The 72,089-nt window shown below is 33.1% G+C and overlaps 1 protein-coding gene across 2 annotated transcripts; it reads right to left on the bottom strand.

Annotated features, from left to right (window-relative positions):
- Positions 1-11,688: 11,688 nt before the first annotated feature.
- On the bottom strand, positions 11,689-47,089 carry LOC141548321 (desmocollin-2-like). 2 transcript variants are annotated; one of them, XM_074277109.1, is made up of 17 exons: positions 46,840-47,089; positions 41,166-41,250; positions 35,311-35,510; positions 34,916-35,035; positions 32,012-32,167; positions 31,020-31,164; positions 29,295-29,461; positions 25,709-25,843; positions 24,761-24,946; positions 22,503-22,762; positions 22,220-22,362; positions 20,737-20,964; positions 18,534-18,770; positions 17,841-17,965; positions 13,757-14,035; positions 13,088-13,133; positions 11,689-13,004 (listed from the first exon to the last, which is right to left on the bottom strand). In XM_074277109.1, the coding sequence occupies exons 1-16, from the start codon at positions 46,906-46,908 to the stop codon at positions 13,098-13,100; spliced, it is 2,571 nt and encodes an 856-aa protein (XP_074133210.1). In that variant the 5' UTR covers positions 46,909-47,089; the 3' UTR covers positions 11,689-13,004; positions 13,088-13,097. The 2 variants fall into 2 exon arrangements, with proteins under 2 accessions (XP_074133210.1, XP_074133201.1); XM_074277100.1 differs by lacking the exon at positions 13,088-13,133.
- Between the last annotated feature and the right edge of the window lie 25,000 nt (positions 47,090-72,089).

The raw sequence follows: 72,089 nt of genomic DNA on the forward strand, positions 1-72,089 counted from the left end.
GGTATATATGTAGCGTTGTCTATTGGCCATTCCTGATGTAAGTTTTAAGAACTACAAGCTCTCCTCCCCCCTCTAATGCCTCTGTGTCTATCCTTCTTTGTACTTAATTTGTATAACATGGTTACTAATTTTTATCTTAACTCTCTCAATCTTTTAAGCTACTCTATTGTTGATGTAAATCTTAAACATATAGCAGATACATATTTTTAAATATAAATAATTTATCCATGTCCATGCTAAAATGTATCTTTGATATTGTTTCTTATATGTTAAATTTTCTGTTATGTTCAGATTTGATTGATAACTTCTAAAAATTTGTATCATTGAATATCCATTTTTTTTCTCATCCAAAATTATAGAAAGTTTTGCTAGATATGATATTTTTGACTGTAGGCTAGCTTTTTTGATTGTTGGCAGATATGATTCCAGTTCCTGCAGTCTTTTATTGTAGCTGCTGATAAGTCTTGTACAATTCTAATTATAGCTTCAGCATATTTGAATTTTTTTTCTTGTTTCTTGCAAAATTTTCTCTTTGATCTGAGGGTTTCAAAATTTAGCAATAATATTCCTGTGTGTTTTTCATAAAGGATCTCTTTGAGGTAGTGATTAGTAAATTTTTTTCTATTTCTACTTTTCCCCTCATATTCTGTCACTTCAGGACAATTTTCTTGGACTATTTCCTTCTTTATTGTGTCAAGGTTATCTTTTTGGTCACAATTTTCTGGTAGTCCAATTATATTTATATTGTCTCTTCTTGCTCTATTCTTATTTGTCATTTTTCTTAAGTTTCACATTCTGTTCTATTTTCTCATTTTTTATAATCTGTTTTATTTCTTGGTCTCTCATAGTTTCACTGGTTTCCCCTTACCCAATTCTAATTTTTCAAAGAATTATTTTCATCTTTGAGACTCTGTACCTCCTTTCCTAGTTGGTTAACTTTTTTTTTTCATAATTTTATTTTTTTTCTTGAATGTCTTTTATTTTTGCTTTTTGTTTTTCCTCAATGTCTTTTATTTAATTTTTAAATTCTTTTTTGAATTCTATAAATTTTCTCTGGGCAGAGAGCCATTTCACATTACTCTTTGGGGTAGAAGCTTCTTTTTTTTTTTTTTTTTTTTTCCTAAAGTGTCCTCCTCTGAAGATTAATCCAGTCTTCCAGTTTTCCATAATATGTTTCAATGTTGGGGTTCTTTCTTCTTTGTCAATTCATTTTTTAAAATAAGAAATATTGGTGTAAGCACCTTTTATTGTGGGATGAGGGATGGTGCCTCAAGCTTCCCTTCAGCTTTCCTCTTTGATCAGGAACCCCAAACCAAAAGGTCTACCCCCCAGCACATACCCAAAGCCAGCAGAGTCCCTGCCCCACTACATCTGCATTTAAGCAGGTGTTGGTTCCTTCTTGCTCAGAGCATCGACTCAGCAGCACAACCAGAGGAATTAGGGAAAGTCTCCCTAATACTGACAAAGTGAACTTGGTAAACCAATAAGAAAATTTATTTTGAATATATTTTCTAGACAAGGTATAATTCATTCTAAGATATGCATAGGAAGTTAATGTTCACAAAGTTGGTTATATTAAAAATACTGTACAATTTAGAAGCAAAATGGATCTGGGTTCTCCCCAAGTATGACAAAACCTTTTAAATTTGTCAGTAAGATTTAAAGATATTTTATTGAAGATTTGCATTTAGATATTAGTATAAAATATGTTTTCTTTCTTTTTTTTTTATAATTCTTTATTGACAGAATATATGCTTGAGTAATTTTTTGCATTATCTCTTACACTCACTTCTGTTCTGACTTTTCCCTTCCCTCCTCCACCCCCTCCCCTAGATGGCAAGCAGTTTTATACATGTTAAATATATTATAGTATATCCTAGATACAACATATGTGTGCAGAACCAAACAGTTCTCTTGTTGCACAAAGAGAATTTGATTCAGAAGGTAAAAAATAAGCTGGGAAAAAAACGAAAATGCAGTTTACACTCCTTTCCCAGTGTTCCTTTTCTGGGTATAGCTGATTCTGTCATTGATCAATTGGAACGGAATTAGATCTTCTCCTTGTTGAAGATATCCACTTCCATCAGAATTGATCCTCATACAGTATAATTGTTGAAGTATATAATGATCTCCTGGTTCTGCTCATTTCACTCAGCATCAGTTCATGTAAGTTTCTCCAAGCCTCTCTGTATTCATCCTGCTGGTCATTGATAGAATACATTTTCATTGAAGTATGAAGAACTCCTTAGTTCTCCAAAGGGTCCTTTGTATCAAGTAAATGCCATTATTTTGTAATGTTCTGGCTAGCTTTCTGGAGTGCCTTCAGACCAGCAGCAGAATAATCACTACAAGAATAGTCAGGGATAAAGTCCAAAGTCTTTATTGTCTCCTTCAGTCTCCCAGTCTGTGTCAGCAGTCTCAGTCAGTCAGCCAGCCAGGCAGCAGTCTGCGTATCCAAATATAATGTCCTGCTTTCTAGTGCCCCCAAATTGGGGTGACAAAAGGTACCATTACTTTCTAAAGCCCCCACACTGGGATGATTAAAATGTAATATCTAGGGGGCAGCTAGGTAGCACAGTGGATAGAGCACCAGCCCTGAATTCAGGAAGACCCGAGTTCAAATCTGATCTCAGACACTTAACACTTCCTAGCTGTGTGACCCTGGGCAAGTCACTTAACCCCAGCCTCAGGGAAAAAAAAAAAAAATAATATATATATATATATATATATATATATATATATATATATATATATATATATATATATATATAAAATGTCCAGAGTACCTCTTCAGAGGATCTCGGGACCAGCCAGAGTCCTTGTTCTTAGTGGAGTGGAGAAATGATGAAGGCAGGAGAACCACCATGAGGCTGGTCAAGTCTTCTCTTATCCTCCATGGCTGAGTTTGTCCCCATTTTATATACTCTACTACAATTAAATCAGTTCATCATACTGAGTATAAGTCAATCATTATATCACTAGGAAATCATTATTTATTGCAAGATTAAATCAATCATACTAAACTAGAGAACTATTAATCACCAAATTAAACTAGATAACTGTTGTCTTACAAATTCCATTTAGTTAACACCTTGTAAGAATCCTTGCCTCAAGTATATTTCTCCGGAATTCTGGGCCATTACATTATTTCATATATTTAAAGAACATCCAAACAAATAAAAAGGTGATTTTTGTTTGAACAGCATTCCAGGGCCTCTGAAATGGCATAGTGTCGAATATCAGCTGATTGACATACAATCATTTAAATAAACTTCAGATTGCTTGTCACTGGTAAACTAGAGTATTTGCTCAACTTACACACTCTTGACCTTGGAGGCAATTTGACCCACTGGTAAGGTGTTGTTCCTGATTATAGCAAGAGACTATTTCCCAAATGCTCAAGGAGGGTCAGTCAACTCTGAGCTTAAAACCATCTCTAAAGATCCAGAGGCAAATCATTTAGTTCCAGGACCTTCTTAAATTCTTCTTATTGTCTTCATAATGTTTTTATTGATACCATTCCTCCTCATCTCTCATTTCCTTACATTGTCTCCTTTGATGATTTCATTAGAGCACACATTAGTTCAATTGCAATTTTTGTAAATAGGATATATAGGAAATCTATTATTACATTGAGCTTTTTCCTCCACTAATGCAAAGTTGTGAGAAAGAACACTGGATGATTTCAAATTGGCTCTCCTATGAAGAATTGAAAATTACTATAGTGAGTATAAACTGGTTCTAATACATTATCAGGTTTTATAAAAGAAGAATAAAAGATGTCATCAATGAATGCATAAAGGAATTTTCCTTGACTTCCAGTAATTCTTCTTCATTTAATCCTGTTAACTGTCAGTTGACTATTTCCACCCAAAAGTCCTATTTGTATCTCATATTCAATATATTCAAAATGCAACTCATCTTTTTCCTTGTTCCCTCTCAAACTTCTCTGTTTCTGTCAAGAGCTATACCATCTTCCAAGATATCCGATTCATAAATTTGGAGTCACCTATTAGAATGTATATTCTATGAACATAGAGACTATTTCTTTTCTTTATTTGTCCTTCTTTTTATCCCCAGGGCTTAGAATCATTCTTAGTACACAGTAAGCATTTAATAAATGCTTGTCAACTGATTAACTCTTCCCTCTCCTTCACCCTTTCTTCATGTCTGATCAGTTGTCACATTTATCAATTCAAATTCTAAGTGTTTTACATCTGTAAATGTTCTGAAACCAGTTGAAATTGGCTCAAAATATATTGTTGAATTTTCAGTGTGAACATTTATATCTCTAAAATAAGCAAATGACTTGTTTTGTTTTGTTTATTTTGAAAACTTAATAAAATGATGCACACAATGTGAATGACTCATTAAACTTAAAAGTGGGTCAGTAGTTCATTTTGTTTGTGTTTGGAGAGCTTATTGTTAAACATTTACCATCAAATCCCTGTTTATATCTGTCCTTTTCTTTTCATTCACACGGTAAACACCTTAATTTAGTTCCTTTTTACCTCTTCCTTCGAATCAGCTCCTTGGACTAATTTTCTAATCCAACTTCCATCTTAACACACAGTTCTGACCAAGTTACTTTCCTGGTAAAAGCCTTTAGTATCTCCTTGCTGACTCGAACTGGGATGAACTCTTTTGTTTTTATTAAAGCTTTTTTTATTTTCAAAACATATACATAGATAATTTTTCAACATTGATCCTTACAAAACCTTGGGTATTCCAAATTTCCCCCTCTTCCCTACACCTCTTCCCCAGATGACAAGTAATCCAATATATGTTAAACATGTTAAAAAATATATGTTAAATCCAAAATGTGTACATATATTTATACAATTATGCTGCACAAGAAAAATCAGATCAAATAATATTTCATAACATTCATATACCATAATTTATTCTCTAACTGATAGACATCTACTCAATTTCCAGTTTCTTGCCACTACCAAAAGGGCTGTCACAAACATTTTTGTGCATATGGACCCCTTTCCCTTCTTTAAGATCTCTTTGGGATAGAAACACTGCGGGTCAAGGGTATGCACAGTTTGATAGCCCTTTGGGCATAGTTCCAAATTGTTCTCCAGAATGGTTGGATCAGTTCACAACTCCACCAATAATGCATTATTGTCCCAATTTTTCCACATCCCCTTCAACATTCATCATTATCTTTTCCTATCATCTTAACCAATCTGAGAAGTGTGTAGTGGTATTTAAGAGTTGTCTTAATCAGCATTTCTCTGATCAATAGTGATTTAGAGCATTTTTTCATATGATTAGAGATGGTTTCAATTTCTTCATGTGAAAATTTCTATTCATATCCTTTAACCATTCATCAATTGGAGAATGGCTTGAATTCTTATAAATTTGAGTTAATTCTATTTTAGAAATGAGTCTGATGAAAGATAGGAAAGGGGGAACCCTGTTTTAGTTGCAACAAAGATCGTGATGGTGCATGTCCTCTGTAAATGAATTTACAGGCCTGAAAACCTAGATTGATTACAAAAAAAAAAAAAAAAAGGTTTATTGTAGAAATTTGGAAGTAAAGTTGAAGGTAGAAAGATGCCAGGGCCAAGCGTAGTCGCTGGGGGAGGCAGGAACCCTTACATGGCCGGAAGGATATCATATTTGGGGGGAGGGGCTCCTGCAAAAAGAGAGCTCCAGCTTGGCTCTTTTATACCTAAAAGGGGCTTGTGGGCGGTGCCAAGTTCTTGGTGGGCTTTTCAGATAAGGAAGAAACTGTTTGTGGGGGGTTGGGGAAACCTGAGCAGATAGTGGGGGATGAAAAACCCAAGCCAGCTCAGATCCTGTGAGGCTGGGCCCAGATATTCAAAAGGGTGCTTTTTGACCAGGATTTGTGAATCAAAGGTCAGCCATGGGGGTTGGGAAATCAGGAAGGAAATCTTAAAGGAACCTCAACCCCCATCAAGTCCTTTATCAGAACCCTTGAATGTAAATTTTTCCCCCATTTTATTGCTTCCCTTTTAATCTTGTCTGCATTTGTTTTGTTTGTACAAAACCTTTTTAACTTAATAAAATCAAAATTATCTATTCCGTGTTCAATAATGTACTCCATTTCTTCTTTGGCCACAAATTCCTTCCTTCTCCAGAGATCTGAGATGTAAACTATCCTTTGTTTTTTTAATTTGCTTATAATATCACTCTTTATGTCTATCTAAATCATGAACCCATTTTGATCTTAACTTGGCATACAGTGTTAAGTGTGGGTCAATGCCTAATTTCTGCCAATACTAGTCTCCAATTTTCCCAGCAGTTTTTGTCAAATAGTGAATTCTTATCCCAAAAGCTTGTGTCTTTGGGTTTATCAAACACTAGATTACCATAGTCATTGAATATTTTGTCCTGTGAACCTAATCTATTCCGCTTTTTGACTACTCTATTTCTTAGCCAGTACCAAATGGTTTTGATGATTACTACTTTATAATTGTAGGTAGGTTGTAGGTTTGGCACAGCTAGACCATCTTCATTTGTATTTTTTCATTAATCCCCTTGAAATTCTTGACCTTTTGTTTTTCCAGATGAACATTGGTATTATTTTTCTAGATCTGTAAAATAATCTCTTGGAATTTTAACATGGCACTGAATAAGTAGATTATTTTAGGTAGTATTGTCGTTTCCATTATATTAACTTTGCCTACCAATGAGCATTTTATATTTTTCCAGTTGATTTAGATCTGACTTTATTTTCATGGAAAGTGTCTTGTAATTGTGTTCATGTAGTTCCTGACTGCCTTGGCATATAGAGTCGCAAATATTTTTTTTTATCTACAGTTATTTTAAGAGAAATTTCTCTTCATATATGTTGCAAATGGACTTTGTTGGTAATACATAAAAATGCTGATGATTTATGTGGATTTATTTTGTATCCTGAAACTTATCTAAAATTGTGCATTGTTTCTAGTATTTTTTTAGTTGATTCTCTAAATACATTGTCATATCATCTGCAAAAAGTGATAATTTCGTTTCCTTGTTACCTATTCTAATTCCTTTAATCTCTTTTTCTTCTCTAATTGCCAAAGCTAGCATTTCTAATACAATATTGAATAGTAATGGTGATAGTGGGCAATCTTGTTTCACCCCTGATCTTATTAGGAATGGTTGTAATTTGTCCCCATTACATATGATGCTTGCTGATGGTTTTAAATAGATACTACTGATCATTTTAAAGAAAACTCCATTTATTCTTATACTCTCTATTATTTTTAATAGGCATGTGTGTCAAATGCTTTTTCCACATCTATTGAAATAATCATATGATTTTTGGTAGTTTGGTTATTAATATAGTCAATTGCACTAGCGGTTGTCTTAATATTAAACCAGCTCTGCATTCCTTGTATAAATTCTACTTGGTCTGATGTATTATCCTGGGGATGATTTGCTGTAATCTCTTTGCTATTATTTAATTTAAGATTTTTGCATCAATATTCTTTGGAAGTTGGTCTATAATTTTCTTTCTGTTTTCACCCTACCTGGTTTACCTATCAGCACCATATCTATGTCATAAAAGGACTCCTTCTTTCCCTTTTTTTCAAATAGTTTGCATAGTATTTGAATTAGTTCTTCTTTAAATGTTTGGTAGAATTCACATGTAAATCCATCTGACCCTGGAGATTTTTTCTTAGGAAGCTGATTAATAGCTTGTTTAATTTTTTTTTTTCTAAAATGGGACTACTTAATTTATTTCCTCTTCCATTAATCCCAGCAGAGATGAACTTTTAAGTCTGTTATTTATGACTCCCTGCTCTCTAACTCCAGCACATCTTACCTCAAATGATTCCTTTTCATAAACTCCACTTTCTAACCAAACAACCCTTCCAGAAAGGTAATGACTTTAAAAAAACATCCATCTTCACAAAGGCCTCACACTCACTTTTTATTCTCAGAATCCTTATTTTTCTTCAGGTATTGTAAGACACCATTTTTTTGTATCCCCAGCATTTAGTACAGTACCTGGCACTGTACTAAACTTGCTTAATAAATGCTTCTTGATTTGAAGTCATTTGACTGAAAGTAACTTTGCTTTAATTCCATATAATAGCTGGATTATTCATCATTAACCAATGAATCTTTTGCTCTATTGAGAAGGAAAGTAGGTTATATTTAGGTTTAGATCTGCAGTGGATCACTAGTCTCACCCAAAGTGGTTGCCTATAAATTGTTTGATAATTATTAGGCAAACACAGGGTTTCTAGAATATTTATCTTCTTTCTCTGGGCCACAGCCAATCCTAAGGGGTTTTTATTTTGTTCTTTGTTTTATTTACGTATGCTCCCTCTTCTCAGATTGCCAAAATAAAGACTTAAAATACCTCCAAGAGGTAGGAAAATTTTATCTTAAAAGTCAGAGATAGGTTGGTTGTGGTTCAAGATATTTAGTGTTTTTAGTCTAAGGATAAATAGTAATGGAAAAATGTTCTGAGACTGTATACAAACTGACCAACAAGCTTGTCAATGAGCAGCTTACTGAGTCTTGTATGATTCTGTTTAACTGGATGTTTCTCATGCATAGCAAGCACTCTACTTCCCATCTTAATATGTTCTTGGTTGTCCCTCATAGCTGGAATACTCTCTTCCTCAGAGGTGATCTCAGTGAAATCATAATTTCTAATATACTTCAAGAATCAACTTAAACATGACCTGTATGAATCTTTTCTAAAGTCCTTTTCTAAAGGACTTTATTATTCTCTATACCCTCATTATCTTGTATCTATTTCATGTAAAGTTCTGTGTATGACAGGGTTGTCTCCTCAAACACTAGCTTTGTAATGCTGGGCAAGTTTTTAAACTTCTGTCTGCCTCAGTTTCCCCAGTTGTAAAATAGAAATAATAATAGTACCTGCCTCCCAGAGGATCAAATGAGATCATATTTGGAAAGTACTTAGCACAGAGCCTGATACATATTAGGCACTTGATAAATGCTTATTTCCTCCCCCCATAGAAAATAAGGTCTTCAAAAAGAATTGTGCTCTGTTTCATTTCTCCAACATCTAGCACAAAGTCTGGCACATAATAGGTACAATTTTTTGTTGGCTGACTGAGTCAGTCCAGGTAGTGGAGGCTGGAAATATTATAATCCTTTGTTTGCCTCATTTCTCTATTCTATTTAAGGTCCAGGACTTATTTTCATTGTGAGTCAGCTGGGGAGGGGTGTGATACTAATGGGTAAAATGTTGGAGTTGGAGTCAGCAAAACTTGAGTCAGAATCCTGCCTTAGACACTTAAATTGTATGACTGACTGCATCAGCTTCAGTTTCCTCATCTGTAAAAAGAGAATAATACTATTTCAGTGTTGTCTGAGGATCAAATAAGATAGAATATATATAATGTTTGCAAACTTTAGAATCCTAGATGACTGCTAACTATTTCATATATATATATATATATATATATATATATATATATATATATATATATATATATATATATATATATATATATATATATGTATGTATAATGCTGAGAAGTTAGATGCAATGACCTCTCTAGCTCTAAATTTATGAGCCTATGATCCTATAATGCAACTATAATTCATTAACTATCATTAATATTCATTTCTTCTAGGTGTATGTCAATTTATTGGTCTTTGAACAAAGAAGACACATTAAAGGTAGTAACATTCAAATTCATTAATCCTGATGGCCCATTGGACAGCTGGGTGATACAGTAGATAGAACATTGAGCAAACCATTTAACTATGTTTGCTTTAGTTTCCTCATCTCTAAAATGAACTGGAAAAGGAAATGGCAATATCTTTGCCAAGAAAATCTCAAATAGCCATAAAGAGTTGGCCACAACAGAAAAACAATTGGACAATAACTAATAGCCCATTAGGTCCATGGATTGACTATTCTCCCATCAAGTTTACATCTAGGTAAATAGAATTGAGTTCAATAAATATTTAATAATTTTTAAAATTATATATTTATATATATAAACATTTACATAGACAGGTGAACTGGGTGAATTTATAATTAGCTAAGTGGCACAGTGGATACAGCAATGAACTTGGAATCAGGTCTCTGATTAAAATTTTAATAATATTTTAAATAATATTTAAATCTGCTTCAGTTTCCTTTTCAAAAAATTAAGGAAAATAATAGCACCTATTCCCCCAAGGATATTGTAAAGGCAAAATAATATTTGTAAAGCATTTTGTAAAGCTTAAAGTACTATATGAATCCTTGCAATTATTAGTTATCATATCATTATTTACATAGTGATTTGGCTAGCAAATAGACATTTTGTTTTAGATGATGACAAACTTTCTCTTTCAATAAATATCAGCCAATGCATTTTCCCAGGTTTTCAGTCTTTTTCTTGATAAGTAATATTAAAGAAATATCATCCTAGAGGATAATACTTACTTTCCTACTTCTTAAGTTAAAAGACATATATCTAAACAATTTAATAGCAATGCCAACTGTTATAAACAAGGGATGCCAGGGCAGAATTGTTTTACTCTGTTTAGGCTTAGAATTCAATCTGTCACAAGACTGTTTTTTGTCTGCTCCTATTTTAGCAGAAATATTATAGAGGAGAATTTGATGAAGCATTCTTATCCTGACATTTATGCCAAGATCATTTAATATCACAGGATTTAGAGCTGGAGGGCCTTAGAGCTCTGTATAAAAGATTGATTGGAAGCAATCTCAGAGGAAAGGCATTAGCCTAAAATTCAAGTAGGTAGCCATCTTTATATTTCTCACAAAAGTAAACATTAGGAACAACTTTTAAATGATCAATATGATTAACATATATACAACTATAGAATTTGACAATAATTATTAAAGATCTTAATTGTGATTTTATACAAATACTCCAAAATCAGCATTTTCAAAACTGGACACCTATTTTCCCAAAATTGTCATTTTTGACTTTTACACACACACACCTTTAACTAACAATAACTTACAAGGTCTTCTTAATTCCATCTCATTATCTCTTGCTTTTATTGTCTGTGCATTTAATAAAGACACTTTAATTCAGACCTCATCATGTCTTACCTAATCAAAAGGTAACTAGAATTCTTACAGTCTATACTATTTTTCACACAGTTGGCAAAATATCTTATTCCATTTCTATCCAAAAATCTGATTATCACACCTATTAAAAAAAAAAAAAAACCTACAGTGACTACTCATTGCCTCTATATTAAAATAGTTTCCTTTGTTTTCCACTTAAGACCACCCACACTGACTTCCATCTATCTTTCCAATATTATATCCCATTTCTTTTCCTCCACACCCACCATGTTCACAACAAACAGGCTGTTCTCTGATCTTGATCTGTCTTCCCTACTCTCCATGCATTTGCACAAGACATATCCATCCTTGAAATTACTCCATACTTATTTCCCTCTATTGAAATTCTTCAAGGTTCAGTTCAGGTGAACCTTTACCTTCAATAAACATAATTGAAAGTCCTCTTTCCAGTATCAAATTTTCTTCTGTTGCTGTCACATTCTAAGAATCTAAATACATGTAATTACTCTTATTGTGAATTTCATTTTTCATCTTCATTACTTAGTTCAATGTTTTCCATAAGGTAAGTAATAATAAATTGCTGAATTGAATTTTAAACTCTATATATCCACACATAATTTTTTTCTCCCCGTTAAAAAAAAAAAAAAAAAAAAAAAAAAGTTGGTTCTACCGAAAGCGTGGAGTACATTTTATTTCTATAGTTTTAATGACAAAATTAAAGACTAAAAGACATAGTAAAACAGTCACCAAACACATTTGATACAATTATAATAACACATATTTTCATAAAATCAAGAAGACACATCTTTACATAAAACAAAGGCAGTTCATAGAGCAAAGGGAATCAGTATCAGGGGAAGATTTTTTAGAGGTTTTGAGTTTTCTAGCCCATATTATAGCTATTTTAGGCTAAATATTTTAAATAAAGAATATAACATTTATGATATGAAGATTATATATAAGAAAAACACTAGAAAAACAAACTTTCAAAGATATGCAAATACTTCTGAAAATAATTTGAAATCTACATTTCCATGGAGTCAAAAGATGAAATGTAGATTCAGTGCCAATTTTTTTTTATACAGTAAATCATCAGAAACCTGGACTCCATTAAATCATAATGAGTGATGATTTAAATGAAGTCTTTCAACTGAAGCTTATCTTTGCACTGCTCACAATAGGTTTACTAAATAAACTGTTATTAAGACTATAGAAGACTATTTAAAATAATGAAAAAAAACTGTTTTTAAGCATCCTCACAATTACCAATGCTGAAAAGGTCTGATAAACTAAGAGACTAAAATAATGGTCAAAAGTAGAGTCTCTAAAAATACCTTTACTAAACTTTTTAAGTTTAAGTGCTTGATAATAGTAAAACTGTAGTGCTTTTAAAAAAAAATGGCACTTACTACAGACTTACTAATTCAGAATGTTTATCCATGAACTAACAAAATATAATTATATTTATAATACCTCTAAGGCAATTCTACAAATAGCCAAGTGCCTTTACTATTCACTAGTAAAGAATGTCAAGTTCATTCATTTTATTATCTCTCCATCTCCTCAATGGAAGACAAGTAATTTTTTGTTTTAAGAATGAGCATAGGTAAATTTTCATGCTTAATATAAGATGTGGACCTGCATTTTGGCAAAACAGCTTTTCTCAAATAAAGAATAAAAACCTATAATATGTTGCATTCAAGTTTTAAAATATCCCAGCTTTGAATTCTCCAAATAACAAAAACACAAAACCACAACTCCACTCCAAGTCCCAGTACTAAATTGTTAGAAAGACAGTTATCTATCTCTTCATACATGCTTCTGCTAGTGTCCTAAATTTGGGTTCCAAATGGTCTAAAAATTCAAGTCCTTCTTCTTCATGGTGCTCACTGCAACACCCTACAGAACCAGCCGCAGAGCCTCTTCCTTCATAGTTATATGTAAGGACATAGTCTTGAGCATGGGTCTGATCTTCATTCTGATTGCACAATTGTACCTTCTGCAGAGGAAAAAATGAACAACACATTATTATTTTTTTAAGACACCTAAACTTATTAACATAAAATTATTTCTTTGATTTACCTTTCATTGTTTAATTTTTAATCAGAGTGTGTCCTCTAATGGATTCCTACATACAAAAAATGCACGTGATTGGTCTATATATCATAATTATACTATAAAATCAGTTTTTAGCATGCTTCTAAATATTAGAAAAGAGATATTATACATACATGCACATATAAAAATTTCTTGTTCAATAGTAACTAAGACTTGTATAACATTTTAAGGTTTTCAAAGAACTTTACATTATCTCTTCTACATTTCTTTGAGAAATCATAACAAAGAGAAATAATAATTAATTCATCTTGAGGCAGGATATGTGCTCAGATATTTTAATAAAGTTAAGTTACTAAACAGGGTAAGTACTATATTTATCATGCTTGATTTCAAACTTTGGTTCCTCAAAGTCTACAAACGGAGATAATTTACCAAAAAAAAAAAGTACAAATAGCTGTTAAAAACATAAATGGAATAAAGAAATTAATATATCTGGTTTTTTTTCTCCAACCAAACCCAAAAGTCAAGTGAGAAAATGTAACATTCCTGTGAATAAAGCTAATTATTTTAAGGAAGATATAGGCTAATTTTCTATTATTAGATCATAAAACAACTGTTAATTATTTATAAGTTTTAAAGAATCATAATTTAGATATACTTTATATTATCTTTTAAAAATTAGGGAAGACTTACTTCACCAAGACGGGGTTGAGTAAAATTCTGCCATTCAGAATAAGTGTATCTACAGTTGTCCATCTCAACTTGCCCACCCCTACAAGAATCCAGGGTGTGGTGCCCTCCCCTACAGGAATCCAGGGTATGGTGTCCTCCTCCTCCTCCTCCTCCTCGACAGGATTCCAAAGTCTGATGCCCTCCTTTCATCATTTCAAAGCTTTCTTGCCCATTTTTTACTCCTGATACCAGTGTACAACCAGCGCTCACATTCTGTGTGGTCAATCCATTTGTACAATACTGAAGGAAAATAAAAGTTTGGGTTGAAGGTTAAGAAGAAAGTAAACAAGAACATAAAGAAAAAAAACTCACTATTTAATGTTAATTTTTTCTAGTTTGAATATGCTTAAATTTCCAAAAATAATTTCATTTCTAGAATTACTGCCTGAAAAAAAAATAAGATCACTAAAACAAGACATATAGTTTGATTCAGTTCACATTTGTTAAGTTTTTACTTGATACAAGAGTTGGTTTGGTCAAGAATAGATGCCATTCTGTCTTGATTCATGATGCCCCAAGTCTGAAAGTCATTTAAAAATAGATGCTTTCTTGCAAGTTTCCCTGTTTGGGGGAATTAAAACCAATATTCACTGGAAAGATATTCCTTTTCTTAAAACCTTTAGAGTAAATTCTCTAGTCTCCCTTGATATTCCCAGTTCTCACCCCTCAAAGTTAATTAAAATATCTTTGCACAAATTTCTCTTGTTAAACCTGAAATCTTATCACACAATGTTGCAGGACATATAGAAGCATTCCTCACTATTTCTCATAAATGCCTTGTAAAGATTTGTTTTAAGATTTCTTATATAACCTATTTCATTTTCCCTTCTATTACAAAGTTTTCTGCAACTCTTTCCCCTGTGAACCTTTGGAGGACAAGACCAGTTTCATTATTTTTAATTAATGAAAATATTTTCATTATTTTAATTATTTTGCAATGCCTACTGGGGAGTTCTTACATAGAACAATTACTTGTTGAATTTGATTTATTCTTCTTATTGTCAACTTAAAAATAAAAACACAAACACAAATAGGAGCAAGGATTCTGTAAAACCCTAAATGTAAAGATACATAGTCTGGCAACTGAGAAAGTTCAAAATCAACTAGTGTTTGTGATGGACTAAGTACTGGCCAAGGAGTCAATAAAGAATGAATGTATGAAAATGAATTTTAAAAGCATGAACTAAGTACTAATTGTATGAAAAGAACTGTATAAGCAATATACAGTTTTCTATAAATAGAAAAGCAAGACAGTCCCTACTTTATATATTTGGATCAAGTCTTGCCTCTGACATATACCAATTGTGTGATTCAGACAAGTCATCTAACCTCTCAGTGCTGCTACAGGCAACTTTTAAGATTAACACAGACCAGATATTAATCTGTATCAGTGAGAGGAATTTCCACACCTAGAATACCTCATTGATGACATCATAGTTCTATATTAAAGTACTAATAACAATTTTAGATAATTGGATGACCAAAACTTAAGATGTTCAGGCATTTTTTCCCCACTCATCAAAACATAGTTAATAATTGAATGGTAGGAGAGCATAATAGAGCATTAGACTTGGAGTAAATAAATTTGGATATGAAATTAGCTTATGGCTCTTGTTAGCTGAGTGTCTAAGTGCATGCTAAAGCTACTCAGTTTTCTTATCTACAAAATTATAATAATATCTAAAGTACCTAACAAGTATTTTGTAAATTTTTAATTGCTATATAAAAGCCAGTTGTTATTATTGTTAAAATCACATAGAAACCAAAATAAGATAGTAGATCTATTTTACTCTGTAACCATTTGTTCTCCTCTGTTAGTATCAACTACAAATGCTCTGAAAAATCATTGTTGGACCTCACACTGAGTTCTTTGTAGTTATTTTCCTCCCTTCAAATTTGTATTTCTTTACAAAGTGATTTTGTCCATTATCCTCTTCCTCCACAATGTTTTGCAAATGAGCTTATATTCTTTATCAGTATTGCCCCTAACAGTCCTTTTTCTTTCTGTTTAGTAAAGAAATCAGCTATTTGCTGTCTAAAGTGACTATTTCCTTCCTTTTCATGGAAGTGATTATTTTGGATTTGTGAAATGCTAAAAAATATAATATAATCACTCTTACTTTCATGATTTACCATTTCCCCAAGTCTAGAGCTAAATTAAACAGGTCATGTTGGAGCTGCTATAATTATATTAATTATTTTCTTATATTTATCTCTTTTTCCAACATGGCATTACCTTTGCTAGTCAATGACTTGAATACTCATAGACAACTTACTCTGAAATAAATACCACCCCAGTAACTAGCTGCTGCCAAAGATAACATGCTTCAGGAGGATGGGCAATGAAAATTGAGTAGGTAGACGAGTAGACTTGTTCAATTATCATTTTGCATCTCTCTTTCTACCAAATTTTGGATGGAATAAAGACAATAAAAATGGCTAAAGGAGAAGATAATCAAGATGACTAAGGAGATAGAGAAGAGTATATATTCCTAACCATGTGTTCAGGTCATCTGATCTAGAATAGAAAAAAATGGTATGATTTTCAAAAAATGGAAGTAGCTTGTGATTTCAATTCTAGGCAAAATTATGGGAAATATAATTAGATACAATTAGTGAATATATAATATACTTAGATTATTTTGAGATTCAAAAAAAAAACCTATATCATGCTAAACTACTCTTATTTCCTTTGGTTTTCTGTCAAAACTATTAGATTGATAGGCAAGGGGAATGCTATGATAGCTTACTTAGTTCAGAAAAGCCTTTGATAAACTTCTAATGTTATTTTTATGAACAAAAATGGAAAGATGCAAACTGGAGGAAAGCACAATTAGATAGATTTGAAACTAGTTTTGAAACTAGTTGTATGGGGGGCAGCTAGGTGGCACAGTGGATAGAGCACCAGTCCTGAATTCAGAAGGACCCCAGTTCAAATCTGGTCTCAGATACTTAACACTTTCTAGCTATATGACCCTGGGCAAGTCACTTAACCCCAGCCTCAGAGAGAAAAAAAAAAAAAAAAAAGGTGTATGGGGGAATGAAAGAGAAGTCATTAATGGTTGATGAAAACTGGAAAGAGTTCTGGGATATTCCTATATCTGTCCTGAGGCTTGTGCTATTCAAGATTTTTATCAATAATGAATAAAAGAACAAAGCTGAGAGAAATAATATAATAGATAACAGAATCAGGATTCAAAAAGTTTTGACAGACTAGCAATTTTGGGCAAAATTATTAATAGAGATAGATGTAAAATTGCACCCTTGGTAGAATGAATCAAATTCAAAAGTACAAACAATTTCTGGGGTTACACCAATGTAAATTTTTTTCTTTTAAAAAAATGGATTGAAAGCTCTGTAAATTAATTAAGATGCAATTCCATCTTAGACACTATTAAGAGAAGTATGGGATCAAGGAATAAAGAGGTGAATCAATAAGCCTTTTGTAACTAAACATTTGTTCTTAAAATATATGTCACTTGCTTACATGAACTGATGCTGAGTAAAATGAGCAGGACCAGGAGATCGTTGTATACTTCAACAACAATACTATGTGATGAATAATTCTGATAGATGTGGCCATCTTCAGCAATGAGATGAACCAAATCAGTTCCAATAGAGCAGTAACAAACTGAACCAGCTACACCCAGTGAAAGAGCTCTGGGAAATGACTATGAACCACTACATAGAATTCCCAATCCCTCTAATTTTGTCCACCTGCATTTTTTATTTCCTTCACAGGCTAATTGTTCACTATTTCAAAGTCCGATTCTTTTTGTACAGCAAAAAAACTTTTTGGACATGCATATATATATATATATACATATATATATATATATATATATTGTATTTAGTTTATACTTTAATATATTTAATATGTATTGGTCAACCTGCCATCTGGGGCGGGGGACGGAGGGGGAAAATTAGAACAAAAGGTTTAGCAATTGTCAATGTTATAAAATTACCCATGCATATATCTGGTAAATAAAAACTATTAAGTAAAAAAATAAAAAACAAAACAAAACAAAAAATATATGTCACTTACCACTCTGTCATCTCCAGGGGCTTCGGTGTTTGAAACAATAAGATTCTGCTGAGCCAAATCATCAGGGAAAGATTTTTTTACAGGGGAAGAACCAGCAGCTCCACAAACTAATGTAAATAAAATACCTATGAGGAGAAAAGAACCAATTGAGAAATTTATATTAAAATATTATGTATGGAATTGCATGTATAACTATGTATGGAATTAATTTCTATTTGACTACTTAGGTAACCTGAGTCTACTCTTATTTGCTTATGCAATAGGATACACAGAAAACAATGTGCTAAAGCATACCTTCTCTAATAGAACAGTTTTACCTGATTCAAATTAGCTTAATTTTTAAAACCCAGAATTTTTCTCATAGTATTCAGATTAATTTTGGGGGGGAATTTTTTTGCCCATAAATAAAAGCATTCTTTCAGGAAAAAGATCTTGAAAATTTCTCAAAGAATTGCTTATATAAACAAATTCAAATCATAAGATTATTTTTCCCTGAATGACAAATGACCCTTTTCTCAGACTAAAGCCAGAATATGTATTGTTCATTCTTTTAATTATATACTCAATAACTGGTTGGCTACAGGATTATATATAACTGCTGCACTGTACATACTACTCAAAATAATGCTAATTTTCAGAATGACAATTATTTTGGGGATATTTTACATATTTAGAGTAAATCAAAACACTTACAAGACAGTAATGCTGCACCCAGTATCATGGCAAGGATGGCCCATTTTCCAAGTCTTACATCACTTAAACCTTGTTTTTCAAACCCACGACTTGCACATTCACTTGGAACAATACAATCACATAAATTAACCTTCAATACATTGGTTTTAGACAGGCCAAATCTATCTCTAACTTCAATAGGTACATTATATGTCCCAAATCCTGGATCATTGCGGAAGGTTATGCGTGTAGCAGTATCTGAAAGAAAATAAAGTGCAGTATTTTTTATAAAGCATGCAGGTAAACATCTGTACCTCTCTCAAGACGTTTTATCAACCGCACTAATTATAACCCAAATAATAGGAAGTCAAAATAAATGTTAAGATACCTAAAGAAAATAAAAGGATTAAGGACAGAATCACAGAATTTCAAAGTTTGAAGGAACCTCATGATCCTACAAGTACAATTTATGCTTGAAAAAACAATTCTGTCTGCAACATATCTAACAAGTGATGGCAAGCATTTGTCTGAGAACCTTCAAGGAACAACTATCTTCAGAGACAGCAATCTCTAAAGGTATTGATAACTCTTTTTCTTATGTCAAAACTATACTTCTTTTCTGTAACTTCCATCCTATGCTCTTCATTCTGTTATCAAAAAGAATAAATCTAAAAATTCATCTCTAAAATGTTTAAAAATAGCCATAATACCTCCCAAGTTTTTTCTTCTTCATTATAATCCAAAATTCTTTTAGAAGCTAAACATATGTTAGGAATTTCAGATGCTGCACTAATCTACTTGTTATCATTATCATAGTCAATAATAATAATAGTAATAGCACTTATACAGTGTTTTAAAGTTTGCAAAGCACTATATGTATAAACTCACTAGATATTTACAACCCTGCAAAGCAAACATATTAAATGATTTGCTCAGATTTACCTAGCTAGTAAATATGTGAGGCAAAATTTGCACTCAGATCTACCTGACTGCAGACCTAATGTACCATCCACTACATCACTTAGCTAGTCTTGATAAAAGAAAAAAATAAGGTTACTGTATATACATTACCAGGGCATTCAGTCATAAAATATTTAAATTCTCTGATTCATTCAACAAACAATTATTAAGCACTGATTATATCAATGACAGTTCAGTAAAGAGCCAGCTTCAGAGTCCAAAAAGCCAGTCCAAGTCTGCCTGCTGTGTAATTTAACATCTCAGTGCTCAGTAAGACTTTAGTTACAGAACAATTACATGATTAGAGGGAGTTTTCTCTCTAAAAGTATCCCTAAAACAATAAAGTGATATACCATACCATAAAAAAGGAGTGGGGATGATACAAAGATAAAAATAGCCTTGACCTTCAATAGCTGCTACTGGGTGAATACATCAAAAACATTTCTAAATAAATACAAGATAATCTAAGGGTTAAGAAGGCATTAACAACTGAGGGAACAACAAAAAAAAAGTTTCACCTAGAATGTAGCCATCTAGATTGAGGCTTAACATCTGATAAAGACTCCAAGAAAAGGATGGGATGGGGGAAAGACCATTCTAAACATACAGGACAGTCTGGAAAGAGAGAAAAGCAGATCAATTTAGCTAGAATGGAGAACAAATGAAAGGGAATAATCTGAAGTAAATTGGAGAGATAGAGTCAGTAAATGAAGTATTTGAAAAGATGGGTAGGTTGTATTTTATTATAGAAATAACAGGAAATGATAGAATAAAAAAATGACTGAGTTACACCTGGGTTTATTTTGTTTGGACCAGGATGATTCAAAGGAAGTGAATGAAATCCTCAAGGATTCTTGAACCAGGCAAAGAAGGATGGTACCTTATACAACAGCAAGTGAAACTGTTGCCTAATCCACAGTATAAATGTTATGATTATCTTGTTCTTGCACTGAAAACAAGAACCAAAATGGACAATGATAACAAGATTTAGGTGCAGCTAAGTGGTGAAGTGAGTTGGACTTGGATTTAGGAAGACAACTTCAAATCCAGCTTCAAACAGCTTAAAAGCTGTGCTATTTAACATATTGGCCTCAGCTTTCTCATCTGTAAAACTGAGATATTTACACTACCAGGGACTTTTTTTTCAGACTAAAATGAGATAATACTTGTAAAGAGCTTTGGAAACGTTAAAGCATTACATAAATGTTATTTTGATTGTTTTCCATGAAATAAAGTCCTTTTAAAAGAATTTATGGATACATACCATTAATTTTGCTCAGTCTCCACATTCCATCATTAACCCGTGAAGAACTACCTGGCAAGGTGAATTCAAAAGGTGGACCATTGATAGGTTCATCAGGATCTATAGCAACAATTTCTGCTGAGCCCATTTGTGTTTTGCAGATTGTTATTGATTTTTGGAGTATGACTGGACCATTATCATTTACATCATCAACAATAATTCTCAAGACACCAGTACATGTTCTGCCGTCTAAAACACAGGAATAAGAGTAATAATAATAATTTTTGTAGCAGCTGGCATTAAGTACTTTAGGTTTATAATAATATTCCTATACTGTCTCATCTAACTAAAATGGAATATACCTTTTAGTACTTGATAATTTTCTGTTGGATAAAATCCAATCAAGCTATTTAAACATTTTTTATGTGCAATACACAGTATCATTTGCAGGTGGGAAGTATAAAGCACAAGACACAATTTTTCCCCTCAACAGACATTATAAGACAGAAATGATTCATTATCAAATAAATGGTATGGTCAATAACTTCCATAGGAATTTGGAGAAGTCTTGGGTGGAAACAAGAGTTTATAGACTAGATAGCATTTGAACTAAATCTGGAAGGATGGGTAGCTGAGGCTAGAGATTAGTTAAACACGTAGTCCACAAGCCACAAATGGACTAGACCGCCCAAGTGCAGCTCAAGCCAAATAAAAATATAACTGGAAAACATCTAATAGAATAATTAAAAATACAATAAAATGGATAGCATTACAGACACACAGCCCACAGGGTTATAGAATAATGGCCTCATTTCTATTCAAGTTTAAGGTAAACGAAAACAAGCAATGTAATTTGATTAGTCAGTTGAATAATTGAAAAAAGCTTGAAAAAAGAGCTTAATGCCCAGATAAGCCATCTGAATTTTACCAAATTAAAAAGTAACCTGACCAAAGTCATGTTTTAGGAAGAGAGGTAGAAGAAAATTTAAACAAGTCACTTCAATCTGCAGTTTCTTCCTCTGTTAAATTTGTTAAATTCTTTTAGTTTCCTCCTAGCTCTAAATATATGATCTCTGGTATCACTTTCAGTTCCCATTTTATGATCTAAGATTGTTTCCATATTGTTTCAGCTTATTATTAGTAGACTAGCAATGACAAGAAGCTTGACTACCCCATTCCCCACCCTCCATACTGACCAAACATCCAAGTCTTTTTGTAACTTATTTTCTTATTGAAGACGGTCACTAATGCAGGAATCAAAAGCTTGATGTTTCAATAACCTCAAATAGCAAGACTTTTAAGACACTGTATTTCTTTCAGAATATACTACAAGAATTATTAATAATAAACATTAAATCAGAAGCACATATAAATCATTAACATGTTATAAGAATCTCTTTTATCCTGGACACTGAAGAGACAAGTATTTATAATATGTTCCAATTTCTGTTGTTCTCTTTCCTAGACTTTTTTTTTTTTAGGAAAAAAAAATTAGTATTCTTACCTCTGTCTGCTGCTCGTACTGTAATATTATATGAGCCATGTCTGAAGGTATTTGACTCTCTATCTAAACTTCTAAGAACTTTGAGCGAACCTGATGTTTCATCAATTGTGAACAATCCTTTTGGATCATTTAATACTTGATACCTGTTAATAAGAAATTAAATTCAGGTCTTCCAAAATGTCAAAAACATTACAAAGAGTAATCATGACATGGAAATTTAGCAATTCTTCAATTTAAGAAATATAATAAATGTATAATTGTTTCAATATGTACTTATTAGTACCTGATGTCACTATTGCTTCTAGTTTCTGGATCATAGGCTTTATAACCATTGACCTGTGTTCCAGGTACTGCACTTTCTTTCACATGAACAGTCTGCATTTGAGGCCTACATTCAGGCCCTTCATCTTGGTCTTTAACGTTAACAGTAACTGTAGTTGTGCTCATGCCTGTTGTCTTTGAACCACCAGACCCAAAAAATGAAGCCTGATTTGTTACACCAATTTGCAGGACTACCTGGCGTGTTTCCTCATAATTCAATCCCTGCAAAATCAAAAGCATTAAATCAGAGTAAATTCTATGCAAGTTCAGTTGCTATTTGTCAATGTTGATTTTATAAAGAGCTTATATGATGAAGTGATTTTTGAACTACATAAATACCGTTATATTCTTCCAAGTTTCCTTTTTCACATCAAGGGAATAAAAAGGACTAATAATCAAAGAATAAGGAATATTCTCTCTTCCTTTTTTTCCCCTCTCCTATTTCAACCAAATATTTTTAACTTCACCTCTCCATTAAACATGCCAAATATGGTTGAATGTATTGGACTACCTGACATCTAGGGGAGAGGGTGAAGGGAAGTAGAGAAAAATTTGGAACAGAAGGTTTTGCAAGGGTCAGTGTTGAAAAATTACTCATACATATGTTTTGTAAATAAAAAGCTTTAATTAAAAAATATGCTTGATTTTCTGTTAATTGGCCATTAATTTGTTCTTTTTATTTTGATTTGGATAATTTGTTTTTTCTTTCTGAAATAAAATTTACCAATGTTAAAAAAAATAAACAATACATATGATTGAAAGTTTAATTTAGTATCTTGACTCTCATGCTCAGCTAGTGGTAACAACCCATAGTTTCTGACCATAATTAGTTTTCAGGAAACAAATCTACATGACTTTATCATAGATATAGAGTTGGAAAGAACTTTAAGAAATTACCTAGTCCAAACTGTGTAATTTACAGATAAGAAAACTAAGGTCCCCAAAAGATTGTGCCTTGTCCTAAACCGTAAGTGTAGGAATAAGTAGCAAAGCTGACACTTAAGCCTAAGACCCTTGACTTCAAATTCAATGGTTTTTTTTTGTTTTTTGGTTTTTTTTTTACTCAATATATCCCTAGACTCCACAAGAATACATGTCCTAGGAAAAAAGACAAGTATCAGATATTCTCTTCACTGAGGTTGAGAATCAAAGATTCTCATCCACAAAATGTATATCCTAATATGATCCTATAAAAAGCAAACCACAACCTTTCAACCCCAAGCTCTCATAGTTTATGAATAACAGGCTCATGGAATCATTTCTGAGATAAAGAAGTGACAGGGAACTTTCCTTATAATGTGGATATCAGCCCAAGTCAATTTTCATTAGGTTATGGGAGCTACCCTATTCTTTACTGGGAAAATCTGCCTTCTTATCTAGCACAAATCATCCTGAATCATGGAAAGAACTATGTTCCATTTCATTTTGAAAAGCTACTTAATACTTATGTTTTAGGAAAGCTTTTTTGTATATTAGAACTTGTAATGTGGTGAGAAATTATCTCCCTCTTCACATAAAACAAATCAAGAAATCAGATCTCATTCCCCAACTCAGGCCAAAAAATCCCCCATTGTAATCAAAGCACATCTGATATATTGTGTTTCCTTCTGGATGTAATAGTTTAAGCAGGATACTGACAGACTAGCTAGAAGAAATCCTAGTAAGGATAGCCAGTGTGACAAGAGGACTCTAAACCATGTCACTTTAAAAAATTATGATAAAAACTGAGGAATTTTAGACTAAAGAAAAAAGTTGAGGGAGACATGATAGTTTTTTTTTCAATTATGAAAGGCTATCATGTGGAAGAAGGATCAATCATATAGTTTTAGAGATTACAATAAGGACTAATAAGTCAAATTATAAGGAGTTGTATTTGTCATAACTGGTTTTTTAAACTTTCAAAAAATCAAAAGCATTCAAAAATGGAATAATCTGGTTTATGAAGTACTGAACTCATTTTTGAAATATTCAAGTAATGGCTTAATGAACCTTTTTCAGAGTTCTAGACAAGAAAACTATATACTTCTTGAAAGGTTGAGTTTCATATTTGTAGCATTTCATTCTAGGACTGAAATTCTATGAGTCAAACACAATTTAATTCCTTATATGAACATTTTACTTCTATAGTTATCAAAATGAATCTTTAGTTGACACAATTTTTTGTTTTTGCTTTTTTTTTATTTCTCAAATTGAATTCTTAATTTTTTAAAACCTTCTTACCTTAACAACACAGAGAATTCCTTCATTAGTTTTGGGATCTGTCACAATGTGGAAATTCCCATTTTCATTACCCCTTAAAATGGTGTAATTAGCTCTCCAATTTGGAGTGTTAATCAAATCTTTATCTTCTACAGCTAATCGAAGTATTTCCACGTTGCTTTTATTTTCCTCTACTTCTGTAACATACTGAGGAAAAAAAAAACACATTATTATTATTCAATATTGCTGCAGAAAGACATTAACCACATAAAATAAGTGAAAGTTATTTTCATTTTCCTATTTCCTAAATCAATGTCAATGTGTGTGTGTGTGCGCATATGTGTGTGTGTATACATGTAAGGAGGTAGTTGTCTGTGGGTATGTGTTTATCTATGTCACATAAAATATGAATTCAAATTGTGATTATCCCTGAGTTACAGGCAAAAAGCTTTGCTAGGCTAGTCTTATGCATTAGTATGGATAGGGGGCATGGTGATATGTGGTTTCAAGGGGTAAAGTTAACATTTTACCAAAAACTGTCTCTCTTCCTAGATTGTCTACCTATATTACTTAACATTAAGTATTAAGAGTAATTAAGTGATTAAGAGTAATTTTTCCCCAGATTTTTGCTTCATGGTAAACATAACTGAACTAAAAATAATACAGATAGGAAGGGCAATAAAAGAAGTAGGAAAAATACATAAAGACAACATAAAAGAAAAATTTGCCTAGGACTAGCCCTGTTTGAAAATGAAATTGTGTTAAATTATGGTGAAGAAATCACTCCACTGGTAATAATAAAAGGCAACATAACTCTTATTAAGTACTACCTAAATTTGTGAATATTTTCCTAAGTATTAAATCTTGTATTACATTAGACAGTATGACTAGAGTTGAGACATAGGAGCATTTAACATTGGCATTAAATGTTTGCTTGTGAGGTTACATTTGACAAAGATATGCCCTTACAGAGCTCCTTGTAAAAATTGGCAAGTTGTCATTCACATCTCCAACTGAAATGATGCAAGTTGACTTAGTAGACTTGCCAAAATATTGACCATCCATATCTTGTACTTTTAGTGTCAATTTGTATTCATCCACAACCTGAAAAAAAGTAAATGTTCATTATTAGGGTAAAAGAATCAGCCTATACACATTAAACATCCATTTTTCCCAATACATAGTTAATTATCATTATTACCATTATAATTCAAACTTGAATTTCTATAATGCTTTTTAGTTTTCCTAAAAGGTTCTAACTCTGTCTCATTTGCTTCTCCTAACAAATCTATGATGTAAATGAAGCAGGAATTTTATGCCTTTGAAATTTTTTCTATGTAATTTCTCTATTTCTAATTATGGTGCCACTATACTCACTATTACCCACCATTAGTCACCTGTAAGGCTCCCATTCAATTTGGTATCTTTATCTTCCCCTTAAATCAAATTCAATTTCTTTTGTTTCTACCTCGGAGACATTTCTTGGATCACTCCCCTTCTTTCCACTTCTTTTGAAACCATGTTATAACTTTATTCCTTTTTTCATTATAGCATAATAATATTCTAATTGATTTTCTATAAATCTAAACTCTGTCCATTCCAAATTATTCACGATTCTGTTAGACAAATAATTTCCTAATGCCCCTGCTGTAATCCAGTGTCTCCCTTAAGCAAAAAAAAAAAAAAAAAAATTGGTGGTGACTTGTTTTGCTTACTGAATAAAATATTAACTCTTGCACTTCTCATTCAACATATCCTACACCCTGAATCTATCTTCTCAGAAATGCAGGAAGAATGGTTACGGAAATCACAAGTAATTAATATGCTTCCATAATACCAGAATGGCCAAAAATAGGTAAAACTAGTGGTAGCTAACTGTGCTAATACTTGGCCAGGATAAATAGAGCAGCTAGATAATGGGAAAGAGATGTAATATCTTAGAGAAATTAGAGCAAAATATGGTTATAGGGAAGAGTGTGGAAGGAACAAGTATAGCAGAGAGAATGAATATAGAACAATGTAGTTGTGGTACCCATGATTTTTCTCCCTTTGCATTTTCACTTTAGCAAGTGGTAGACCCTAGTATTTATTCAGTGTCATAGAGTTCATACTATGCCAGTGCCTTTACATATCTCTGAACTGGAGGAGTCAGTCAATAAATATCTATTAAGTACCTACTATATATCAGGTACTGTGAAAAGCACTGGGAACAAGCAATGATGAAAGCCATGTTTAGATCAAGCCCAGAACTGTACAACTGAGTTATATCAGTTAGACTTACATTTTCCCATTCCTAGATAAGGATATTTAGTGTGCAAACTTTCTGAATAGTATCTCCAGGTAAAAAGAGCTATTCACTTTTTCACCTTCTCATTCTGTCCTTTTCAGTTTCCATGCTTTTACTTATATCATCCTTCATGTCTCTTCCTCAAGCCATTCTATTTGAAATTTCTCTCATCATTTATGGCAAAACTCAGGTACTACCTCTTCCCTACCCTCTCCTACCAAATGAAAGTGATCTTTCCTTCCTCATATTTTTCATAGCATTTTGTCTGTTTCTTTCCTCCACACTAAATACATTCTGTTATATAAAATTTATTTGCATGCATCTTCTGCTATCTATTAAATTGTAAATGCCTTAAAATAGGGCATGTCTCTTAATTCATCTTTGATTCTTCAGTGTCTTACATATTACTTAATAGATGTTTGTTGAATTTGACTTCGCATTTTACAAATTAAAAAACTGACTTTCTGAGTCAATGCTTTTTTCAAGATCATAATAAAAACCCTGTCCTACTAAGACTCTTCATTATACAATGAAACAGGTCTCAGATCTCCAAACTACTTCAATACAAAAAATGGCCATTTATATTCTGTCTCTTCTACTCTGCTATGAATTATCTGTTTTATCTAGTTAAAAGCAATTTTGTAAAAAGTAATTTGGTTTGGGGAAAATTATATAGAAAAAGAAATCAAGAGACCTTTGTCCTAATTAGACCTATGTTATACCATAAAGACATCCATCCTTCTTAAATCTGCTTTTTTATTTGTAAAATCTGGGTTTTAAAATTTGGATTATGTTATTTACAAGATTACCACTTTCATAAGATTAGAACATGTTTGGGAAAACAGACTCCCCAATAATTTTCTGCCTAAAATGCCTTTCCCCCCTACAATCTCTCCTTTCCTTTATTCAATTTAATCTTGTAATTCCAAATCTTCTATAAAGATCAACTAGAATTGCCTTAGCATTTTCTTCCTGATCGCTATCCTTATTAAACTCATGCAACTCCTATATAGAAACTCTTTCCCTCATCACCCCACCTAAACACATATTTGAAAAAGATATGAGCTATTTATTTTTCTAGAATCTGAAGCCTCAAATCTACAGTATTTACAGAATGGGATATGTTACTTATAGGCATTTGCATTGGCTAAACAGACTAAAGTAAACTAGATTTACTGGAAAGTGCAAAAATTAAGACAAAAAAAGGAATATAAATTGTGAGTGCTCTAATATTATTTTTATTTTATTTATTTATTTATTTAGTTATTTATTTATTTTTGCTGAGGCAATTGGAGTTAAGTGACTTGCCCAGGGTCACACAGCTAGGAGGTGTTAAGTATCTGAGATCACATTTGAATTCAGGTCCTTCTGACTTCAGGCCTGGTACTCTATTCACTGTGCCACCTAGCTGCCCCTCTAATACTATCTTAACAGATATTCAAGCATTGAAGAATGCCAGGGATTAAAGGAAGACAGAGTGTAATAGACGGAAAAAAAAATGAGAGTTAAAGGGTAGGAAATGAGTGCAAAGTTTGTTTATTTGTATCATATTCAACATGCCAACTGCTGGATGACAGACAGTATTGTATAGTAGATGGAGTATTGGGCTTGACAGGATGACCTAGATTCAAATCCTACTTCACAAATGAGCTGTGTTACCCTGGGCAAATCATTTAACCTTTCAGTTCCTCATTTTCTTCATCTATAAATTGAAACATTGAACTCAAAGATTTCTAAGCTTCCTTCTGGTTCTAAATCTATGACTTATCATAACTGCTTTTCTAGTTTAAAATTTTTCTAACCCAATTAGAAGAATCTTTTCAATGTAAAGACATCTATGATTTTAAAATGCATATTAGTAATAAAGTGAGATTTGCCTCACAATTACTTTTTTGAAATATATCTATTTTTCATAAAGAATACAAATAATCTATAAAATATAAAACCTGTGAATCAAATGAAGCTAATCTCTCTTTGTATTCTTATATTTTAGTCAGTTTTCCTTGACTTTCAGCAAAATGATATTTCTTGAATTTGTCATTATATATATATTTTAAAATAAATGATCCAAAAAAATCTAAACTTAAAACAATGTTCTTAGCATCATAAAATGGATTCACTATGTGAATTTATAAATTCTGCTAATAATTTTTTAAAATTTTAGTGCAACTAAAACTTTGAATTACTGAAATACTCCATATTTAAAACCAAACAAGTTGTTCTTGAATATCTATCTTTAAGTACTTAGTCTTATAACATTTAAGTTACCTCTCTGTCAATCCGAGATGATGTTGTGGTGATTACACCTGTGACTGGGTGTATAGAAAATAATGTAGGTGATGGTGGTTGCTGCTCTATAATGGTATACTTCAGACGGGTATGCATTGTGTCAGGTTCATCAGCATCTGTAGCACAGACCTGACCCACTGTTGTACCTACAAATTGAAAAGACATCTTTAATACACATATATTTTACATGTTTCCATGGCACAATGGAAAGAATACTGAACCTCAGAGACAGCTAGATGGCATAGTAAACTGACTACTGTCTCTGAAGACAGGAAAACCTGAATTCAAATTTAGCTTCTGACACTACCTATGTGTCCTTACATAAGTCAAACTTTGTCTGCTTCAGTTCCCTCATATGTAAAATGTAGATAATGAGAGCACCTATCTCTCAGGATTGTTGTAAAGATAAGAGGAAAATATTTGTGAAGTATTTTGCTTTACAATGAGTTGTATAAATGCTAGCTATTGTTTTAAAAATGTTAATAGTTGTTATAGACCAGTGTTGTGAATACCATCCTTGACACATTACCTGTTTCACATTATGTGAGCTATGCAATTTCTAAAAGCCTCAGTTTCCTCACTGCCAATTTTTACTCCAAATTCTACTATTCTCATTGATAATTGCTGAAATAATCTTCTATCTGTTATCCTTTCTTTCTTTTTTTCCCCTTTGATCCAGGAGGTCATTAAAAATAGAAAAACCATTCTCAGCTTATGGGTCATACAAAAAAGACATTGGCTAAACCTACAATTAATTTGTTGCCCTCTACTTCTAATTCATAAGGAAAGACTACTGTCAGACATATCTTCTTTAAACAGAATTTTCTACTTGCCATTTTTCTGCTCAAAAAACTTTGTCAGCTAAGTAGCACATTAGTAGAATGAAGGACCTGGAGTTGGATAGGATGGAGTTCAAATCTGAGTTTAGCTGCTTACTAGCTGAGTGACTTTTAGCAAATTACTTAACAAGTCACGGAATTACTGTGAAAATCAAATGATAATATATGCAAAACATTTAGCCTAGTGCCTGGCACATAGTAAGTTTTTCTCCCATTCTCTCAAAAAACTTAATCATGGCTTTCTACTACTCATTGGATTTCCCAAACCTTTCTTTTGTTTTTCTTTCTTTTTTTTTTTTTTTCTGAGGCAATTGGGGTTAAGTGACTTGCCCAGGGTCACACAGGTGGGAAGTGTTAAGTGTCTCAGGCCAGATTTTAACTCAGGTCCTCCTGACTTCAGGGCTGGTGCTCTACGAAATCTTTCTGGTTGACTTTTCAAAGCCTCCTAAAACCTGACTCTACCTTCCTTCTCCAACCTTATTTTCCTTGAAATCTTTCACTGTGAAATGAAAGTATTAAATTAATTAATTAAAATTAAATAATTAAATTTTAATATAACAATTCTATATCCATTCATATCTTTATGATCTTGTCATATTATTTTCCTTTACTGGAATGCCTTTGCCCCAAGAACTTCCTTTCAAAATGTCTGGCAAATGCCCAATATTTGTTCACTGATCTTACCACAACTCATTAGTTAGACATTTGATTAATCAAAGCGCCCTTTCTTGGGTCTCATATCTCAGAATCACCATTTTACAAGATATATATTTTCTCCTAATTGTATTTCCTTATATTTACCATAATATAGGTCATTGAAAATTATTCCATTTTCATGTAATCTGTTGTTAAAAGATGCACTTACCAGCTGCAGAGTTTTCAAGAATTTCAAATTGATAAGGATTTTCAGTGAAAATTGGGTAGTTGTCATTTTCATCCTCAATTTTGATCTCAAGAAATAATGGAAGGTCTACAGAATAACCATCTGGAGTTGATGCATAGGCAATTAACTATTTAAGGAAAGAAAAAAAAAAAAAGGAAAATTAAACCATATCTTTAGATCATTAAAGTAAAATATTAACAAAGTCTAATGATTCTAGTTTTAGAAATTATAACTATCACAGACTAAGAGAACTACTTCATTTAAATATATTTGTTTTTAGAATGGTGAAATAGACTTTTATGTTCACCACACATTTATTTAGCATTTATAATATATATGACAGAAATTATGAAACTATATCATTAAGCATAAAAATGGCTATAATCTGTAAAGTTGGGAAAACAAATTGTATTGCATGCTTTGTTTTGGTTAAGAGAAAAAAGAAAAGAGAAAAGAAATATATTCAAGAAATTTGAATATAAAATAAGAGTTTATTTTTAAATTTAAAAAAATCTGAAAATTAAGAGATGATGCAATGGTAAAAATCAAATTAAAAAATAGTTGAAAAAAATTAGTGATTCTGAAAAACATTAAATAAATTAGAACATGTTTGAGTATTTTAAAGTTATCTTCCAAATGGCCATTAACAAAAGCATAACTGGATCTCTCAGAATAATTTGGATAAGCAGCTGGATTGGGGGCGAGGGTTAATTCAAATCACAACTATATTTTATAAACATTGAAAGAAGAGGGAGATAAAGCTAAAAGATCCCAAAAGTGGTTAATCCACCCTTTGTTTGAAGTCCTCCAATGACATAGATCATTACATCACAAGGTAGCCCATTATACTTTTGGATGACTTAAAAGATGGAAACTTTTTCTTTATATCAAGCCAAAGGAAAAAGAAGACATGACTTGATCAGTAAAATAGAAATATTTAAATTATACATGAAATTAATAATTTTGAAATGTACCCCATAAGATGAGCATTCTTCACGATCTACAGGGCGAGTAACAAATACTTTTCCTGAATCTCGCTCAATGTAAAACAAATTTAAAGGTTCTTGATCGACTCCAGGACCTCTTATTGAATAATAGACTGTATAATTCTGTGCTGAGTCAGACTGGACCTATAAAAAAATGAAAGTCAAAATACAATGAAAAATTACTAAGCATACTTTTGATCAATATATATCTTGTAACATATATTATAATTATAATGTAATAATTCACATTATACTTCGTGAAAAAAGGAACATAATAAAAAGTACCTATAATAATTTCTAAGATATTATGAATATAATACAGTGAGAGCAGAAAGGTAATATTGAATATTAATAGATTCTTTAAATGACAAAACTGAAAGATGACCAGGTTACCAAATATGAAAAAATGAATTGTAGAGTAACACTTCAGTTTGCCTAGGATGTTGATAAAATTAAGATTTCTGATATCTGTAGTTAACATCTAGTAATTTTTTTTTATTTTGAAAATTCTAAATGGAAAAATTCTATGATGTATTATCTACTTTCCTTCCATTAATGATTCTGTGAAAACATGATATCAGATGAAAGACTACTAATATGAGCCAGTTGTATCCACAAGAAAATATTATAAATGGGAAAACAAGTAAATATATATTATATTGTATATTATATACCAATATTTGTCTCTATGTATGTGTTGTATTTATATCTATATATGTGTACAACTTATTTCCCCTCACAAAATGGAAACTCCCTGAAGGTTGAGACATTCTTTTTTTTTTTTATTTTTTATCTCTAGCATCTAATTCAGGACTTGGAACATAACAGTTGTTTAATAAATGTTTATGACTTGTCAGAATTCTAAGTATAGGTAATATCAAAATTTGTATTGTTCACATTAGAACAAGATAAAAAGTCTTATGTGGCAGCAGGATGATGACATATCATGAAATCTCTTTTGTAATATTTCATATTCTCAATGTCATTAATCCAAAGATTGCTAATATGATCTAACAATTTTATTGCAATAAAATACTTCAAACATTTCCAGAAATTAACTTTGTTTACTGAAAGAGGGGTGAGAGAAAAGAATTCTGCAGCTTTCAAACAATGAGTGCCTCTTCAAGTAATTGTATGCTGCTAAGACGATCTTTCATTCAATACCTAAAATATTGTAGAAAAAAAATCAGGGGATAGGGAAGGAAAACCTTTTTCCATTTAGGTAAATATGTAGGACCTTAGAACCCTCTAAGATGATTACATTTTCCCTTCATTAAAGGGAACCCATACATAGCATTAAGACATGTAATGGCAGTCAATCTGTCTTTAATCTTTTTGAACCTGGAGGCATTTAATTTATTGGCACCATCAAGGGCAGGTATCGTCAAAATAGACTAGTTTCGGCAACACTATAAAATGGTTCTAAACATAGAGTATCCCCTGAACAAAAAGTTCTATAAAAGAGCTGCAAATCCTTTCTGACTATTTAGGTTCCACAGATTATGTGGGATCACATTTTAAAACACAAGAACATTTATTTTCAAAATGCTCACCAAATGCAAAGAACTAGGTTGAGTATTATGACATAAAAACAAAAATGAAAGTCTTTTCTTTCAAGAAATATATGTACTAGCAAAACAACTGTTTGGACATGTATACATATATTAACCTGCCACCGGGGGAGAGGGGGTGGTTGGAAGGAGGGGAAAATTAGAACAAAAGGTTTGGCATTTCTCAATGTTGTAAAATTACCCATGTATATCCGATAAATAAAAACTATTAAAATATTAAAAAAAATCTCTACTACTCCCTTCCAACATCATGTCTAACTGTGACAATCTATATTTGCCTTTCAAAAAGTACATATATTCAAACCTAAACTCATTTAATTTAAAAAATCTTTTGCTTTTACAACTGGCATTTATTCAAAGCTAGCAACACTTTTTGATCGGAGAATTACCATATCAAAACTGTACTCTACTTTAGTAATATGCACTAATTTAATAATATCACAATAGTCATATTAATTTAGTAACATCCCTACTAAGCTTGCATATATATATATATATATATATATATATATATATAAATGTGTGCATGAATGCATAATATAGATACATAAACTATGTGAATTTATTTCATGTGAATATAGTTATACATGTATGCATAAATATATATTATATATATGTAAACATAGTATATCATGTCTTAGCTTGCTAGTATTCTAGTAGACAAGCCCACAAATGAAAACATTATACCTTACCACATCACTACTTAGATGTCATAATGATTTCAGTTTAATAAACCAAGTAGGATTTTGCATGAGCTTTTGCTTAAACTTTGCATAATTTTTATATCTCTCTTTACACACATCTTCATTCCCTTCCCATTCATCCTATTTCTCCATCTCATTCTCTTATACTAGGATCTCAGGTTACCCTTCCTTAATTTCTACTCCACTTTTGTCCTCTACTGTGTTCTGTTCTTTTAAAATTTGTTTTCTACTCTTTTTTCTGTTAAGATACAGGATTTCAGTTTTTATATTTACTACCAGTCAATAACAGCACTCCCTTTCTCTAGTAGACAAAGTATATAACTTTAAATTTGGCATTTTATTATTCTTGACATTGCACATTCTCTGAGACTTCTTTGTGGATTTCTGGGAATTACTCTTATACTATGAAGTTTCAGGTACCAAGCAATTACCACTTCATGAAAGGTGGCAAAAGTTTTGCCAAAAAGAAAATCCAAAAATATATATGTCATGGGTACATAAATACATAGGTTCATAAGCACATGCCACATATTATAAAGAATGAACCTGTGATTGAAAAATCAGTGTACAAGTTGAAAGATATAAAGAATAGTGAAATTCACCAAAAATATAATTACCTGTTGAAGATACATAGGAAAAGGACCTAAAGAATTCTCCAGTAATGAACAAGGGATTGGTGCCCATCTTCTCTTGGCACGCTTAAGGACAGTTTCTTTCAAATGTCTTTTCTTCAGTACCTGGATTTAGAAAACAGAGACAATACATATATAAAATCAATGGCTATTTTTCTAAACATGAAATTTTCCAAAAGCAATTTATTTCAAAAGAACCAAGAATGAGATGGAAAGATAGGTAGGGGGAGGAGGAATAAGATAACAACAACTAAAAAATCTGGTCAAAAGTCAACATCATTAAATGGTTAATAACAGGTATAATTCACCAATAAAGAGACAACATAATGATAAAAAGGAAATAATATATTTTAAGAAAATATTGATATATTCTTTTGTACCTTCTTTTGATACTCTAGTAAGACAACTATATTCTTCAGTTCTCTTTTCTGTGTGTTGGAAAGTAGAATAGTAAAATTTCTTTTCTCTGGAGATAACACAATTGTATTGGTTGTATACACTGAACCATCTTTGAAAATTCTGAAGTGAGGATCATTTGAATGGATTATGTTTGCAGATGGAAGACACTCATCTAGATTAACTACAAGAGAGACAGTCACAACAATTTGTAAAAAGCAAACAAAAGCAAAATACATTCTTACAAGAAATTATGTAGTTTTTAAACATAATGACTATTTGAAGAACATTTTCCTTCATAAAAAAAGATGAAAACTAAATTTAAGTTATATAGTTCTCTTTTCTCAAAGCACCTAAAAAATGGATCTCTCTAATCCTTTATTTTTTTTTGATCCTGATAGAATTTGTGTTGACTTTAGCACTTTTGTTTTGAGCACTTCAGCTCAGTTTGTATTTTCCCCCTAACAATATCATTCTTATATTTCCATGGTATTTTTAGACCCATCCTTAGTTTCATGATTCTTCTCCCATCTTTTGCTTTCCATCACTAGGTTTAGTGACTGAACCTGCAACATTTTTAGTAAAAGAGACTCCCTGAAAAAGAAACTCTCTTGTCCATTGCAGGGTGGTATACTCTTTAGAGGTATAGAATTTGAAAGCTGCTCAGAGCACTGGTAGAGATATGTGAATGATAATGATGATGACTATGATGATGATTGTCACTTTCCCCAAGGTTTCTTTTATTAAACTGCTAACAACAAAATAAAGTTGTTGTTTTTTTCTGGTCAGAAATCAGCATAAAATATCCACTGGAAAGCAAGCTTTCAGGGAAGCAAATAAAAAATTTATCAAATTCTATGTTATTAGTGGAATGAGAATTCTGATATCAAATCAAAGAGTTAAAATTCTCCACTAATGCTTCAAAAAACCCTTCATCTCAACAGTATGGGTGCTCCTTCAATTGTTACAAGTAAAAAGCCCTCCCATCCAATGTTAGTATTTTCCCCATATTTCTATAAATTCTTCATTTAGGAAAGTCTTCTTCAAAGTCTTTTAAATATTTTGTAGATACTACTACACACTTGGCCTATCTTATTAACCCTCACTCTTACTACATGTTTGGACCACATTCAACATAAATTTCACAATCCTGCTCAGTGCCCACTTTCACAATGAAGTCATGCACATCAAGGTAAGTTCTGATAGTGTAGAAGGTAATGTGAAATTCTTCATAGAAACTACCTCCCTCTCCATGATTTCCAATAGATGTTGGTTATAATTATCTTCATAGTGGTCTGCTTATGTATGGATACCCTGAAGTAAGATGACCAAGTGTCACATGAAATAATTCTGTTTGTTACCTATTAGCAAACACTGACTTTTTCATTTAAATATATTTACTTTTCCCACTGTGTCCATCCATACAACTCCAACTTACTTATGATTTTGTTTTTTTATATAGTAGCATATTTTGTTTTTTTATTTATTTATACTTTCAAAGTGTTATTTAGTTCTACCATTTCAATATTAACTCATAGGTCACATAATAGATATCCTACATTTACAGTATTAACAGTTAAATTAATGTCAGTACCAATTCTAATAACTATGATTTTTAGTATTCTCTGCTCCATTATTTAATTACTGTGACACTTTAATCGTAAATATAGAAGAGATTTGAGACCAATTTGTATTTTTATTACTTTCAATGGTTCATCATCTATTTGTCATATTAGTTATTAGCCTCTCTACATTAAGCTGAAAAATCTTGATGCTTGGACACCTGTTTACCCTCAGGACTATACCTAAAGTTCCACTTCAGATTGGATTCTGCTAACAGCCTTTTGGGAAACAAATTAAAACCTCCACATCATAGTGAGGTAGGATATTTGTTGATGTCTCATTTTACTTTTCTGCTTTTTTAATCTACACTATTATTTAATTTATATAGTAGACTCTCTGGTGAGCAATTTCTGCTATCAATGCAGATAAGTACCTATTTTGTCATAAGGAGTTGTCTGTTACACTAAGAAATCAATTGGTTTGTCCAGGGTCATAAGTTGTATATGCCAAAAGATGGATCTGGATCAAAGTCTTGCTGGCTCTAAGATCAATTATTCACTTCACCATAATTCCTTGTCTCCCCATAGCCACTATCTCTACCACTTCAACATCTAAATGCTAAATAATTGGATATAATCTTCAATTGTATGTTATATCAAAAATCATTAATAGCAATTCTGATTTTTGAAGGCAATTTTTAAAAGATAATGGAATTGTTTAATTCATGTAAGATAGCTTCTACTTTATTCTTATGCTTAATTTCAAAAATTGGCTGATTAAAAATTAGCCCTTACCATAAGGAGATAACTAAATCTGCTTTGTCTTGGTTCTTATGTAAAAATATAGACCTACTTGAAAGAGCTGGGGATAGAAGGGAGAAGAAAGGATTTTGATCTCTCCACTCTGTTCTAAACTCATGTGTGCAGGCTGGATTCAGTTCCGAGGAATCCTACAGTTTCCTGTAATACATATGAAACTTAAATGCACATCTGGATGTCTGGGGGAGGGAGATTCCAGAAAGCTCATAAAACACACCTAAAATCTCTTCAGTGAACCCCTGCAATGTATAGGTCAAGCTAAATGGATGTCTGAACTTAAATCTCACTAAGACAAGTAAGTTGGCTTAAAGCAGGGAAAAACTATAAAAAGCTCCAAAGAGATATGGGATCCTCTAAAAGAGAGGCTTAGGGGTTATTAATTAGGGATTTCTATTATAGTAGGAAGGCATTATATTAATATCCTGCAGCCTATAAAGATTTCAAAAAATACCTGACTGTCCTCCTGTCTAGCTTTTCTGTTTATATATCCAGTGATAATAAAGTACAGTGCTTTGCAAATAGAAAAAACTTAATATTTTTAAATTATATTTGTGTCACAATAAGGCAAAAAAAAAAAGTGGGTGAACTCCTACAGTATAGTCTAGTGAACTGTTAGACACCACTATTCTTTAGAATAGAAGAAATAATGAATTGAATAGCCTTTTGAATTTATGACCAGAGGAGAATTAGAGATAATTATTGATCACAAAATAGAAGATTTTGATTACATCAAACTAAAAAGTTTCTGTACAAACAATACTAATGCAAACAAGATTAGAAGGGAAGTAACAAATTGGGAAAATATTTTTAAAAGTAAAGGTTCTGACAAAGGTCTCATTTCCAAAATGTATAGAGAACTGACCCTGATTTATTGGAAACCAAACCATTCTCCAGTTGATAAATGGTCAAGGGATATGAACAGACAATTCTCAGATGATGAAATTGAAACTATTTCCACTCATATGAAAGAGTGTTCCAAATCACTACTGATCAGAGAAATGCAAATTAAGACAACTCTGAGATACCACTACACACCTGTCAGATTGGCTAAAATGACAGGAACAAATAATGATGAATGTTGGAGGGGATGTGGGAAAACTGGGACACTGATACATTGTTGGTGGAGTTGTGAAAGAATCCAGCCATTCTGGAGAGCAATTTGGAATTATGCCCAAAAAGTTATCAAACTGTGCATACCCTTTGACCCAGCAGCGCTACTACTGGGCTTATATCCCAAAGAAATACTAAAGAGCGGAAAGGGACCTGTTTGTGCCAAAATGTTTGTGGCAGCCCTTTTTGTTGTAGCTAGAAACTGGAAGTTGAATGGATGTCCATCAGTTGGAGAATGGTTGGGTAAATTGTGGTATATGAAGGTTATGGAATATTATTGCTCTGTAAGAAATGACCAGCAGGAGGAATACAGAGAGGCCTGGAGAGACTTACATCAACTGTTGCTGAGTGAAATGAGCAGAACCAGAAGATCACTGTACACTTCAACAACAATACTGTATGAGGATGTATTCTGATGGAAGTGGAAATCTTCAACATAAAGAAGATCCAACTCACTTCCAGTTGATCAATGATGGACAGAAATAACTATACCCAGAGAAGGAACACTGGGAAGCGAATGTAAATTGTTAGCACTACTGTCTATCTACCCAGGTTACTTATACCTTCGGAAGCTAATAATTAATGTGCAACAAGAAAATGGTATTTACACACATATATTGTATCTAGGTTATATTGTAACACATGTAAAATGTATGGGACTACCTGCCATCAGGGGGGAGGGAGTGGAGGGAGGGAGGGGATAATTTGGAAAAATGAATTAAAAAAAAAAAAGAATTGAATAGCCTTTTAATGAAGTGATTTTTCCCATAGGACAACATACTTGAACTCAGGTTATCTTTACAATGCCATAAAACTATATCTACAATCAAAATAAAGTAAAAAGATAGAGATACTAAGCCCAGTACATGTAGTACCAGTCTCTAAGTCCAGAAGACCAGAAAACAAGACTCATTTATGACTAAACCAGTCCTGTGACCTTCTGGATGAGTTCTTAATCTCTCACCATCCCTAACAACTAAGAATATATTATAAAACAGTTACTTATCTTTATTGGTAAAGGAAGTTTCCAAATTGAGTTTCCTATACTGATAAAAATCACGTCAGAATTAAATCCTATCTTTCCCCTCAAAAAAAAAAATCCTCACACTTACATGAACTAAGTGAAATGAGCAGAACTAGAAGATCATTATACACTTCGATAACAATACTATATGAGGATCAATTCTGATGGAAGTAGCTATCTTCAGCAATGAGAAGATCCAAACCAGTTCCAATTGATCAGTGATGAAGAGAACCAGCTGTACCCAGTGAAAGAACACTGGGAAATAAGTGTGGACCACAACATAGCATTTGCACTCTTTCTGTTGTTGTTTGCTTGCATTCTTGTTTTCCTTCTGAAGTATTTTTACCTTCTTTCTAAATCCAATTGTTCTTGTGCAACAAGATAACTATAAATATGTACACATATATTGTATTTAACATATACTTTAACATGTTTAACATGTATGGGACTACCTGACAACTAGGGGAGGGAGTGGAGGGAAGGAGGGGAAAAGTTGGAACAGAAGTGTTTGCAAGGGTTAATGTTGAAAAATTACCCATGAATATGTTTTGTCAACAAAAAGCTATAGTAACAATAAAAAATCCTCACATTGCATAACTCTTGAGTTATAAAATACTTCTTCTAGCAATATGGCAATATTATACAAATAATAATATCACACATTTTACAGATGAGGAAACTAAGGTTGTGAAATTTTAAGCGACTTGTCTAAAGTCACATGACTAGTAAAATCCTGAGCCAGGACTCAAACTTAGGCCTTCTGACTCCTAAATCCAGTGAAGCCTTACATGAAAAACATTTAGCAGGTTATATAAAGTATAATTTGAGCTTGTGGCACTAACCTAAATCATATGTGTATTTTATATACTTTTCCATGGCAATCAAAAGGTTTAAAAATAACATTTTCATCTTTAAAATAAATATGGAAAACCAAAGTCATTTTTCTAGATCTCATTTACAAGGAAATATTTTACTACTAAAATTCCAATTTTATTAAAAATTCAAAATTATGCTTTCCCTCTGTCCTTCATTAACCTCCCATATCTAGAGGCTTGTTGTTCTTTTAAAATAGTTAAGGGGTAGATGGAAAGGAAAGGAGCTAAATCTGGGAAACATAAAATGGTACTCACCACCCTAAAAATGAATCCTTAAACTATGAAACACAAACATTTTATGAAAATTATACTTATTTAAATCTGCTTCAAACTGATTCTCATTCTAACTCCAAAAATCTATCATATCCCAGTTTCCCTGCTTTCTTTCATAATTGAAGAAAATACATCAAATTATGGTTCAGGAAAAAAAAAAAAAATTTTTTTCTTACCTCTACCAACAAACGTCTCAGCTTCTAGTTTAGAAGGAACAGTAAGTATCACTCTTTTGCAAGCTTCACAAGAAAAACTCAAGACCTAGAAAGAAAATCAAAATTAATTATTGTTTGCAAATATCCAAGGCAAAGTTTTTCATTGTTGTTCAGTTGTGTCTGATTATTTATGACTGCACTGAAAATTTTCTTGGCAAAATACTGCAGTGATTAGACATTTTCTTTGCCACCTCATTTTATAAATGAGAATCTTAGGCAAACTGGGTTAAGTGACTTGTTCAAGGTCACAAAGCTAATAAGTATCTGAGGCCAGACTTGAACTCAGGAAGACTCATCTTCCTGACCAGGTCCAGCACTCCACTTCACCATCTAGCTGCCCAATTCAATCACTTGAGCAAACTAACATGGAAGGATAATATTTGGGAGGGATATACCTGGAAAAGAATATGACATAGGAAGACCTAAACTCTAGTGCCCTCTCCTGCTTAGTAGCTATTTGACTTTTCTATATTCTTATTTGTAGAATTGTTTACTCTACATACCTCAAAGAATTATGGCAAAAATCATGAAAGCATGTTCAAAAATGTAATACAAGTATATGGTAAAATGTGGTACATGTTTAAATACAATGAATTGGAAGGATTAAAAATCCATACAATAGTATTTTATTTATAATTTGGTTCCTTCCATGGCTAATTAAATTAAAAAAAAACTTTACTGCATGTGACCCTGAAAGAAATAATGTGCCAAGGATGGCAGGCAATACTATCATGGTTTAGTGGCTGCATACTACAAGATGCATGAGCTTCCTTAATAATCAGATCTAATATTATGCAAGATATAGATATGAGGACAAAGTAAATAAGCTCCAAATATTTTGAAAGTTGAACTTTTTAAAAAGACTTTTTTTTTTTTTTTTTTTTTTTTAGTTTTGTGACAGCAACAAGATCAGGGACGGCTTATCACCTTGTATTTACAACCCCAACTGCTAGCATTGTATCTCACTCCAAGATGACATTTAATAAACCCTTGCTGGATTGGATTAGATCCAATCACACAAGCAGTATGGTATAGTGGAACAGGAGTCAGAAGAACTAGGTTTAAGTTCTAATTCACTGAATGACTTGAGTGAATTATTGTACCTCTCTGAATTTAGTTTCCTCAAATATACAATAAGAGGATATACAGCTCTCTACTTCTAAATAAAATTATTGCTTCTATTCTTAGTCAAGAACAATCTACCTTAATGCTGAATCTAGACTCATGATTTCATTGTCATACAGAGTGCTCCCTAGTTAAAAAAAAAAAAAAAAAAAAAAAAAAACCCTCCTTCCACTAATGAAGATTAAGATTAGAGCATCATAAAGGCAGTATATCGAAAAATCTGGCCTTGAACACAAAGTTAATCTGACTGGGGAGGATGGCTCTCTTATCTACTGTATCAAGTTGCTATTTAGTGTTTAGCAAAGAAATTTTATAAGATTTTATAAGACTCATAAATATAAATCAATATTTCAGAAAATTGGTTCAAAACTGGTTTTCAACAAAGTCAAATGACTTCTAGATGCTCACATATCAAAACAACAATATATATTATCATCAGATTTAACTGTTTTACATTGTTACCGCTAAAGTTTATATAGTGTCCTCATTAATGTATCTGCAAGATAGTTGTTGTTCTTCAGTTGTGTCCAACTCTTCATTATCCTATTTGGAATTTTCTTAGCAAAGATATGAAAATGGTTTACCATTTCCTCTTACAGGCAAGGAACTGAGGCAAATAGAGTTAAGTGACTTGCACAGGGTCACATAGCTACTGCCTGATCCACATTTGACCTCAGAAAGATGAGTCTTTTTTTAGTTCAAACTTGATATTCTAACTATTTTGCTACATATAGGGTCCCTTTTCACTATCTTTAAACTCCTTTGAATATAGACCTAGCAATAAGATTGCTGGGGCTCACTATTTCATGCATGTTAAGAACAGAAATAAGGGACATTTACAAAATCCCTGTGTAAAAGCTCAGCAAAGTACAAATCTGTAGATTTTTTTTTTTTTTTACAAAAGTAACATCGTCTTAATTAACTAATCATAATTTAGCCAATTATCTACTGATTTAAATTATGTGAAGCATTTCTACCTCTCAGTTCACAAGGCAAAGTTAACTGAAAAAGCAAAGTATAGCAATTGTTTGGGCATCATTTATTATGCATACTATAAGTACTGCTTAAAAGTTCCATAGTCTAGTAGACAGTATTGGGGTCAAGTCAATATGACCTGGGTTAACATCCCCATTCTGATATTTGAATAGTTTAGTGATCTTAAATAGATCAATTAACATCTAATGACCTCAAGGCAACTCATTTACTACTTATAACTGGAGCTTAATACTTATAAATGGAGGACTTTGGGGCAGCTAGGTGACGCAGTGGATAGAGCACCAGCCTTGAATTCAGGAGGACCCGAGTTCAAATCTGGTTTCAGACAATTACCACTTCCTAGCTGTGTGACCCTGGGCAAGCCACTTAATCCCAGCCTCAAAAAAACAAAAAACAAAACAAAAGAAACAAAAAAAACAAATAAATGGAGGGACTTTTTAACTGTATAAATGTGCAATATAGTATTCAGAACTTTGGATGCTTACATCTTCTTTGAAAGACACAAATATTTTAGGGAAAGTGGAAGAATCTTTCACATTTATATAAGTGGAGGCTGTTGGATAGCAAGTAGATAAAGGATCAGACCTGGAGACAGGAAGACAAATTCAAATCTGGCTTCAGACATTTAATAACTATGTTGAGGGGACAAGTTACTCAATTAGTCTTAATCCTCTAGACAAGGAAATGGCAAACCACTCCAATGTTTTTGCAAAAAAACCAAAACAACAACCAAGAAGGTGGTCACAATAGTCTAAGGGATCAAGAAGAATCATACAACTGAACGGCATTAGTCATTGACAAAGCCATAAAAAGGAAAGTTTTTTACAGTGATCTCTTACTTTAAAGGTATCTTATGAAAGGTAGCTAAGTTTCTCAAGCATTTTAAGTTCCTTGGGAAAGATACCATATAATCAGTAATTAATGTTATTTTCTAAATTTAAGAATGAAGCTCTCTTCAGAGCCAGTCTGGATATAAAGAAAAGAGAAATTGATTTGGACTCAAGGGAGCAAAGAAATATTATTCCTCAAGTACCTCAAACAAGTCATATAAATTCTCTGGGTCTCAGTTTTTGTTTCTGTAAAATGTAAAAGTTGGACTAGTTAACCTACAAGAACCTTCCTAGTTTTTAAATGTTATGATTCTAATCATCTTAATTTGGATATAATATAATTTTGTAAAAACAATTTTTAAGAAGAGTAACAATTGGGGATAACTTTAGAGAGGATTGGTAGCTTGGGTTTTTTTGGTTTGGAGGGGATGTTTTAGTTTTGTTTATGACTTTTTTTTGTCAAGAATTATTTTTCATTTTATTGCCTTGAGATTTTTGGGTGGGTTAAGCCTTGACAGAAAAACTCTGAGTAAAGGGAGGAACACAAGATCTCTACTTCATGAAACATGAGGTGTGGTCATTCTTTGCTATTCATAATACTCTTCCAAAAACAAAACTTGTCATAGCTCAACTCATCATTGTCAAAACCACAAAACCTCAAAGATTATAAGGAGAGTAAGGTATGTGGGAAAAATTTAGGGATGAAGGACAACTGATCACACTAGTCTATTCAAATAGTTCACACTTGGCCAACAGTCAGCTTTTGAATGTTCAACAAGTGATTGAGTCAATGATTATATCTGTGCTTCAGGAAATCCAGGATTCAAACTAGAAGCCACCAAAGGAATTCTATCCAGCTTTCTCTAGCAAGAAGTAACAGACCTTAGGCTTGGCTCACAATGTACTTTAAAAATTGCATGACTTCCTTCATATATCTGGAGCTCCTATTCTCTTTCCCTATTCTATTTTCTTTATGTTCTTATTTACATCCCTTTCTTATTTATCTATCCAGTAGAATGTAATAATATTTGATTTAATCATAAAGATTGTTCTTTGTATCACCATTGCCTTGCATAATCTGTACTGTATGGAGGACACCATGCATATTGATTGAATTGAGATTAAATTTAAACCCAAAGTTCATGAAATAATAATTTTAATTCTTATATATGCATGAAAAATCCACAATGTTCACTTATAATTAAATTATTCTCCCTTTGTCAAGTATATCATAATATAATAAACATAATTCAATGCTAAAGCACTATCTTCAACCATGGATAATACTTCTAATCTTATGTAATGTGTAAGTGACATAGAATTTAAGATAACAGTTTGACAAATATTGCATATTGTACTGTGACATTTTTCTGAACATATTTTTAAAAATTAAGATCTGACAACATTTCTGCACCCATAATTAACACTCTAAGGTGTACAAGTTGAGAATTAATACAAATTCTACTGCAAAGATGAAATATATGGTGCCTACAAATGAAGGAAAATTATTTATTATTTAGCCAGCTGTCCCCCAACTATTCTAGAGCTACACTAACAAGCACCCCAAGTCCTGAATACAGATCTATCCGGCTCTACAGATAAAATCTCATGTCAATTACTTAAGGGCCTGTGAATGCTCCTGGATTTACTCCTCTTTCAGAATGACTTTGACCTCAAAACCTGAAACTCCATCAGAAAAAGCATTTCCTGATACTAAATCTAAGAGGCTGTCAAACTCCAGACCTTTACACTTTTTCCTATTCTTATTTGTCCTCTATTCCCTATTAATTTTACTAGTCTCAGTGTCCTTCCTTTTCCTCCAGGCTCTCTAATTCACCTTTAGCTCACCCCAGTATCTGCCAGCTCTTTTCCAAAACCGCACATTAGTGGAAGTTCAGGGGAAGAGAAGAGTGGCAAACTCACTTCGAGAGGAAGGCTAAAATCCGAAGACACCCCCTTTTTCGCCCCCCCCTTTCTTTTACCTGGGGTCTGGCTGTGACCCCGAGGGCAAAGCTCCCATTATCTCTACCGCACCATCAGAAATAAGTGCAACAATAGCAGTTGCTGTGATTCCAGCCGAACACCTCAAGCAGTCTCGGCACCCCAGTCTTGCCCCCAGACTCTAGGGCTGGTTTAGTACCAAAGCATTAGAGGAAGTCAAGCTGCAAAGGACGGTTCAACCTAGCATGGCAGAATGAATCACAACTCTCTCCAAAGAGTTCCAGAGTCAGAGTTCCCGGGTTTGACCCTAGGCGAGTCATTTAACTTCAGTTTCTTTAAGAAAAAAAAAAAAAAAAAAAAAAAAGAAAGAAAGAAAAAGGACAACTACACTATTTTTAAGGTCCCTGTCAGCACTTAGGCTCTCGCACGCGCTAATACACACTCTATACCTGGAGGCCACAAATTGGGAAGCAGATGCTTTTATCTCCAAGTATTTAAACTGATTAAAATCTAGTCTAGCTACTCCAAGTTCTCCGGATCCAGAAAACAGGTTCTAATTCCTCTTTTTCTGGCACACCTCTTCTCCAATCTTCTCCAAGTCTTGTTCTTTCAGTCTTCCCCAATTCCTTTGCGAGGTCCCGACCCCAGTATTACAGCTATCCCTTAGCAGGATTTTCTGGCTGACTTTCTGTGACCGGTGTTCGAACATTCCCCGAAGCCCGGTGACCTGCAGGCAAACTCACCTGGAGGGTCAGCAGGAGCAGCCCGAAGCCGGCAGTAAGCCGGGAGAGTCCCGGCCCCTCTGCGGCCATAGGGGCAGGATCCAGGGACAGAGAGGACTCGGGAGGCGGAAAGGATATGCTGGAGTGGGCAAGCAGGTGGAGACAATTTAGGGAGGGCTGTAACAACCAGGTAGCTGAGGGTGGGAGCCTGAGTTGGCGCAGGTCTAGCTGCTGCTGCTGCTGCTGCCACGGCTACTGCCCAGGTAAGAGTGAGCCCAGCGAGGAAGAAGTGGCAGTTGGAGGAGGAGCACCAGGGGTGTAGCTTTTCTTCCTTGTTTCTCTTAAGCTACCTAGCCTCTCCGGCCTTTCTGCCTAAGGGGCTTTTCTCTCAGACCCAGGGGTGGGGCCTCTAAGCTTCTGAAAGACAAAGAGTAGTCCCTCCTTTACATTTTCTCAACTTAGCCTGACTCCGAGAAAGACTCTAGTGGGCATTCCTTTTGCTGTCTCTTCCTTTCCCTTAAAAAAAAAGTAATCTTTTTTTTAAACCTGCCACTTTTTTTTCTTAGAAGGAGCAAGGAAGTACTACCTTCTTCCTCCCTTCCCCCCCCCACCAACTTGTTCCCTGGTTAAGGATTATTAAAACGTCCTGCCCCAAGCAGAGGTACCAACTTGTAGAAAAGACTCATTCATTTCTGTTTAGTTGGCAAAAGCGTGTAAGCGGGGCGGTCACTTAGGCTGGCTAGCTGCCTCACCATCTTCCGGTGTTCTACCTTTTACTTTGCAGTCCCTTTCCTATTCCTCCTTTCAGTGTTTAACTCTTTATTCTTTAAATTCACCCAGGTGTGCCTTGGTTTGTGGGTTCTCTGTGATAAAAGGCTGTGAACTATTCGATTCTAGTGTTGCCTGCTAAGATCTTATCTTTTCACTTATCTTCAAGTTCTTGGAACTTGAAGGCTAAAAAAGGACATCAGTGATTTCTGCAATTCACAAATAAATGTTCAGAATCAGAAAGGACACTGGAGAATTATCGAGTCTAAACAAACTTTTCATTTTATAAACTAAGACAGAGAAACGACGAAATAATTTACCCAAGATGACACAGATAATAATAAAGCCAACATTAGAACTGTGACTTCCATGATCAATTTTTTTTTTTAATAGAAAATAAAATTTTGTTAGTTTAGAAACAAATAAACAAGTGTAACAACTCGGGCTCCCAAAGGACCATGGCTGTTGTTTTTTGTCTTTGTACGTCCGGTGGGATTTTTGTTTGTTTGTTTGTTTGTTTTTTAGTTTTTTGTACCTAGGGCAGTGTTTTGCAAATAACATTGTAGAGTCATAAATTTAAGTCTGAGAGTTCAGCCTCTCCATTTTTACAGAAGCCTAGAGAGATTGTATTTGCTAATCCATAATGATGTGGGAGGAGGGAAAGGGAAGAATTTTAACTTGGGGGCCCCTGCATCCAAAGCTAAGGCTCTTTCCACTTAATTTAAATTGATCAAATTGATTTTTTAAAGCTTCATCATTATCATCTATTTAATTCAATCCTTATTTTGCAACCAAGGAAACTAGAATCCAGAGAGATAGAACAATTTTAATTTAATTGCCATGCCCCTGATAGAACCCAAAATAATACTCTTCTATCATATAATAAACTTGATAAACATCTTACCATGCGCTCTTATTTCCTTGGAAGTCAAGTGTCCCTTGTTAGAGTTATAATCAGTTATGGTCACAATAATCACAATTCATCTGAGAACTGAATGTTTTGCGTGGTGGAGAGTTCCTTGTCTCTATTCCTCCCAAATCCAAATAATTAAAAGAGAGAGAACATTGCAGTATCAGATTGTAACTTGAAAAATGAAGAATGGAAGAAGCAGTGTGGTTTACTTAAGGATAGAAATGAAGCAGGGTGGGAAGATGGGGTTGAGGAAGAGGAGTGGGGAAAGAAGTCAAACCAATTTTCAGGTCCTGAAAAAAGGAGTGATTAGGTGTTCTTTTCTACTCTGTTATCACTGCAGTGGCATAAACCATACTACTTGTAAATATAACTTGCAATTACATTTTGTTTGTCTTGACTCTAACTTGAGGGTAGAAGAAACCTATTTGAAAAAAAAAAATTGTGACCAACATTTGGAAACATTTCATTTAACACAGAAATTGACATATTCTTGACCAAAATCTGTTAGCAATGTTTGTTGTAGCTGAGTCTGTCCAACTCTTCTTGACTGCATTTGGGGTTTTCTTGGCAAAAATATTGAAGTGGTTTTCTACTTTCTTCTTCAGTTCATCTTTATAGATGGAAAACTGAGGAAAACAGGATTAGGTTACTTGCCCAAAGTCACAAAGTGAGTATCTAAGACCAGATTTGAACTCAGGAAGAAGAGTCTTCCTAATTCCATGAATGGCACTCTATGTATTGCACCATCTAGCTGTCCTGTGAGCAATGAGTATATTAAACTTCAAAGTTAAAATAATATATTACTGAATATGTCATTCATTTCATGTTAAAATCCCATAGTCTGTTTTTTGGCATATTTCATCAGGTAGAATCAATACTTTGCTTGTAAATAATTATACTACTAGGCATTAATGAAAGGCATAGCTTGACAATTTTCGCAGTCCTTTCCTTTTGAATTTTTTTTTTTTTTAAATGACTGTGAAGTTAAAATCTTGCTCTCCTGGGCACACCCCATCTGGGTAATAATGACATCATTACCTTAAGTGACTGTTCAACAGAAACACAGAGCAAGTTTTCTAATAGCAAATTCTGAAAACCAATTCAGAATGGTGTCATAAATCTCTGACAATAGGACACTTGCAAACTCTTGCTAACTCTCCAATGCCTCAAAGATGTATCATGATTTTTTCTTCTTATTCCAGAAAAGGGTGGAGAGTAATTTCAAAAGACTTTGTCTTAGGTATATATTTACACTTTTTAGGCTAAGTTAATGCAGGCCTTTTGTTGCTGTTATTATGTCTCCTGCACTATTCCCTGAAATCAAGTATATATATTTATATATATATGTATATATTTTTTAAACCAGAATATAAAACAAATTCATTTAATATGTAGTGGTTTAAATATATTATACAATAAAAGTAGGTGGTGATATGAAAACATATTGAATCAAAAATAATCATATGGTTGCTGTTTGGTAATTTACAAAGCAAAATTATTTTAAGTTTGTAAAGTACTTTTCATACAATTGTCTCATTTCCTCCATTCCAATTTATCTATCAAAGTGAATTTTCTAAAAAGCAGGTCTGAGCACATATCTCCCTTCTTAATAATCTCCAATGGCTTCCTATTGTTTCTTGGATAAAATATAAACTCCACTAGTTGACATTTAAAACCCTTCATACCTTGGCCTTGAACTACCTTTCCAGTCATATTACAAATACTTCTTACATTCAATGGCCCAGTCCAACTGTTCACCACATTGTTCCTTCTACAAGAAATCCCATCACCCATTTCTATACTTTTGTCCTGCTCAGCTCCCATCTATAGCATATACTCTAGTCTCCTTTCTACCTCTTAGAATCTCTAGACTCTCATGAAATCTTTCCTGATTTCTGTAGTTACTAGTATCTTCCTCACCAAAGTTATATAGCATTTATTTTGTATAATATACAATGTGTATACTATACTGAGCAACTTCTCCTGGACTTACTCTTTTCTCTGAATATTCATGACACTGTCCTATATTGATTGTTCTACTTATCTAAACGATCCTTTTCAGTCTCTACTGGTTCTTCTTCTCCAAGTTCCCATTATCTTTTTCTAAGGCTCTGACATGTCATCTATTCTTTTTCTATATTCTCTCACTTGATAACATCATCAGCTCCATGAATTTAATCATCTTCTATGCAAATGGTTCCCAAATCTGTATATCTAGCCTTGTCTCATGCTTTAATTCACATCTCCAACTCCCTATTAGATTCTTAAAACTGAAATGGCATGTAGGAATCTCAAAGTCATCCTGTCCCAAGTTGAACTCATTATCTTTGCCCCAGAATCCATTCCTTTGCTAAAGGTACAATCAAGCTTCCAGATTCTCAGGTATCTTAGATTTAGGGCTGGAGAGAATAAGGAAGAGTACTAGTCACTTCCTTGGACAGATGAGAAAACTGACGTAAAGTGCTTGGAGAGTTTGAAGTCTTGACTCTAGGTCCTGCTTTGTATCCACTATAACATAATTGCCTCTTTATTGTAGACTCCATTCTCCCTCATCTTACATATCCAATCAATTTCTAAAACTTATTGCTTCTATCCCTACATCCTTGCCATCTGACTTCTCTCTTACTTATACCCTAAATTAGTATCTCAGAATATTGCAATGGAATCCAAATTGGTCTCTCTGCCCTAAACCTATTCCCCTCACTAATTCATTTTAGATACAATTTCCAGTGATTATACTTCTCACACTCCACAGTCCTGCCAAAGTGGCAGGACATTTTTAATGTCCCTAATATATTTGACCTATCTTCTATCTCCTTGTCCATGTATTAATTGTCCTTTATATCTGAAATTAATCAATAAATATTGATTAGGTATCTTCTCTGGGTGTTGTACTAAGTGCTGGGGATACAAAAAGAGGCAAAATACAGTCTCTGCCTTCAAGGAGCTCATGATCTCAAGGTGTAAACAAACAATTATATACAAATAAGTTATATACAGGATAAATAGGAAATAATTAACAGAAGGAAGGCACTAGATTTAAGAGGATTTGGGGGAAAATCTTTCTATAAAAGATAGGATTTTTTATAGGACTTGACACCAAGGAAATCCAAAACTTAGAGATGTGAGGAAAAGAATTCCAGCAAGGGGTGGGGGGGGGGGACTGTAGAAAATGCCTGGAATCAAGAAGTAGAATAGCAAGACCATTGCTGTTAAAGAGTACATTCTCTGGAGTAAAATAAGAAGACAAGAAAGGTAGGATTTGGACTAGTATATGAAAGGCTTTGAATGTTAAACAGAGAATTTTGTTTTTTTTTACTTGGAGGCAATAGGGAACCATTGGAGTTTAAGCTTTGGGACAGATAAAAGATACCTGACTCTTTGCCATCTTTCCTCAGGGAACACAGAATGCCTAGCAAGAGATAGTGCACAAGGTTCAGTCTGAGGAAGGTTTGGCTCCTCTTCTCACCCAAGGAAGCTGCTGTCTTTTAGAATTCCTCATTTTCTTCAAAAAAAAAAAAAAAAGTATTCTGGAGTACCAATTTTTACATGAAACTGTACTTGATCCACACTCCTCTTCCCATCCCTCAGATGCTAGTGTCTTTCATGCATAATATTTACATGCATGTATTTTGCAAAAACTTATTTACATACTTCTCCAGAATGTTCCTACAGGAATGTTTCATTTTGCCTTTGTATCCCTAGTGACTAGAACAGTATCTGACACTTCATAGGTACTTAATAAATGTCTGTAGGTTGATTGCTTGATTAAAAGGTTTAAATCAAGGTCACTGAAGGCCTTAATATTCCCATTTTACAAATGAATAAAATAAACAATTATTTTAAAATCAGTGAGTGGATTCCTTTTTTTTTTTTTTTTTTTTTTTTAAGTTTCCTTTGAGGTGAATCTGGAGTAGTGATTAAGGAATTGTACTAGAAATTAGGAAAACTTGTCTTCAAATTCACTTCCACTTCAAACACTTTCTAATTATATGACCTTAAACAAGTCCTGTAACTTCCTAAGTTCCCAGTCTCCTCATCTGTAAAATTAAGCATTGGACTCAATGGCTTCTAAGATTCTTTCCAGTTCTAAATCTATAATTTTTTTGAGTATACTAAATTACCTCAAATCACCTTGCTTTATGTAAAAGTGGAATATATCATACAATTTAAAAAATAAGAATATACCAATATTTTTAGTCAAGTTGCCCTTTGAAGGGTTTGTTAATACCCTTGTTACTTAAAGTTTATATTTATTCACATTTTTCCAACTTATAAATCTGATAACTGCAAAGTTTTCTAGTCTTCATTAGACAGTTTTTTTTTCCCCCCCTACTTCCACTTGGTTTTCATTTTGTTTCCATATGTTTTTGGCAAATACAAAAAAGTGCTAGATTATATCTTGAAACTAAGCCTAATTGTTTTTATTGTTTTTACAGGATTTCAGATTAAGGCATCTTTGTCAAACACTAATTAGCATATTAGTCAACTACATTCTTTAGTGGGGAGAGGGTAGAAATAACTATTTAAGAGGAGAAGAGGGAGAAGAACAATAATAATAACTAATATTTACACAGTACTTAATTAATTTTCCCCCCTTCCAATAATCTTGTGAAGCACATAGTATTTTTTTTTTTTACTTTAACAATAATCCGGAAATGCCCTACTATTATGGTACTAAAATAGTACTTCGTTAAGAGGTACCCCCTCTACTTTCAACTTCTTAATGTATTTTTCAGCTGCCTCTACCCCTTTCCCCACATTAAACTGTGAGTCTTTTGATGATAGGAACCATTTTATGCCTTTCTCCATATTCCCAGAATTTAGTACAGTATCTGACACATAATAGGCACTTAATAAATGTTTATTGACTCTGAATATATCACATTTGTCCTTTCCAAATGTTTAGTAATATTATATTAGATTTATGTTACCAGAATTTTTTGGCCATTCTCCAATGGAAAATCCCTTGTCAGATTCATGATTTTAAAGTTTTCTTGGCAAAGATACTGGAGTGGTTTACTATGTCCTTCTCCAGCTTGTTTTACAGATGAGGAACTGAGGTAAATAGGATTGTGACTTCCCTAGACACAAAGTTAATGTCTAAGGCCAGATTTGAACTCAGGAAAATGACTTCAGGCTCTGTGTTCCATCCACTGTATTACCTGTGGGATTTTTCCCACCCCTCCCCTTCTATTTTTAGTCTTCTGTAGATGATAAGCCTATCAATGAGATCTCTGGGACTTAAATGTCTCATGAATGTTTTAATAACCTTTTAGCAAATTCCAAAGTAGAACAATGATATCTATCAGACATAACAAAGTCTTCAGATAGAAGACCTAAATCTTTGAAGAGGGGTAGGAGAAGAATAAAGTAATTTTGACTAAAAACTGACTAATGGTAAAAGCAGATGAAAAACCCTGAGATGAAGTGATTTATATTAGAAATTCCTGTAAGATGACAGCATTATAAGAATCCAGAAGAAAATTTTTAACATTCACCCTTGTGTTCTAAATTTTTCTCCCTCACTTTCCTCACCCTCTCCCCTAGATGATAAGTAATCCAATATATGTTAAACATGTGCAGTTCTTTTATACATATTTTTACAATTATCATGATGCACAATAAAAATCAGATTTAAAAAATGAGAAAGAAAACAAAAAGCAAACAAACAACAAAAAAAGTAAAAATACAATGTTGTGATCCATATTCAATCCCCATGGTTCTCTCCCTGGGTACAGATGACTCCATCACAACTTTATTGGCCTGAATCACCTTCCTGTTGAAAAGAACAAAGTCCATCAGAATTGATCATCACATAATCTTGTTGCTGTATGCAAAGTTCTCTTGGTTCTACTCACTTCACTCAGCATCAATTCATGTCTCTCCAGGCCTCTCTGAAATCATCCTGTTGATCTTTTTTTTTTTTTTAATAGAACAATAATTTTCCAAAACATTCATATACCATAACTTATTCAGCCATTTCCCCAATTGATGGGCATCCACTCAGTTTCAGAGTGGATGCCACTTACAAAAAGGGCTGTTACAATTTTTTTTTTTTGCACATATGGATTATTTTCCCTTTTTTGTGATCTCTTTGGGATACAAACCCAGTAGAGACACTACTGGGTAAGAGGGTCAAAGGCACAGTTTGATAGCCCCTTTGGGCATAGTCAGGAAGTAGTTTTTGAACAGTTTTTTAAAAAATCAGGAATTCTAAGGATTCTAGATTTGGAGAGAAACATTACAGACTATCCCTTTCTATTCTTCCAATCAATGAATAGAAAAATATATTTATTAATGATAGTGTATTTTAAAATAACATATTTAGCATGATAAACTTAGAACTGCATGGATACTTAAAAGCCATATAATCCAATCCCCTCACTTTAGAAATAGGGAAAATTTCTATAGGCCAAAGAGGCTATAGATGGCCAAAGTAACAGGTAGCAAGTAGCAGGTAGCAGGTAGCAAAGCTGGGATTTGAACCCGTCCTTTGACTCCAATCCTAGTAGCTTTTCTACAATTCTGTAATAAGCATACCCTTATTTTAATACAACAAAATATTCAGTAATATGAGATAATCAAAGGATAAAATTCCTTGAGTTATACAAATTGATCCAGTAATGAATAAAACAGAATAAATACAAAAAGATGAAAGTGATTAGATGATTAAAGTGTTTTCAAAGACACAATGAAAGGAAGAAATAATTAGGTAAATTACAAAGAAGCATTCAATGATTTAAAACATCAGTGGTAAGGAAAATGAGAGAATAAATGGAGTTGAACAAATATTGGGGAATGGCAAAAATAAAATTGAATAACAACCCCAGGATTTAAGAGAACTGAAACATCATCTAATGAATATTCAGAACAAAATAACAGACCTGAAAGAGAAAGCAAGGCATACAGATGCATTAACTGAAATCTCAGTTAACTTTGGACAAGTGTACTTGAAACAAGGTGTTAATTCAATGGAATTGATGAGATGATTGTTCTCTAGTCCACATATATACTTAGTGCTTAGAATGGTGATGTAATGATTCTCTAAGTTCACACATAATCAGTATGCTATAATGATGTAATTACAATAAGGTATGTAAGGGATAAGAAGGACTGGAAGATAGACATTCTATCTTTGACCAGCCTCTTGGGGGCTGGCTCTCTTGTCTCCTGCATTACGATCAAGAGTGGGTCAGAATAAAGAATCTTGACTCTATTCTTAACCATTCTTGTGGTGTCTATCTTGCTGAGACCAAGGCCCTTCCGAAGGACCTTCAGAAAGCTATCTCAAACATTACATGTATATTCACTGGATGAGTTTTTCTTCTTTCTTCCTTTTCTTATACTGGTTCCTTTATATTCTTCCCTTAAATTTCTGAGTTTGTTTTGCTTACGAGTATTCTTTTATATATCTTACACTTTATCTTAGCATGCTTTATTCCTTATATTCTTTCCTATTTCCTTTCTGAATTTAATGTATTTTTAATACTGAAATTTAAAGGATGAGGTCTCAGAAGGTAGATGTGCATAATTTTAGATCTTCCTATACCTGATTCAGGTAAAAGTGTAGTTCATGGGATATTCACACCCTCCATTTTTATTATGACTACACACTACTCATGGAAAGTACCTCTATTATGTAACAATGGCTTCCCTTCCATTCTTCCTCTTTTTTCCCCCCCTCTAATATATTCCCATGTCTCTTCCATTTTTGTCTTCTCAGTCACTTTAATGACCATTAAAACAGAACAAGTGTCCCACATGTACATATATTTTTTCCCAATGAGACAAATGTTTCATTGTTCCTTTTGTTGATAGTATTGCTGTGATTCTCTTGATAATTAAATTTCCATTTTAAAATGTCTACTAAGTTCTGTTTTGTTTTATTTAAAATGTTTATTTCATTCTGCTATTACATTAAGGATCTGGGTTTTTTCCTAGTATGATTTTACTTAATTCTTCTAGATTGTTTATCCTTAGTTAACCTTTATCTCTTAATTTTTGGAATATTATATTCTAACCTCTCTTTATAATATCAATTGATAAATTTTATATAATCTTTATTGTAAGTGCTTAATATAGAGATGCCTTCATTTTGGCTCTTTCTAATATTTTTTCTTTGCCCTGAAATATATATTGGATATATATATGGTATATATATATATATATATATATATATATATATATAGTACAAATAGTTTTCATTTTCCATTTTCTTTGCAGAAGTGACTGATAAAATTCTCTTTCTACTTTGACTCCTGGCTATAAAAGTTATGGGCAATTTTCATATTTCAATTTCCTGAATTATGGTAACCAGACTTTGTTTTCTGAACATAATTTTATATTAATAATTCTTAGATTTTTTTCTCTTTAAAATATTTTCCAACTTGGTTGCTTCTGATATATTTCTTAGATTTCCTTCTGTCTTTCAATCTTTTGGTTTTGTTTTGGTATTTTTTGTGGTTTCCTTTAGTTATTTTCTGTCTGTTGTTCTAATTCTATTCTAATACTCAATTATCAACTGAAATTTTCTATAATCTATTTTAAGGTGTCAGTTTTTTCTGCCCATCTTTATTCCATAGCTTTTCTATTCTGAATCTTTTATTTTATTTTTTCTAAGTACTCTAATAATCCCTGTAACAAGGCATATTATTTTTCTTTACTTGGTCTTGTTGTGGGATAACTAGCTTCTTTAAGATTTACTCCCTGAACATCTTTCAAATCAAGTCATTTTTTTCATGATATTTGGAGTTATCCTTGGTCTGCTCATCAAGGAACCTGACCTTGGGTCAAGCTCTGTGATTAAATGGTGTGGGCCTGCCTGACCTGCTTGTTCCTAAGTATGGTATGCCAAATTAGGTCCTGCATTCAAGTGACTCTAAGATTTCTCTGCCACTGGGTTTTGCCTAGGGGATCCTACCTGTCACAGAACTTTGGGATCTTTCTGTACTGTAGGTTCTGCCTAGGGTCCTCTTCCTCCAATTCTTCCTTTGCTAAATTCCTATCACAGATTTTAGGGATAGTTTATTGTTTCTTTTTAGTAATATTTCATTTTTCTTCCTCTCTTACACTCCCCTCCCCAAGACAGCTAGCAATGATACATGTTAAATATGTTTATTTCTTTTAAATGTATTTCCATATTGTCATATTGTACAAAAGGGGAAAAAAACACAAGAAAAAAATAAACAAACAAGTTGAAAATACTATGCTTTGATCCACATTCAGTCTCCATAGTACTCTTTTTGGATGAAGATAGTATTTTCCATCTCAAATCTATTGGAATTGCCTTGGATCACTGCATTGTTGAGAAGAGCCAAGTCTATTACAGTTGACCATCTTTAAGAATAGTTTATAATGAATTTTATTCAGAACCTTTTTTCTACCCTTAGTCTAAGGACAATGGTGCCATGCTAGACCCTACCTAGAACACATATAAACTGTTCTCTCTTCTAGACTAAGGCTGAGTTCAGGCTTGGAGCACTTCAAGTATTATTTAGCTCAGGTCAGTTGTTTGCTATCCCTATCTGGAAAGCCAGGATTCTTGAGCTGAAATTAATGGGTAGCAGGGCAGAGTGGGACTTTCTGGCTTTAAAATTTAAATTCTTTTAATTTTTTAAAATTTTAAATTCTTCTCTCTGCTCTTCCCTCTTTACTATGTACCTTGTCTAATCCAATATTTCTGCAGAACTCCAAGATTTTGTATGGATTTTCCAGGTTGGGTGGGAGAGGTAAAAGTGATTCTATCTCTTATTGTTGTGGAAGGAGTACATTTCAAACCTCTGTGTTGTGTTTTAAAGAAATCTCTGATCTTCTATATCCCAGCCTGTTACCATCTTCCCATTACTGGCAGTCTTTCTTTTTTCCCCATTATATTATTTATGGTAATTGTATAAATTATTGTCCTAATTTTGCTTACTTTATTATGCATTTATTCACATAAGTTTTATCCAGTTTCTTCAGATCATTCACATTCATATTTTCTTGTAGTGAAATATCATACTATATGTACTTACCACAATTTGCTCAGCAGATCCCAATAAATCAGTACTAGCTTTGCTTCTAATTTTTTGCTACCTCAAAAATTACTTCTCTAAATGTTTTCATAAATAGGAATCTTAACTTCTACAAAGCTTTTGACCTCTTCAGCATATATGCCTAGTTATGGGAGAACAGGGAGAAGAGATTTGTTTGGTGATTTTTCTAGTATAGTTCTAATTATCTTTTCTAAATGGTTTGACCAATACAAACCTCTTTCAACAGAGTATATGTTAGCACCCCCAAAATGTATCATTGTCATATTTTGTTATTTTGCAGGTATAACAGGTATAAAATGAAACTTGAGGACTGTTTTAATTTATCTTTCTCTCTCTTCTTCAGAACTTTAAAGTGGTAAATGCATAAGACCTTGCACAAAAGCATCTGAATTATGATATATCAAGGTATATAATTGTCAAAATAAAAATGATAACTACAGAAAAATTCCCCATTATAAAGAAATAAATATTTTGCTTTCTAGTGCTTTCAGTTCAAAGACAGCAAAGAAAAATGTTAAAGCTAAAAGAAAATATACAGAAGACTTTTTAAAAATAGCATTTCCACCCTTCTCTTTCTCCTCCCTTACCTCACCCCACTAGCATCTACCCTGTAAACATAAGTATGGTTTGAAAACAAAATAATTTGCTTTAAAAACAAAACTTGTAAGAATTTATTGACAAAAATTCATAATTAAGAAAATCATTACAATGAGCTAATAAAGATCTCCAAGGATCAGAAAATTGTAATAGAAGGAAAAATTGGAAATCTTTTGTATAATCACATGATAATTTGGTATGATCAACTTTTAAAAAACTAAATGAATTGAAACATTTCATTGTCTTGTTTAGAATTTAATTTGGTGCTGATACACATAAAGATGATGATGGAAAGTATAATGGGAATCTTGTGCTCATATAAATACCATGAATTTGCTAAGATAGTATCTCTACATGGAGCTTTTTCTATTGCTGGTTCCATTCTACAACCTCCCACTAAGAAGGAGGTTGTTTGACTGTGGGGAATTTAAAAAAGCTTATTATCTTTATCTTTCTGCTTCATTTGCTCTTTGGGATCTTTGCAATTCCTTTATCTTCCAGTAAAGGGAACAGAGTCACTGTTTTTAGGATTTTTGAAAGGCTAAGCCCCCCAAAATTGGCATTTATTAAATTGAGGATTTAAAGATATGGCAGAGTGAACACACACACACACACACACACACACACACACACACACACACACACACCTCTCAGAGAACCCAAAGGGGAAAATATAACAGGCCTGGTCTTGGAAAAAGTGGGACCAGAGTCAATCATATTATATAAACAATTTAAAAAATACATGTTAAGCACAGTAACAACATGCAATTTCTACAAATAGATAAAGAACAGTCATTTCATGATAAATTATAAGTGAAACTACTTTATTATGATATCTTAAATCTAATATAAGGGAAGTTTCTGTTTCTACCAGGTAGTTTCTTTCTATAACAGTATATTTGCTCTTCACATGAGCACTGAAAAGAAAACAAGTGGGTGAATTATCTATGCTCACGTGCTTCCCAGACATGAGGTTTGGTATAGTCCCTCTAATTGTGAAATCAGCATATAAGGCCAATTGTTATTTTTAATTTGGGCAATCACCCCCAGATCTCTTTCCCACATCACAAACCTAAGTATTCTGCTTACATCTCTGTGTAGCACTTCCTGCATTCCTGGGTTCCTCTAGATTCCTGATGTTTAAAATATGAAAATTATGATCATCCAATATTTCATACAATTGGTTTGGGCTACTAGCTTTCATTAAGATTTGAATATCCTTCTTACTATCACATCACATAAAGATACATACTCATTCTTTAGATCAGACTATACTTGTTGAAAGCCATTATCTCTCTAGTATAGGTATGAAAAAACCTCTACTTTTCCCTACTACTCCCAAATAGATATCCTTCTATATCCACTTAACCTTTTAGTAAAGTCTGTTCCAGTGCTCCATTTCCAAAGTAAGTGAGAAATTAATTACAAGAAATAATAGTGAAGGGGAAGAGTGTGCAAGGACAAGAAACCCTGAGGGAGAAAAGTCCAGTTAGGCCAGAATAAAAACTTTGCTAAGAGAAGTTATAGAAGATAAAACTGAATAAGTGGATTATGGCTCTAAGAGGACATGATTTGATTGGTCTTCTGAAGATCCTATATTTCCAAAATAGACAACAGCATTATTGATTTTCTCTTACTATGGACATTTTATGGATTTTGTCACTGAACGCTACTCAAAGACAGTGAAAGATGTGAAAGAAAGAAGAAGCAATAAATGTTAGGTAGAAGTGATGTATCTGTTGTTGACATATCTAGGAACTTATTTGAACTGAATCTTTGTCCCAAACTCATATATTCCCTGGGAGAGTATAATATATATTTCAAAGATACCTAGGAAGAAACTAACATTACTGAAAGGTCCAAGGAAAAACTGAACTATATGACCAAGAGTAAGCCAGAATATAATTATCTACTAGGGCAGCTAGGAGGCACAATTTACAGGTTTATATTTAGTCAGAAAGATCTGAGTTCAAATTTAGCTTCAGACAATTAAGCTTCAGACAGATAGCTGTTTGAGGTTGGGCAAATCACTTAACTTCTTTGTTCCTCAATCTCTTTATCTGTAAAATGGAAATAATAATTACACTTACCATGGTTTTTGTGAGAACAAATCGAGATGTTTATAAAACATTTTAGAAACCTTAAAGCATTATATAAATACCAGCTATTATTATTATTGGCTACAGAAAATAAAGGACTACAATTTAGAAAGTTGATTGCTGGCTGAACTTATAGGAGAGCTGAAAACTGGCACAACTTAAGTATATGGAGGCATCCCTCAAGAGTATTACTTCTGTTCCAGTATACTTTGAAAAGGATTGTTATTTGTTATATCTAAGACAGGTTATTGAATACTCAGGTGTCTCTTCTGAGATCAGGGCTATCCCTAGGATGTTATAGGAGATAGACACAGAAGGATTGATCAAACCAGGATGAGACTTTCACATAAAAATAGATAAAAAAAATAACCACATTGAAAGGAAGAAAAGAATAAAAGAATTATGGAAAAATGCAAAGCCTAAACTCTGCTTTTGTATTTGAGGAATAAACTGCAGGAAATTCTGCTGTAGAAAGAAAGAAAGAAAGAAAGAAAGAAAGAAAGAAAGAAAGAAAGAAAGAAAGAAAGAAAGAAAGAAAGAAAGAAAGAAAGAAAGAAAGGAAGGAAGGAAGGAAGGAAGGAAGGAAGGAAGGAAGGAAGGAAGGAAGGAAGGAAGGAAGGAAGGAAGGAAGGAAGGAAGAAAGAAAGAAAGAAAGAAAGAAAGAAAGAAAGAAAGAAAGAAAGAAAGAAAGAAAGAAAGAAAGAAAGAAAGAAAGAAAGAAAGAAAAGAAAAGAAAAGAAAAGAAAAGAAAAGAAAAGAAAAGAAAACAAACAAAAGAAAAGAAAAAGGAAGAAAAAAGACAATTTAGTAAAGGGGAGACATTGTCTCACCAACATCTACTCCATCTCTTAGTACAAATGGCAACAACTTCTCAGATTTCCTGAATCCAGAATCAAAACTTTTTCTATTCCTGCAAGAGGTGCAAGAAGACTGATGGGCTAGATACTTTGGGAGAAGGTGGCAGTCTTTGATCTAGAGCTGATATCATCAGTGTAAATATCTTCTGTTTTTGTGTAAACTCCCTCTAACTGGGTAGATCATCAAATCAGAGATATCATCACTGTCTATCAAGGGTGGGATTTGAACCTGAATTTTCCTAACTCCAAGTTAGACTCTTTAGTCACAATTCCATGCCATCTCTCAGCATACTAATATAACAGGGATCTTCACTTGTACTTCAAAATATGCATTTTTAATAATTACATTTCAACATCATTCGTTTTCTTGGTAATCTTTTGCCTTTTATTTTATGTATTTCAAATAATTTTGGGCAGGGGTCTATGAGTTTTGCCAAACTGTAAAAGAGAAAAAAGGAACTTCTGATTTAGAGAGAAGGTCATTTGAGTTTTGACCTTTTCCCCAATTTGTCTGTCTATCAGAGCAGAGTGTATAATAGCCATCATGAATGTGTAAACATTCCTTTTGATTAATATTAGGTAACAATACCATTTATTGCCTCAATATGTCACCTCTTGTCTGGACTATTGTAATATCTTTCTAATTAATCTACTGAACCAACAGTTGGTACAATTAATGACTTACCCAATCCCATTCTATAGGATTACAAGTCCAAAAAGTCCCAGGCTCATTCTACTAGATATAGAGTATGACCCAGAAGTTCTGGGGAAGGATTAAATTCTTTAGAGTTCTTAGAGAAAGGGTCAATCTTTTATCTCTTAGCGTTACCTTTCTGAAGGTAATCATGAAGAGTCATTACTTCTAAAGGGCATTTCAGTGTGGATTTATCCAATCAAAATTTGTTGTCCAGCTCCCATCCTACCAGGAAAATTCTTCCTCTATTGATCTTAGTATATTTTACTTAGCCCTATTCCCATGCTCTTGGTATAATGGGAGTGTCTCTCCATAGCAATGGGAAAAACATTTGTCAATAAAACAATAAAAATAATAAAACAATACATAATAAAACCCATATATAATAAAACATTTGCCACTCCCCCATGAGCCCAGAATTTTCCTAGATTCAATCAGATACCTCATGCTCCATGTGTGTTCTTAGGCATTAATAGTTGATGTGTTTAGTCCCTCATGGCTACTTTTCCTTCAAGCAGGTAAATGAGTATAAATATAAAAGTCAAAATTATAACTGATGTTTGACTCACTTATTCACTAAGAGTAGTCAACATAAGAAGATTTAGGAATATGGACCTGAGATCTTTGAGAACATGGGGATAGATCTAAGATATAATGCCTACTGAAATTCCTGAAGGCTAATTTTTTTTTCTTTTTGGTGTTTTATACCTGTTAGGGACCTCACACTGTTTCTCATTGAATTTAATTATTTTTCTAATCAGGGGTAGATGGAAGACCATCTCTTGAAGAGATGTTCTATTTACTTTCTTGCCTCTTTAATGTCCCTCTAATTTTAGACTTAGAGCCTGTTAGTTCAAGTTTTCAGTGGGTTAAGTAGACATGTTATATCTTCTTTTAATCTCTTTAACTACAATGGCCTTGTTCATAGCAGATCCACTTTGCTGGCATTTTTTTTTTCTCACTTCTGTAGATCATTTCTCTCTCACTTCCTATAAGTAGTCTAAGCCTTGCTACTCTGTACAGTCCTCAAAAAAAAAAAAAAAAAAAAAAAAGAACAAGAACGTTCTTCCACATACCTAGAATAAGGATAAGCTGTACTGGAGAAAAGAGGAAGATTTTTTTAAAATGGGATCATTGACTAGAGTGGATGGAATGAAAACTGATGACAGAAAATAATAATACTCAATTCTAATTTAATTTTTGCTTTTCTGTCCCAGTGAGTATGAGCTTTGGAATGAAAAAGAACATGTTATGACTAATAAGGATTGAGTATATAAGTGGATAAGTAAGGAGAATAATGAGAAAAACTAAGTGAGTAATACGGTGAATAAGTAAGGAGCAAATACATAAGTAAATAAGGAGATAGTAAGAGCATCTACCTGGAGTATTTCCATTGCCTGGATTAAATGAACTACATACATCCTTACATATTAACTTCTCGATTGTGATAACCAAGTCCCTCACAGGGATTTTTGAAAAGTGGAAATGATAGAGGAAGAGAGGGAAAACAGTGGGAGAAAAGCAAATGTGCTAATTTTCTAAAAGAAAAATAATGGAGTTTTAAAACTATAGGCCAATGAGCTTGACTTCCATTCCTAATAAAATTCTAGAACATAGTAAAACAAAAATGAGTGAATATCTAGGAAAGGAAGATATGATCACAAAAAGCTGGCTTCAGTAAGATTAATCACATTTTCTTTTCTGGTAGATCAAAGGAATACTATAGAATTAGATTGTCTGTTTTAATAAAAATATTTAGCAATCTTCTTTCTTACTTGTCAAGTTTGTCTTTATTTTTAAAATTAATTAATTAATTTATTTTTGCAGAAGCAATTAGGGTTAAGTGACTTGCCAAGGGTCATATAGCTAGGAAGTGTTTAGTGTCTGAGGTCAGATTTGTGAACTCAGGTCCTCTTGACTTCAGGGCTGGTGTTCTATCCACTGTGCCACCTAGCTACCCCTTACTTGTTAATTTTTTTTTTAAATTCAATATTTTATCTTCCCAGTTACATGTAAAACTATTTTTTGGTATTTGTTTTTAAAACTTTGAGTTCCAGATTCTTTCTCTTTCTCCAACCCCTCATCCTAGCCTCACACATTGAGAATGCAGGCAATTCAATATAAGTTACATATGTCATGCAAAACCTTTTCATAATACTTATGTTGTAAAATAAAACATGTAATAGAAAAACAAAGAAAAATAGAGAAAGTGAAAAAGTATGATTCAATCTGCATTCAGACACTATCAGTTCTTTCTCTGCATAAAGATAACATTTTTTATTATGCAGCCTTCAAAATTATCTTGGATCATTGTATTGCTAAGAATAGCTGCCATTTATAATTAATCATCATACAATATTGCTGTTACTGTACATAATGTTTTCATGATTCCTCTCATTTCACTTTTCATCAGCTCATGGAAGTCTTCCTAGGTTTTTCTGAGAGCATCCTGCTTATCATTTCTTAGAGCACCATAGTATTCCATCATATTCATATACCATAATTTATTCAGCCATTTCCCAATTAATGTTCATCTCCCGAATTTCCAATTCATGACCCCCAGAGAAGAGCTGCTATAAATACTTTTTTGTACATATAAGCCTTTTCCTTTTTGCATTTTATCTCTTTGGAAAATATATATAGTACTGGTATTGCTATGACATGCATGAATTTTATAACTCTTTGGGCATAATTTCAAATTGCTCTAAAGAATAGTAGAATCAGTTCACAACTGCACCAACAGAACATTAATGTCTCATTTTCCCACCTCACCTCCAATATTTGTCACTTTCCTTTTCTGTCTTATTAGTCAATCTGATAAGTGGTAGTAGTTCAAATTGTTTTAATTTGCATTTCTCCAATCAATAGTGAGTTAGAGCCTTTTTCCATATGGCTATAGCTAGCTGTGATTACTTCATCTGAAAACTTCATGCCTTTTATCATTTATCAATTGAGAAATGGCTTATTTTTTATAAATTTGTCTCATCTCTATATGTTTGAGAAATGAGGCCTTTTTCAAAGAAACTTGCATTAAATTTTTTTCACAATTACTTTTACTAACTCTATTTATCCATCTATTTTATTATCTCTCTCCTTTCACCCTGTCCCTCCTCAAAAGTGTTTTACTTCTGACTACTGTTCCCCCAATCTGCACTTCCTTTTATCACAACACCCCTCCATCTATACACTTCCTTTCCCTTTCCCTTTCTGTTATATATCCTGTAGACAGATTTCTATAAAAAATTGAGTGTGTATGTTACCTCTTGGAGCCAATTCTTTTTTTTTTTTTTTTTTTTTTTTTATTATATATATATATATATATTTTATAATATTATCCCTTGTATTCATTTTTCCAATTTACCCCCCCTCCCTCTATTCCCTCCCCCCCGACGACAGGCAATACCATACATTTTACATGTGTTACAATATAGTCTAAGTACAATACATGTGTGCGAATATCACTTTCTTGTTGCACAATAAACATTAGAATCCGAAGGTACATGCAACCTGGGCAGACAGATATTAGTGCTAACAATTTTCATTCCCCTCCCAGTGTTTCTTCTCTGGGTGCAGCTACCTCTGTCCATCATTGATCAACTGGAAGTGAGTTGGATCTTCTTTATGTTGAAGATTTCCACTTCCATCAGAATACATCCTCATACAGCATTGTTGTTGAAGTGTACAGTGATCTTCTGGTTCTGCTCATTTCACTCAGCATCAGTTGATTTAAGTCTCTCCAGGCCTCTCTATATTCCTCCTGCTGGTCATTTCTTACCGAGCAATAATATTCCATAACCTTCATATACCACAATTTACCCAACCATTCTCCAACTGATGGACATCCATTCATCCTCCAGTTTCTAGCTACAACAAAAAGAGCTGCCACAAACATTTTGGCACATATATGTCTCTTTCCGCTCTTTAGTATTTCTTTGGGATATAATCCCAGTAGTAGCGCTGCTGGGTCAAAGGGTATGCACAGTTTGATAACTTTTTGGGCATAATTCCAGATTGCTCTCCAGAATGGCTGGATTCTTTCACAACTCCACCAGCAATGTATTAGTGTCCCAGTTTTCCCACATCCCCTCCAACATTTGTCATTATTTGTTCCTGTCATCTTAGCCAATCTGACAGGTGTGTAGTGGTATCTCAGAGTGGTCTTAATTTGCATTTCTCTGATCAGTAGTGATTTGGAACACTCTTTCATGTGAGTGGATATAGTTTCAATTTCTTCCTCTGAGAATTGTCTGTTCATATCCTTTGACCATTTATCAATTGGAGAATGGTTCGGTTTCTTATAAATTTGGGTCAGTTCTCTATATATTTTGGAAATGAGACCTTTGTCAGAACCTTTGTTTTTAAAAATATTTTCCCAATTTGTTACTTCCCTTCTAATCTTGTTTGCATTAGTATTATTTGTACAGAAACTTTTTAGTTTGATGTAATCAAAATCTTCTATTTTGTGATCAATAATGATCTCTAGTTCTCCTCTGGTCATAAATTCCTTCCTCCTCCACAAGTCTGAGAGGTAGATTATCCTCTGTTCCTCTAATCTATTTATTATCTCCCTCTTTATGCCTAAATCATGGACCCATTTTGATCTTATCTTGGTATATGGTGTTAAGTGTGGATCCATATCTAATTTCTGCCATACTAATTTCCAGTTTTCCCGACAGTTTTTTCCGAATAATGAATTTTTATCCCTAATGTTGGAATCTTTGGGTTTGTCAAAGATTAGATTGCTATAGATGTATCCTTTTTTGTCCTTTGTATCTAATCTGTTCCACTGATCTACCGGTCTATTTCGTAGCCAATACCAAATGGTTTTGGTGACTGCTGCTATATAATATAGCTTTAGATCAGGTACACTTAGACCACCTTCCTCTGAGTTTTTTTTCATTAGTTCCCTTGCAATTCTTGACCTTTTATTCTTCCATATGAATTTTGTTGTTATTTTTTCTAGGTCATTAAAATAGTTTCTTGGGAGTCTGATTGGTATAGCACTAAATAAATAGATTAGTTTGGGGAGTATTGTCATCTTTATTATATTCGCTCGGCCTATCCAAGAGCACTGAATGTCTTTCCAATTATTTAAATCTGATTTTATTTTTGTGGCAAGTGTTTTGTAATTTTTCTCATATAATTCCTGACTTTTCTTTGGTAGATGGATTCCCAAATATTTTATACTCTCAACATTTGTTTGGAATGGAATTTCTCTTTGTATCTCTTGCTGTTGCATTTTGTTAGTGATATATAAAAATGCCGAGGATTTATGTGGATTTATTTTGTATCCTGCCACTTTGCTGAAATTTTGAATTATTTCTAGTAGCTTTTTAGCAGAGTCTTTGGGGTTCTCTAAGTATACCATCATGTCATCTGCAAAAAGTGATAGTTTGATTTCCTCATTTCCTACTCTAATTCCTTGAATCTCTTTCTCGGCTCTTATTGCCGAGGCTAGCGTTTCTAGTACTATATTGAATAGTAATGGTGATAGTGGGCAACCTTGTTTCACTCCTGATCTTACTGGGAAAGGTTGCAGTTTATTTCTATTGCATATTATGCTTACTGACGGTCTTAAATATATACTCCTGATTATTCTAAGGAATAATCCATTTATTCCTATACTCTCAAGAGTTTTTAGTAGGAATGGATGTTGGATTTTGTCAAATGCTTTTTCTGCATCTATTGAGATGATCATATGGTTCTTATTAATTTGATTATTAATATGGTCAATTATATTAATAGTTTTCCTAATATTAAACCAGCCCTGCATTCCTGGAATAAATCCTACTTGATCATAGTGTATTATCTTGGAGGAGCCAATTCTAATAAAAGTAAATTTCACCCATTCCCTTGTACCTCTTTTCCTTCCCCTCCACTATAAAAGTTTTTTTCTTGTCTCTTTTATATGTGATAATTTACCCTGTCCTACCTCTCCATTTCCTTTTTTCCCAGTACATTCCTCTCTTGCCCCTTCATTTTATTTTTTAGGTATCATCACTTCACATTCAACTAATACCTGTGCCTTCTGTCTATATGTATTCTTTCTAAATATCCTAATAATGAGAAAGTTCTTATGAGCTACAAATATCATCTTCCTAAGCAGTAATGTAAATAGTTTAATCTTAAGTCTCTTATGATTTCCCTTGCCTAGTCACCTTTTATGCTTCTCTAGAATCTTGTATTGGAAAGTCAAATTTTCTATTTAGCACTGATCTTTTCATCAAGAATACTTGAGGGTGGAGCCAAGATGGCAGAGACATTCTAAGCTCCTTTTATACCCTCACTACAAATTACCAAATTCAGCCTTAGAAATAGTGCTTGACTGGTAAAATCCACAAATATTGGAAGTACAACAAATTGCGAGCTGAAGATAATCTGGAAGATCTCCAGAAAAGGTTTGTCCTGATTGGGCTGGAGGAGGCCAGCACAGGCAGGGAGGCAGAACACAGAGGCTAGCACACTAAGTGGACTTGGGTAGGGAAGGTCTCCTTGGGTGGAGAACTTGCAGGGAGGACTCTACCACAGATTGGCTGTTCTGCTTTGGTTGCAAAGCAGTAGATCAGCAGAGAAGTTACACAAATGCCAAAGGTAAAGTGTACCCCCAAACCCCAGAATTTAACAGGACTTGGCCACACCCATTCAGCACCAGGAGTAACACAGCACAGCTGTGCAACCACATTGTGCAGCATGGGGCTTTTGCCTTGGGCAGTCACACACATATATTTATCCCTGTTCTGCAGAGGAAACTAGTAACCTCCTTGCCCTGATGGCAGGCCCTAAGGGCTTTTTTAAAAAATGAGTAAAAAAGTTAAGCAAACTGTAACCATCTATAGCTTCTATACAGAAAGAGAGCAGGTTTCCAACCCTAAGGAGACTAATAGCATTCTCCAGACAAAACCCCAAAGGGGATATAACCTGGTCCCCACCACACAAGGCTCTCATAGAAGAAATTATAAAAGATCTTAAAAGAGAGCTAAAAGAAAAATGGGGAAAGGAATGAGAAGCTCTGCAAGAGAACACAGAAAAGGCATATACCTCATAAAAGAAAAATTTGATAAAGTGGAAAAAGAAAACAACTTCCTGAAATGTGAATTGGAAAAGTTAAAGAACTCCCAGGGAAATAGAATTTGTGAACTGGAAAAGATAAAGAACTCCCAGGAAAGTAGGAGTTGTGAAGTGGAAAAAGAAAATAACTCATTAAAAGAAAAATTAGTGAAATGGAAAAAAAAATTCCATAGAGCAAATCAACTGATTTTAAAACTCAATTGGACATATACAAAAAGAAGTTAAAAAAAAAAAAAAAAGCTAATGAGAAAAATAACTCATTAAAAATCAGAACTGAAAAATTGAAATGAATGATTCATTGAGACATCAAGAATCAGTCAAAGAAAACCAAAAAAAAAAAAAAAAAAAGGAAAAAAAAATAAAAAGAAAAAAATAGAAAAACATTAAATATCTACTTGGAAAAACAAGATAGATACTATTTTACAGGAAACCATCAAAGAGAACTGCCCAGGTGTAATAGGATCAGAAGGTAAAATCGGCATTGAAAGAATTCATCAAAGACCTTCTGAAACACATCCTAAAATAAAAACTCCAAGGAATATTGTGGCTAAATTTCAGAACGATCAGACTAAGGAAAAAATATTACAAGCAGACAGAAAAGAACAATTCAAATACCAAGGAGTCACAATAAGGATCACTCAGGATCCAGGTGCTTCCACATTAAAGGATTGAAGGGCCGGGAATCTGATATTCTGAAAGGCAAAAGACCTTGGAATGCAGCCAAGAATAAATTACCCAGATAAGCTATCCCCTTTCCACTTCTACTTCCCTTTTTTATATTATATCAGCAAAATCAAATTATACATGCACTCTTTATGTATGTCCATAACAGAAATATAGTTCTTAAGAGTTCTTTTCATCTTTTATGCTTCTCTTGTGTGAATATTACTCTCATCAGATATGGCTCAAAGAGAACATATTAGGTTTACAGAGAAACTTCTCTCACCTCATTAAAAAGTGGGAGAGGAAAATGGAAAAAGAAAAGAGTAATACGGGAAAGGTATAAGAAAAGGGAAGGGACTCAAAGGAGATGGGAGAGATTCTAAAGAGGGAGAGCTGTGTGACACAAGTGGTGCCCATAAGTTTAATACTGGGGAGGGGGGAATGGGGAGAAAGAAAAAGAAAAGCATAATCTGGGGATAATAAGATGGCAGAAAATAAGAGAATTAGTAATTTTAACCATAAATGTGAATGGGATGAGCTCTCCCATAAAACAGAGGTGGATAGCAGACTGGATCAAAAGCCAGAATCCTGCAATATGTTGTTTACAGGAAACACATTTAAATCAAGGTGACACATACAGAGTAAAGGTAAAAGGATAGAGCAGAATCTATTATGCTTCAGGTGAAGTCAAAAAAGTAGGGGTAGCCATCCTTATCTCAGATCAAGCAAAAGCAAAAATTGTTCTAATCAAAAGAGAAAAGGAAGGAAACTATATTTTGCTAAAAGGTAGCATTGACAATGAAGTAATATCAATACTAAACATATATGCACCAAGTGGTATAGCATCTAATTTCCTAAAGGAGAAGTTAAGAGAGTTGTAAGAATTAGACAAAACTAAACTGTGGGAGATCTCAACCTTGCACTCTCAGAATTAGTTAAATCAAACCACAAAACAAATAAGAAAAAAGTTAAAGAGGCAAATAGAATATTAGAAAAGTTAGGTATGATAGATCTTTGGAGAAAACTGAATGGAGACAGAAAGAACTACACTTTCTTCTCAGCAGTTCATGGAATCTATACAAAAACTGACCATATATTAGGACATAAAAACCTCAAAATTAAATGCAAAAAGGCAGACAGTAAATACATTCTTTTCAGATCATGATGCAATAAAAACTACATTCAACAAAAAATCTAGGAGTAAATAGACCAAAAAGTAATTGGAAACTAAATAATCTCATCCTAAAGAATGAATGGGTGAAATAGCATATCATAGACACAATTAATAATTTCATCCAAGAGAATGACAACAATGAGACAACATACCAGAATTTGTGGGATGCAGCCAAAGTGGCAATGAGGGGAAATTTTATATCTTTAGAGTCTTACTTGAATAAAATAGAGAAAGAGAAGATCAATGAATTGGGCTTGCAACTTAAAAAAACTAGAAAAAGAGCAAATTAAAATCCCCCAATCAAATACTAAACTTGAAGTTCTAAAATTAAAGAAGAAATTAATAAAATTGAAAGTAAAAAAAAAAACCTACTAAATTAATAAATAAAACTAAGAGTTGGT

The sequence above is a fragment of the Sminthopsis crassicaudata genome, chromosome 1 (genome assembly GCF_048593235.1).
Source record: "Sminthopsis crassicaudata isolate SCR6 chromosome 1, ASM4859323v1, whole genome shotgun sequence".
In the NCBI taxonomy this organism is placed as follows: domain Eukaryota; kingdom Metazoa; phylum Chordata; class Mammalia; order Dasyuromorphia; family Dasyuridae; genus Sminthopsis; species Sminthopsis crassicaudata.

Coding starts and splice junctions, on each gene's coding strand:
- LOC141548321 (XM_074277100.1), bottom strand. CDS start 46,908: ATGGCCGCAGAGGGGCCGGGACTCTCCCGGCTTACTGCCGGCTTCGGG. Junction 32,168..34,915: donor TTCCTATGTATCTTCAACAG/GTAATTATATTT, acceptor ATTTTTTTATAG/GTCCAGTCTGACTCAGCACA. Junction 31,165..32,011: donor AAGAATGCTCATCTTATGGG/GTACATTTCAAA, acceptor TTCCTTAAATAG/TTAATTGCCTATGCATCAAC.